At 42.7% G+C, this 72089-nt stretch overlaps 1 protein-coding gene across 2 annotated transcripts; it reads left to right on the top strand.

Moving 5' to 3' along the window:
- The first annotated feature begins 5373 nt into the window (after positions 1-5373).
- LOC126317053 (secreted protein C-like) lies at positions 5374-32070 on the top strand. 2 transcript variants are annotated; one of them, XM_049993406.1, is made up of 2 exons: positions 5374-5454; positions 31416-32070. In XM_049993406.1, the coding sequence occupies exons 1-2, from the start codon at positions 5419-5421 to the stop codon at positions 31749-31751; spliced, it is 372 nt and encodes a 123-aa protein (XP_049849363.1). In that variant the 5' UTR covers positions 5374-5418; the 3' UTR covers positions 31752-32070. The 2 variants fall into 2 exon arrangements, with proteins under 2 accessions (XP_049849363.1, XP_049849142.1); XM_049993185.1 differs by lacking the exon at positions 5374-5454 and adding an exon at positions 11745-11847.
- The last annotated feature ends 40019 nt before the right edge of the window (positions 32071-72089 follow it).

The following is a 72089-nucleotide window of genomic DNA, read 5'->3' on the forward strand; positions in this document are numbered from 1 at the left end:
TCCACAACAAAGTAGTTATGTGGTGCGTTCTGTGTAGAGATAGTAGAGGGGGGAAGACAAACGACACTGCAATGGTCATCTATTTTCTCCCTGTCTGTACCCCTCACCACATGCTATAATTGGTGCACTTCGTCGCAGATGGTAACGTTGGGCATGCACCACGTAGAAACATTAACTCCGCTAATGACTTTGGAAAACTGGTGTATGAGAAACACCGCCTTGTTTCTGTAGTATTCGTTGAGTTTCTTCCTCGTTACTATGATCAACAGTGACTGTTCACCTTTTGGTCTAGTTATTAGCATCGTTACCGATAGATCTAGGAGTCGCGGATTCGATTCCCGACGGGGTCAGATTTTCTTCTCTCGGGAACTGCGTGTTTGTGTTTTCCTGTTCATTTCACCTCATCTTTTTGTGAATACGATGAGATGAAATACTTCGGAGAAAGACGCGAAAGTCGCTGAAGTGACGGCTGTACAACCCCAGATGGGTTCTCCCGACCATTAAAGCTGTACGATCATTTAATTACAGTAACATCATCAACTATTTGTCATCCGCTGGGATACAAAGACCACTTTCATCCCTTTCCATACTTTGCAGTATTTATTTGTATGCATCCATGTAGCTTCTGCTCATTTTCTAATCTCATCTATTCAGTTTTCTTTAGGTCGTCGCCATGGTTTCTTCTTACCGTTTGAAATCTTCGTTGGTCCATCAGCCATCCTCTCACATATGTGTATGCTCTACTCACCTACATGTCATTTCGATTACAGTCATAATTACGTCTTTGACTCTAGCTTGTTAAATAATAAATTTGTCTGCCTGTTCTTCCTACTTTTACCAAGAAATGTAACTACAATGCCCAGTGAGGTATCTGGGTGGTTTTTACATTAAAAGTCTGTGCGTCACTATCTGAAGTAAAAATTTATGAGACACACTGACCCGTGCGGTAGCGTTCCCGGGTTCGATTCCCGGCGGGGTCAGGGATTTTCTCTGCCTCGTGATGACTGGTGTTGTGTGATGTCCCTAGGTTAGTTAGGTTTAAGCAGTTCTAAGTTCTAGGGGACTGATGACCATAGACGTTAAGTCCCATAATTGTCAGAGCCATTTGAACCATTTTATAGAAGCACACGAGAGCGACTCTGCAGGCCTACAGAGATAATGGATAAGGTATTCGATGGAATTAATGAGACAACGGTCGTAGATAGTAAAGATACATTAGGTGGCAGAATAATGAATCAAGGTCTTTGGCAATAACTGCGCGAAAGAGAACGCAAGCTGCAAGAGAGAGAGACGGGCTACAATACGCCAACGGAAGGCTGAGGATTAATTCGGTAGCCATGTAGGAAAAGGTTTCGTAACCCCTTAACACAGACTCTGAAAGATAACTGGAGAATAACAAACCAGTAAGCGATGTGAAGTCTTAGACGCCACGTCATGTCAGGGGAAATTTCGGGACGCGACTTGGTGCCACGGTCGCAAAAGAACTTTTCAAAGAAATTCATGCTCGTCGTTGCACATGTGGAAACGATGAACGTCGGAGCAGCATCATAAATTACATTTTCCCGAAAAAATGTCATGACAGTTAAAACTCTATAGCAATTGAATATTGTGGGGTACAAAGGCCCACAGTGTATTACCACTGTGTTGGGGACATTAGATATTAGAGTTCGTAAGCCTCTGTGTAAGGAAATCGGAGAGTCCATATAACCAGCCAGTAGAAATATTAGATCGTGGAAGTAAGTAAAGATGTGTTTTTTGCCATGGATATCGCAGTAAAGGTAGTTTTGAAGAGAAGTGAAACCGGAGAAGACCTGCTTTACGAGACCACATCCGTATACGGCCACTCAGAGGTGTCAACACCAGCATTTAGAACTACAAAACCAAAGAAGACATCACCAGTAAGAGTGATTCCAACCAACCAACACGACAGAAGGAGAAATGGACACACACACTGTAATGGATACATACAAAGAATTAATTTAATTTTTTCTTCTGTAATTGCAATAATATTATTGTTGGAGCTATATAGCGCTGTAAGTAGATGACACACATGCCCATTGTTGATTTATAAATTATGGATGGCTGTACTGTTATGAAATGAAAAGCCAATAAAAAAGAGATAAAATACTAAGTGGCTTGAAGCTCCAGCATTAGAGGACTCAGCAGTTTAGACTAAGTGACTGAGTGTATTACCACGTAGAAATTCTGTACCGCACCAAGGACTGTTCATCAGTGTCGCATCAAGTATTTCTTAAACATTACCTTTAGAAAACTGTTCTATTAACAGAGGATACTAACGCATCAGAACAAAATGGTATATTCATACTGTTCTTTATCCTTTTTCCGTCGTCAGCCTAAATAACTTTGATTGTCTCGCTTTAAGTTATGATTTGCATTTATGAACAGTTATCAGATTCTACAAGCTCTGTAGGCAGTTACATACACGTCTTCTAAACTTCAGATGTACCATTTAAAGCCGCATCTGCGGGAGGAGCGTAATTTACACACGGAATATTTAAAACGTAATAAATAAAGTAAATGAAAGAGGAAGCCACCTGGTAGAATTTTGCACAGAGCACAACTTAATCATAGCTAACACTTGGTTCAACAATCATAAAAGAAGGTTGTATACATGGAAGAAGCCTGGAGATACTAAATTATTCAAATGGCTCTAAGCACTATGGGACTTAACATATGAGGTAATCAGTCCCCTAGACTTACCTAAGGACATCACAGACATCCATGCCCGAGACAGGATTCAAACCTGCGACCATAGCAGCAGCGCGGTTCCGGACTTAAGCGCCTAGAACCGCACGGCCACAGCGGCCGGCCCTGGAGATACCGACAGGTTTCAGATAGATTATATAATGGTAAGACAAATTTAGGAACCAGGTTTTAAATTATCAAACATTCCCAGGGGCAGATGTGGACTCTGACCACAATCTATTGGTTATGAACTGTAGATTAAAACTGAAGAAACTGCAAAAAGGTGAGAATGACAGGAATGGGGGAAAGAAATACAGTAGAAGAAGAATGGGTAGCTTTGTGAGATAAAGTAGTGAAGGCAGCAGAGGATCAAGTGGGTAAAAAGACGAGGACTAGTAGAAATCCTTGGGTAACAGAAGAAATATTGAACTTAATTGATGAAAGGACAAAATATAAAAATGGAGTAAATGAAGCAGGCAAAAAGGAATACAGACGTCTCAAAAATGAGATCGACAGGAAGTGCAAAATGGCTAAGCAGGGATGGCTAGAGGACAAATTTAAGGATGTAGAGGCTTATCTCACTAGGGGCAAGATAGATACAGCCAACAGGAAAATAAAAGAGTCCTTTGGAGAAAAGAGAACCACTTGTGTGAATATCAAGAGCTCAGATGAAAACCCAGTTCTAAGCAAAGAAGGGAAAGCAGAAAGGTGGAAGGAGTATATAGTGGGTCTATTCAAGGGCGATGTTCTTGAGGACAATATTATGGAAATGGAAGAGGATGTAGATGAAGATGAAATGGGATATACGATAATGCGTGAAGAGTTTGACAGAGCACTGATAGACCTGAGTCGGACCAAGGCCCCCGGAGTAGACAACATTCCATTAGAACTACTGACGGCCTTGGGAGAGCCAGTCCTGACAAAACTCTACCAACTGGTGAGCAAGATGTATGAGACAGGCGAAATACCCTCTGACTTCAAGAAGAATATAATAATTCCAATCCCAAAGAAAGCAGGTGCAGACAGGTGTGAAAATTATCGAACAATCAGTTTCATAAGTCACGGATGGAAAATACTAACGCGAATTCTTTACAGACGAATGGAAAAACTGGTAGAAGCCGACCTCGGGGAGAATCAGTTTGGATTCCGTAGAAATATTGGAACACGTGAGGCAATACTGACCCTACGACTTATCTTAGAAGCTAGATTAAGGAAGGGCAAACCTACGTTTCTAGCATTTGTAGACTTAGAGAAAGCTTTCGTCAATGTTGATTGGAATACTCTCTTTCAAATTCTGAATGTGGCAGGGGTAAAATACAGGGAGCGAAAGGCTAAATACAATTTGTACAGAAACGAGATGGCAGTTATAAGAGTTGAGGGACATGAAAGGAAAGCAGTGGTTGGGAAGGGAGTGAGAGAGTTGTAGCCTCTCCCCGATGTTATTCGATCTGTATATTGAGCAAGCAGTAAAGGAAACAAAAGAAAAATTCGGCGTAGGTATTAAAATCCAAGGAGAAGAAATAAAAACTTTGAGGTTCGCCGATGACATCGTAATTGTCAGAGACAGCAAATGACTTAGATGATAAATTGAACGAAATGGATAGTGTCATGAAAGGAGAGTATAAGATGAACATCAGCAAAAGCAAAATGAGGATAATGGAATGTAGTCGAATTAGTTCGGGTGATGCTCAGGGAATTAGATTAGGAAATGAGACACTTAAAGTAGTAAAGGAGATTTGCTATTTGGGGAGCAAAATAACTGATGATGGTCGAAGTAGAGATGATATAAAATGTACACTGGCAATGGCAAGAAAAGCGTTTCTAAAGAAGAGAAATTTGTTAACCTCGAGTATACATTTAAGTGTCAGGAAGTGGTTTCTGAAAGTATTTGTATGGAGTGTAGCCATGTATGGAAGTGAAACATGGACGATAACTAGTTTCAACAAGAAGAGAATAGAAGCTTTCGAAATGTGGTGCTACAGAAGAATGCTGAAGATTAGATGGGTAGATCATATTACTAATGAGGAGGTATCGAATAGGATTGGGGAGAAGAGAAGTTTGTGGCACAACTTGACTAGAAGAAGGGATCGGTTGGTAGGACATGTTCTGAGGCATCAAGGGATCACCAGTTTAGCATTGGAAGGCAGTGTGGAGGGTAAAAATAGTAGAGGGAGACCAAGAGATGAATACACTAAACAGATTCAGAAGGATGTAGGTTGCAGGAAGTACTGGGAGCTGAAGAAGCTTGCACAGGATAGAGTAGCATGGAGAGCTTCATCAAACCAGTCTCAGGACTGAAGACCACAACAACAACACAAATAAAGTAATAATTAAAGATTATGTACTACGAACGATTGTATCGACTGTAGACACACCTGCAGAAGCAATTGTAGATTTACGTTCCTCAGTTATTTTTGTGAGCGGGACGCATCTTTTTGTTTTAGCAGCGAGCCAAACGGACGCTTTTCTGCTATTACGGCTGATTTATACGGCACACCGCCATCATCATTTATATTTTGAAGAGGCGCAATCACACTAGGCGCACTCGCATATTATTGCATACAGCAACTTATTTAATGCAAGCCTCATTGTAAATTTATCGTTTGTGTGTGATAATTGAATATAGTGATATTACTTAATATTTGTTTTATTTTATGTTAACAGCCGTCCTCCTCTATACTGTGTCTTGACACGGCGGAAGGTCCCGTGTTCATGCACATTAATAGTCCAGGACGAACCATTTGTCCGGTGAGTAAAGGTTTTCGGATTCCGATGAAAGAAATTTGAATTTGGAGAGATATCCACAGTCGAATTAAAGAATTAGAACGGACCACACACAGAAAGCCACTGTCAAGCGCGCCTAACCACAGTAAAGCATTTACAAACATTATTAATTTAAGAAATTACTTAATTATTTTAATAATATATTTAAATAACAGTCATCCGTGCGCGATCTAGTCAGAATTAATAATAAAAGAAAATCTGAAATCACTTACGTAATATCGCTCTGGCTGCATAGTACGCACATCAGACACCAATAAAATAAAATACATGGGTCTACAGTGAGAGTGAAATGTCACTATAAGCGCTGATTAGCCCAGTACACATTAAATGTTCTCTGGACCACAGACCATGCTCGCAAAATTGCACGGTATATGGTGATTCATCATGGTACAAAAAAGTCTTTCCATTGTTCCATGGTCATAGCACCGCTTCACACGTCATACGAGGTCGCCATTAACCTGTGACAGAATGATGCATGGCTTACGGCTTCGTCCCACGCAGGGAAGTCACAGCGTAGCAGCGGCCAGCAATTGCGTAACGCTGCCGTGGAACATCAAGTGGTGTAAAGGTGTGCTCAATTTCGTAAATTTCTCCTGTAGGTGTTCCATCACTTCAAGTTTCAGAAATTTACTAGTAATCTCGTAATCGGATAACAACGGGGTCTTCCTTTTGTTTACGGACATTTAACCGCACTAATAAAAGACTGACTTTCAGTACAACGAGGTAAAAAACTGCATTTCGTTACAGTTACCTAGTGACAGTCAGCTCCTGAGCATTTCCGAACGAAGAGAGGCAAAAAATTGATAATTGCGCCCCCCTGCCCCTCGAGCGTTTGGGATGGGATGTCAAAAATTTAAAAAAAAAATCAATTTTCCAAAAATACGTTCATATTCTAGTGCACATGTTTCTGAAGAGTTTGATACAAATGACATACATGTTCGAGGAAATGTAAGACACGGTCTTTGGTTTTAAATGTGCCAAAGTGCAGTGCCATGCCTCTTCACGCATCATTGTTTTATCGCAAGTCACTGTATTTCGCTCTGTGGAATTCAAATGTGTACATTTTGTAATGGAAGCCATCAAACCTATATTCATGACAGTGGAAATTAAAATGTCCTGTGATGCCTCTCCTGCTCCCAGTCTACCGATTTCACATCCTATCCCCCCTCCCGCCTTAAAAATCAAAATTAATACTGGCTGTGATTATTTGAAACCGGAAGAACAAGAACTCTTCAGAAAATTTGCACTCTTTATTGCCTATTAGTTAATAACTTACTCTTTTGTGTGACATAAAATTAAACATAGGAAACATAAAACCATTAAAGCCAAGAGACAAACAAGACAGTACACATTTCTTCAGTCCTAAGGTCCCAGCATTTTCTCTCTCTAATCTTGCTGCAGCTTCACATGGCCTGCTTTCCTTTCTGCAAAAGAATCTATTACCCCATCAATGTTCGTCAAACGTCCAGCTACTTGAAAAATCAAAATGTTGTTGTCTAATACCGAAAAACCTGGTAATACGAATAGTACTCATGAATGGTGTGGTTTCTCGATTATGTCTATTTTGTCACTACCTGCTATATAAAACGGAATGGGCCTTTCTGATATTGCAGCAGTTGTAACAGACGCTAAATAAGCGAGACTGTTTTGGCAAAAACGGACATTTTTGTCTACCTCATTTTCATAAATAACGTGACAGAATATAATTCACGAACTGTCAATAACAAATGCCTCTTACATCTACTACAAGTAAAAAGTTTTATGTTAGGAACTGGTTTTACGTTTCATCAGCTCTAGATTCTCAAGCTTGAGATCGAAAAGTAGTAGTACGAAATTTTTATGTAAGTTTGGAATCGTCATATTCTTCCACATAATTTGTGCAAAGTCCCCGTTTCTTTTCTTTCTTCGTTCTAACAGACAATCTTGTCATCAGCAATTCTGTAACTATTCCTGCCATTGTCGAAACTTATTGTCCAGTTAACTTTACTAACCCTTCCAGAATCACCTCACATCGATATCTCAAAATCCGTTTATGAGGCATGAGGAATGTTACAGATATTTCAATATGACATTGCTGGTGTGCATTAAAGGGGGACCGGCCGGTGTGGCCGTGAGGTTCTAGGCGCTTCAGTCTGGAACCGCGTGACCGCTACGGTCGCAGGTTCGAATCCTGCCTCGGGCATGGATGTGTGTGATGTCCTTAGGTTAGTTACGTTTAACTAGTTCTAAGTTCTAGGGGACTGATGACCTCAGATGTTAAGTCCCATAGTGCTCAGAGCCATTTGAACCATTTTTTTTTTTTTTTTTTGGCAAAAATTTTGTGTCAAAATATCATTTTCTTGGATGCCCCCAGAATACTTATATGTAATCTTTCTTAGCGTTATTCTTGTTAGTCGTTTATTTCCGCTCTGGTAGTCTTATCATTCGCACACCCAGTTAACCATAAAAATAAATAGCAATTGGCACTCACCCCGTTCAGATTTATTTGGTTCAGCTCATATAGTCCCAACCGCTTTTGTCTGCGGGAAATTTTTTCATCTCTAGATGCAATGGCGATTCCCCTGCTGAGACATCACGTACACTATGCACGCATTCAAAAATCGACTTATGATTCGTTCAGGAATCAACTTAGAATTTGTTCAAAAATGTTTAAAAACCAATAGGGCTGCGTTCCAAAGTCATAGGAATAATCGATAACACAACGTGCACTGGATGCTAGGCGCTTTGTGAGACAAAGTTTCTTTCTTCAAGAATAGCCGCCTGGTGTGGCCGTGCGCTTCTAGGCGCTTCAGTCTGGAACCGCGTGACCGCTACGGTCGCAGGTTCGAATCCTGCCTCGGGCATGGATGTGTGTGATGTCCTTACGTTAGTTAACTTTAAGTACTTATAAGTTCTAGGGTACTGATGACCACAGATGTTAAGTCCCATAGTACTTACAGCCATTTGAACCAATTTTCTTCAAGAATATGAATTTGGCGCTCCCTGAAATTGACGCCCGGGGCAAATTTCCCGGTTTGCCACCCCCTCCCTCCCCCCCTCACTTTAGAGCCGGGCCTGGTGAGTGTTCGTTCCTGTAGCTAACAAAATCATCAGCGACATTGTACGTACATTGAGACCATTAGCGCCCCTTTTACGTTCGTCAGTGCTTACCCAATAATTTTCGTATCACTTTTCTGTCCAGTACGTCTTACTGAGTCAAAATCTGAAAAGATCTAATGATCTACCTTCGTTATCAGTCGATGACCTGACATAGAATGTCTTTTGAACATGAAAAAGAACAGAAACTACCATATTAGGTATGTCTGGTAGTAGCAAGACATCTTTTGCAAACAAAATGAACATTATGACTCACAAGTGATGTTCCCTGAACCCACGCTGATTGTTTGAAATAAAATTCGTTTTCACCAGGAATTTATAACATTCTAATTTAAAATAACCTCTATTCCGGCGTCCTACAAGAGATTATGTTTGTGTACGTTCCTCTGTTATTCTGTACATCTGCTCTTTTATCCTTCTTATTAGCAGGTGTGAAATGCACCCTGTTCCACTCACTTGGGACGGTTTTCTCTCAGAAAATATAAACCAGCAAAGAGATAATTCCGCTTCGAATTCCGTGTACCTAATAACTAAGTGAAATTTCTTCACTGCCTGGCAACCTGTTCGATTTGCACAGTTTTAATTGATTTACAGTACCGTGATAGATAGTGTCAGTATCGCCCATTTCAGAGTTACTGCTCGGGTCAAACTCTCGCTTCCCACGCCCGGGTTCGGGTTCGATTCCCGGCGGGGTCAGGGATTTTCTCTGCCTCGTGATGGCTGGGTGTTGTATGATGTCCTTAGGTTAGTTAGGTTTAAGTAATTCTAAGTTCTAGGGGACTGATGACCATAGATGTTAAGTCCCATAGTGCTCAGAGCCATTTGAACCATTTTTTTTTTTTTTGGTCAAAATGTGGGCGGTAGTAGGATCGTCTTGCGTGAAAGCCTTTACAGAGTGGGATAAGCTTTCAGCTTTCTGTCTCTTGCCTACAGTTTCGACACAAGAGAGATTTTTGACAGACTAGATGGAATGTTGCAGTCCGTTTACTGATGTAACTTGTCTTCAGGAAAGGGAAAAACACCAGAGAAGCAGCTCTAACATTGCGCTTAATAATGGAGGAAATAAAATAAAGGTTCCGGAGTAGGATTACAATTCAAGTGAAATGAGATCAGTGATAATATTCGGTGATAATATTGCTATTATTAGGAAAACGAGGAAGTATTGCAAGACCTGTTTTGTCGAACGAACAGTCTGATGAGCACAGAATATGGACAGAGAATAAACAGAAGAGAAACGGAAGTTATGAGGAGTAGCAGAAATGAGATAGGCGATAAACGTAACCTCAAAGTTGGGGATCACGAAATAGGAGAAGAGAAGGAATTCTGCTGCCTTAGAAGCAAAATGAAACATCTGCGACGAAGCAAGGAGGACATAAAAAAGCAAACTAGCCAAAACAAAGAGGGCATTAGTGACTATAAGATCGGCCTTAAACTGAGGCAGAAATTTCTGAGAACTTACGTTTGGAGCACAGTATTGTATGGAATTGATTAATATATTGTGGGGAAAGCGCAAAACAACACAATCGAAGTGTTTAAAATGTTTTACTGTAGAAAGATGTTGAAAATTATGTAGACTGATGTGATAAGAAATCAAGCGGTTCTCAGCACAATCGCCTAGGAGAGGAACATGTAGAAATGGTTGTTATAAGAAGGGACGGGATGGTAGAATATTTACTAAGACTTGAAGGAATAACTACCGTGGTACTTGAGAGGCTGTACACGGTAAACGTTGTTCAAAAAAATGGTTCAAAGGGCTCTGAGCACTATGGGACTAAACATCTGAGGTCATCAGTCACGTAGACTTAGAACTACTTAAACCTAACTAACCTAAAGACGTCACACACATCCATGTCCGAGGCAGGATTCGAACCTGCGACAGCAGCAGCAGCGCCTAGATCCGCTCGGCCACAAAGGCCGGTTGATAAAAGTTGTATATGGATACGAAGATTATGGCAAACTATTTTATAAAAAGTACCCCTACAACTGTTAGTGGGCATTAATATTGGGAGCGTACAACTTTCGCAGTTATGATGGCCTGAACTATGCTTGGGGCACTTACAGTGAGGTATCTGAATATCTTTGGAGGAATGGCAACCCATTGTTCCACAGCAGACGAAACTACAGAAGATAGTGTTGTTGTTGGCTGGGGTCTGGAGCGAAATGTCGAAGGTCCATTGGGTTCAGGTCGGTACTGTGGGCAGGCCAGCCCATTTCAGGTATTTTATTGTTCACAAACCATTGCCTCACATATCCTGCAGGGTCCATTACTTATACAAACAACCATTGTTTCCGAACTGTTCCCCTGATGTGCACAGTACACACAGCTGTAAAAGGTGTCCTTTCACATTTAAACGTTCGCTTAAACATAATTGGACACAAGCCTGACCACGAAAGTACCAGAACACCATGTCTTCCGTACTTCACTGTTGGCACTGGACATGATGGCAAGCAACTTTCTCCAAGCTTCACCTCCTATGGCACTGCCACAGGAGATAGAGTGATTCATCACAGCAACTCGCTCTTTCCCAGTCTTCCACTCTCCAGTGACGTAGCTTATTACACCGCCTCGGTTAGCGCTGACTGCAGAATTGTGTGTCTTATGCGGAGCTGCTCGATCATTGTACACCATTTTTTTCTGACTAGCTATGCACGATCATTGAGCTGTCTGGGCTATCAGAAGCACTGTGAAACTCACGAATGATTCCTTCCACAGATTTCACGCGAATTTTTCCAGTCACCCTCCGCAATGTTCGACGGTCCCTGTCAGGTGCTTTTCTATTCCTTGGACACTTATTTCGATGTGGATGTGGAATGTGTTTATCTGCATAGTGATGTTTTTATATAGAAAGTGTTTTACAGTCACGATTCTTCTGCGTTTGTGAAATTCGAACTGAATGTTCTCAGTTCGTTACTGGAATGATGAGAACGGACTGGGCTTTGGACCCCTCTACCCCACAAAACAGGTGGAGTGCTTTAACCCCACCGCGGCCTCGCTCGGCAGAGCTGCCTAGAGCTCGGCTATTAAGCACGCAGCCGGGCAAAGAGCGAGCACGGGAAACTGTCCGTCGCGATAGCACTCGAGGGTCCCACGGCCGGAAGCTCATAACGGCTCACATGCGGCATATATGGACGCGCGCAGGTGACACAGCGGGTGTGCAGTGTTGACATGGCGACCGGCAGTGCGACGTTGCTGCTGCCGCTGGTGCTGGCATTCGCGCTGTCCGCCTACGGGACTGCTGAGGCTAATGAGCTAAGTCATCGGTATGTTTTTCCAATCTACAACTACAAGAATACTCCGCAAGCCATCTGACGGTGTGTGGTGACGGCTGCTTCTGTTACCACTAACTGATCCCCCCCTTCCTTGTTCCCCTCTCGAGAGTCGCATGAGAGCTATAGCGCTCGGTAACCCTGTGTATTAGCTCTAATTTCTCGATTTTCCCGTCTTGGTCGGATGTGGGAGGAAGTAATGTGTTGGCCGACTCCTGTCGAAATTTCAAGAACGAATCATTCCGTGCCGGCCTCTGCGGCGAGCGGTTCTACGCGCTTCAGTCCGGAACCGCGCTGCTGCTATGGTCACAGGTTCGAATCCTGCCTCGGGCATGGGTGTGTGTGATGCCCTTAGGTTAATTAGATTTAAGTAGTTCTAAGTCTAGGGGACTGATGACCTCAGATGTTAAGCCCCATAGTGCTTAGAGCCATTTTTGAATCACTATGTGATGCACAATGCCACTTCTGTGCTGTGTGCCACTGGAGTTTGTTGTACATCTTCGTAACGCTCTCGCACTGACTAAGCCATTCCCTCAGTCCTATTTGGGGTCCCCAATTGATAAAGAAGAATTCCAGAATGAGATTTTCACTCTGCAGCGGAGTGTACGCTGATATGAAACTTCCTGGCAGATTAAAACTGTGTGCCCGACCGAGACTCGAACTCGGGACCTTTGCCTTTCGCGGGCAAGTGCTCTACCAACTGAACTACCGAAGCATGACTCACACCCGGTACTCACAGATTTACTTCTGCCAGGAAGTTTCATATCAGCGCACACTCCGCTGCAGAGTGAAAATCTTATACTGGAAACATCCCCCAGGCTGTGGCTAAGCCATGTCTCCGCAATATCCATTCTTTCAGGAGTGCTAGTTCTGAAAGGTTCGCAGGAGAGCTTCTGTAAAGTTTGGAAGGTAGGAGACGAGGTACTGGCAGAAGTAAAGCTGTGAGTACCGGGCGTAAGTCGTACTTCGGTAGCTCAGTTGGTAGAGCACTTGACCTCCAAAGGCAAAGGTCCCGAGTTCGAGTCTCGGTCGGGCACACAGTTTTAATCTGCCAGGAAGTTTCATAAAGAAGAATTGGTTGAACAAGCGCGTTGCAAGACGCGTGTCTTGCACGTGCTTTGCCTTCTATCTGTTTCATATGGTCGTTCCATTTAAAGTCGCTCTGGATAGTTATTTCAGATATTTTATAGTAAGTACTGTTACCAGCAATTTCTCATCAACAGTGTAGTTGTACTGTAGTGAATTTCGTTTCATGTGTACACACATCATATTGTAGTTATTTACGTTCAGGGTGAGTGTGTGGAAATAGTCATTGCAGAATAATGTGGCTGGTAGATGAGCAGAAGACGGCGCAAGCTTCGGGAAACCGGTTGTGGTGGGGGTTGTGGGCATGCGGTCAGCATGCTGCATGGGAAATGCCGAGCAGTGGTGAGAACGTGGCGTTCTAAACTGAAGCCTGTGCTCACATTTTCTGTAAATATTAAGTGGAACCCCTCCAAAGCCACAGTGCCATGACAACCATCCAAAAAGACCTGCAATCATCTCTGCTTTGGTTAGAACCTAAAAAGAATTCCACCGGAAAAGCAGCGGCCGCGCGGGAATAGCCCAGCAGTCTCGGGCGCTGCAGTCATGGACTGTGCGGCTTGTCTGGGCGGAGGTTCGAATCCTCCCTCGGGCATGGATGTCTGTTTGTCCTTAGGATAATTTAGGTTGAGTAGGTTTAAGCTTAAGTACTGATGACCTTAGCAGTTAAGTCCCATAAGATTTCACACACATTTGAATAGCAGCGAATTATTTTCGCCTTACTTGTTAACTAATTTTTATTTTCATAAAAAAATATAGGTAGTAGATTTTAAGTAAAAGCAGCATTTCTCTTGTTGCCACGTTAGAATTTGCACCTTTCGCCAAAACACAGTCAAGTTTCCACATGTCACCTCACTTAGATGATGTGTAGACACAACTAAGAGAGAATTCTGATACAGTGGTTACTTAAGTGAGGAATTGAGGACAAGTAAGGTCAGTAGCTGTTGTTCCAGCACCCACAGCATTTTTTGTTTCACCAGCTATCGATGGCCCTTACAAATTACATTCTTTAATCGAAAAAGTCTGTAATTTGTAGAATAAAACAGTAGATAATGAAGTTTTGCATACTAAACTTATTGTAAAATAGTCTCCTCTTTGTTTGCTGTCATTTACCAAATCCTCACTTCGATATCTCAAAATCCGTTTATGAGACATGAGGAATGTTACAGATATTTCAATACGACATTGCTGGTGTGCATTAAAGGGGGGCCGGCCGGTGTGGCCGTGCGGTTCTAGGCACTTCAGTCTGGAACCGCGTAACTGCTACGGTCGCAGGTTCGAATCCTGCCTCGGGCATGGATGTGTGTGATGTCCTTAGTTTAGTTAGGTTTAAGTAGTTCTAAGTTATAGGAGACTGATGACCACAGATGTTAAGTCCCATAGTGCTCAGAGCCAAGCCATTAAAGAGGGAAGGACGTCAAACGGGCCGACTTGGAGCAGGAGAGGCACCATAGGACATTACAATTTTCACTATCTATACTTTTACAAATAAATTTATAAAACTTTATGAACATGACCAGGAAGGATTCAGAGTTCTCACTCTTAGCAGTGGCAGTTCGAAAACATAAGGAAATAATTTTTTTACATGTGAAGTTTCATGATTTTTTTCACTTAATAATGGCAGCATTTGTTGCTATAGGTATACTTTTCTTCATAAGTAAGAGAGATTCTTTGATGAATTTTGCACAGCATACTAACTAAACTTAAAGGTGTATGAAATTTTCTGTATCTATTACTAACTGTGGTAAAAATTGAGGTAATTAACTATAATATTTGTGTTTTTTCTAAACCTGAAGTTTAAAATACAACAGCTCACTCATTTTGTCATAAATCAAATAAATTCTAGAGTTCCATACACCTGTAAGAAAAGTATGTATGCGGTGCAAAATTCATCGAAGAATCTCTCTAACTTATGAAGAAAAGTATACCTATACCAACAAATGCAGCCATTAGTAAGTGAAAAAATTATGAAATTTCGCACGTAAAAAAAATTTATTTTGCTATGTTTTCGAACTTCCACTGCAATGGGTGTGAATCCTGAATAATTCCTGGTGATGCTGACAAAGTTTTATGAATTTATTTGTAAAAGTATAGACACTGGAAATTAAAATGCTCTGTGATGCCTCTCCTGCTCCAAATCGGCCGGTTTGACGTCCTACCCCCCTTAATTTGCTCAAGATTGGTGACAGATAGAGACCTTTATCCAAGTGTAAAGAAAAATTCAGTATGTTAGCTAGATTTCATACGCAGTAACATATTTCGCAAGTGCATTAACACAGAATCATAGCGACCCCAATTTCTCATTGCAATCTTTTTCGAATTTCATGCAGTGTTTTACCTATGTTCAAATGACACAAATATGACCGTTAACGAAATGATCGGCAAATCATTACGAAGCTGATGTATAAAACTAAGTAATGCAAAACTGAAAATTTTTACCGAATAGGTCCTGTAAAATCGTTGGAGAAAGATTGCAGGGCGAACGCCTCCATTCTGTCATCGCAGCACGTCGCTAAGCGACCGGAAGCGGCAAACAATGTCGACCCTACTCAGCGCATACAAGAAGTTCGCACGTGTTTGCCGGGCGGGATTAGCCGCGCGGTCTTACGCGCTGCAGTCATGGACTGTACGGCTGGTCCCAGCGGAGGTTCGATTCCTCCCTCGGGCATGGGTGTGTGTGTTTGTCCTTAGGATAATTTAGGTTAAGTAGTGTGTAAGCTTAGAGACTGATGACCTTAGCAGTTAACTCCCATAAGATTTCACACACATTTGGACATTTTTTGGCTCGTATTTGCGCAGACAGCACAGTAGGAGAGGGGATACTGGTAGTTGTGGGGGCTCTGACCATGGGGTAGCGGAGGTGCAATTGGACGGCTGAAGCCTGTGCACAAAGGAAAATCGCGTGCAACTTATAAGTTCCAGCAGTTGTGTCTGAAAACGATCGGTTTAACAGTGTATGTCAGTATGATCAATAATTCAATGTTCAAATGGCTCTGAGCACTATGGGACTTAACATCTGAGGTCATCAGTCCGCTAGAACTTAGCACTACTTAAACCTAACTAACCAAAGGGCATCACACACATCCATGCTCGAGGCAGGATTCGAACCTGCGACCCTAGCAACCTCGCGGTTCCGGACTGAGCGTCTAGAACCGCTAGACCACCGCGGCCGGCTTCAATGTTCAAAGTTAACACACTTGCTATAGTGACTTTTGGCTTCAAATCTGAATTTCCGTGGATCCTATTGTCCTCCATATGCATTTGATGACATACTGGTTCAATATACCGACAATTTGAAGGAAACAAAGAAGAACGTTCTTAAAAATTTCATGCTGTTGGAGGGAAAAGCAATTAAAAACAGTGGTCAGGTCTATGGAGCACGCAGAAACGAAATAAAGGTGGAATTTGAGGCAGCGGTTAAGGTTCTCGTGGATGGGGGTATAATGGGGAGATCTGATTCGATTTTATGAGAGACAGAATTTATGAAAATGTTCCTAATATTTGAGATGCGGGAACTTTATGAGCTACTACAGGATACGGGTGACAGAGTGTAAATGGATATGGAAAGTGAGAGGAAGTGCATTCCATTAGTAGACTTGGAGCGGTAGAGATTACTACAACATTTAAGGATAAGAAGCTGGAGTAGATGAGGGTCTTTTAGGTACGTAAGTGGAAAGATCTAGTCCCATGGTTTTCTAGTTAATAATTTTAGCAGGTTTTGTGTATTGTGGCCTTTCTTTCGGATAGGAGTCATAGCTTTTGATAGAGTTTTAGTCCAAGATGTTTTAGTTAGGTGAACTGGACGGTTGTGTAATGTGAGATAGATCTCAAGGGCGAAAAGCTCGCATGGTTTACCCTATTACTGTCTCATGTGTTTTGCAGGATTGTTGGAGAGATATAATTAGTTACATCATGAGATTGAATTATTGGAGTTCGAAGGATTGTTGGGACGAATGGGCGATGGGTTGCATAACAAGGAAAATAATGTCATCATGATATCGAAGTGGGATACAGAAGAGAATGGCTTAGGAATATCGACTGTGTATAGGAGACGAAGGAATGGTGATAGGACGGGGCCTTGGGGAATGCCAAAGTTGAGAGGAAAATAGACTGACGGAAAACATCGCAACACAAATTTTAATTAATGTAGAGTAATGAAATTTTGGGAATACATTTGTCTAGGAAACATATGTAAGTCATTAACACTATACAATCACATGTTAAGTAAGCACGACGTAAGCAACTGCAAATGTGAAGTTCTGGTACATTAATGAGTGGTGTAACCGCCAGAATGGTGAATGCAAGCACGCGAAGGAGCATGCAATGTACAGGTGCCGGATGTTAGTTTGTGGGATGGAGTTAGATGCCTGTTGCAGTTGGTGGGTCACTCCAGGGACGGTGAATGATGTTTGTGGATGATGCTGGAGTTGTCGTCCGATGGTGTCCCGTATGTGCTCGACTGAAGACAAATCTGGTGATCGAGCAGGCCAAGGCAGCATGGCAACACCCTGTAGAGCATGTTGAGTTACAGCAGCGGTATGCGGGTGAACATTGTCATCTTGGAATGCTTTTCACGAATACAAACATATAACACGTGAGCCTCAGTTGCAAATAGAAACCAATCTTTACCTAAGTTTCAGCCAAAATAATTTGGCCTTCTTCAGAAGCTATTGACACTAAACTATTGCATGACTAAGTTTCGCCATGTCAAGTATAAAACTATAGCACCATAGTACCCACTCATAAATCCATATTACTTAGCTGAAGAGCAACATCACGCCCCACTGCGCGGACGAGGTCGGTAGGCCGCGAGAGCTGAGCTGGAACTAATTGCAGCAAGCAGCTATGTTCGAGCGCTGTTGGTGGTCGTGCACATGCGCGCGTGGAAATATAGGTGCATTAAGAGTAGCTACCTTTACGTTAGGAATTGGATTAACATAAGTATTAAAAATGTTAATGGCGTAATCTGTAACCGAACTTACTTCTGAGGAGAACGAGAACCCTGTAAACGGATTCGGAGCCCGTAAGAAAGACTAGCTATTACTCGGCAAAATTATTCGTCAGTCTTTAATACATTACTATTCGACTAAAGAAAGTGGAGTCAGGCGTCGGCGACTACAAAGGCACCGTAACATCAGGGCCGGTGAGGCAAATGTTGAAAACCTTCGAAAAAGTTCTTATTTATCAATTGCAACTGGTCATTAAGTAGGTTTTCTTTACAAAGAAATAGATGTTTATAGATTTGCAACTCCTCAAGGATGTCAAGCCCAGTGCCTTTAACCTCGCAGTTTAACAGCTCCGTTATTCGTTGGATTGGGAACATAGGCCAATGGAACAAGGTGTCGGCAGAAGTCGAGCCACGCGACCCATCACCACTTTTCGTGGGTGTGAGTTCTCTACATCTACCCGAGAGGGCTCTCCCTGTCTGGCCGGAGTGGCCTGTAGTGATTGCTCGAGTTATTCCTTCGGAGCAGCTCTCGGGGCCTGGCGACCTCGTCCGCGCAGTGGGGCCTGCTATTTCTCTTCACCTAAGTAATGTAGATTTATGACTGGGTACTACGGTGCTATAGTTTTATACTTGACATCCCCCCATGAACCATGGACCTTGCCGTTGGTGGGGAGGCTTGCGTGCCTCAGCGATACAAATGGCCGTACCGTAGGTGCAACCACAACTGAGGGGTATCTGTTGAGAGGCCAGACAAACGTGTGGTTCCTGAAGAGGGCAGCAGCCTTTTCAGTAGTTGCAGGGGCAACAGTCTGGATGATTGACTGATCTGGCCTTGCAACATTAACCAAAACGGCCTTGCTGTGCTGGTACTGCGAACGGCTGAAAGCAAGGGGAAACTACAGCCGTAATTTTTCCCGAGGACATGCAGCTTTACTGTATGATTAAATGATGATGGCATCCTCTTGGGTAAAATATTTCGGAGGTAAAATAGTCCCCCATTCGGATCTCCGGGCGGGGACTACTCAGGAGGATGTCGTTATCAGGAGAAAGAAAACTGGCGTTCTACGGATCGGAGCGTGGAATGTCAGATCCCTTAATCGGGCAGGTAGGTTAGAAAATTTAAAAAGGGAAATGGATAGGTTAAAGTTAGATATAGTGGGAATTAGTGAAGTTCGGTGGCAGGAGGAACAAGACTTCTGGTCAGGTGACTACAGGGTTATAAACACAAAATCAAATAGGGGTAATGCAGGAGTAGGTTTAATAATGAATAGGAAAATAGGAATGCGGGTAAGCTACTACAAACAGCATAGTAAACGCATTATTGTGGCCAAGATAGATACGAAGCCCACACCTACTACAGTAGTACAAGTTTATATGCCAACTAGCTCTGCAGATGATGAAGAAATTGAAGAAATGTACGATGAAATAAAAGAAATTATTCAGATAGTGAAGGGAGACGAAAATTTAATAGTAATGGGTGACTGGAATTCGAGTGTAGGAAAACGGAGAGAAGGAAACATAGTGGGTGAATATGGATTGGGGCTAAGAAATGAAAGAGGAAGCCGCCTAGTAGAATTTTGCACAGAGCACAACTTAATCATAGCTAACACTTGGTTTCAGAATCATGAAAGAAGGTTGTATACGTGGAAGAACCCTGGAGATACTAAAAGGTATCAGATAGATTATATAATGGTAAGACAGAGATTTAGGAACCAGGTTTTAAGTTGTAAGACATTTCCAGGGGCAGATGTGGACTCTGACCACAATCTATTGGTTATGACCTGTAGATTAAAACTGAAGAAACTGCAAAAATGTGAGAAATTAAGGAGATGGGACCTGGATAAACTGAAAGAACCAGAGGTTGTACAGAGTTTCAGAGAGAGCATAAGGGAACAATTGACAGGAATAGGGGAAAGAAATACAGTAGAAGAAGAATGGGTAGCTCTGAGGGATGTAGTAGTGAAGGCAGCAGAGGATAAAGTAGGTACAAAGACGAGGGCTGCTATAAATCCTTGGGTAACAGAAGAAATATTGAATTTAATTGATGAAAGGAGAAAATATAAAAATGCAATAAATGAAGCAGGCAAAAAGGAATACAGACGTCTCAAAAATGACATCGACAGGAAGTGCAAAATGGCTAAACAGGGATGGCTAGAGGACAAATGTAAGGATGTAGAAGCTTATCTCACTAGGGGTAAGATAGATACGGCCTACAGGAAAATTAGAGAGACCTTTGGAGAGAAGAGAACCACGTGTATGAATATCAAGAGCTCAGATGGCAGCCCAGTTCTAAGCAAAGAAGGGAAGGCAGAAAGGTGGAAGGAGTATATAGAAGGTTTATACAAGGGCGATGTACTTGAGGACAATATTATGGAAATAGAAGAGGATGTAGATGAAGACGAAATGGGAGATACGATACTGCGTGAAGAGTTTGACAGAGCACTGAAAGACCTGAGTCGAAACAAGGCCCCCGGAGTAGACAACATTCCATTAGAACTACTGACGGCCTTGGGAGAGCCAGTCATGACAAAACTCTACCAGCTGGTGAGCAAGATGTATGAGACAGGCGAAATACCCTCAGACTTCAAGAAGAATATAATAATTCCAATCCCAAAGAAAGCAGGTGCTGACAGATGTGAAAATTACCGAACTATCCGTTTAATAAGCCACGGCTGCAAAATACTAACGCGAATTCTTTACAGACGAATGAAAAAACTGGTAGATGCAGACCTCGGGGAGGATCAGTTTGGATTCCGTCGAAATGTTGGAACACGTGAGGCAATACTGACCGTACGACTTATCTTAGAAGAAAGATTAAGAAAAGGCAAACCTACGTTTCTAGCATTTGTAGACTTAGAGAAAGCTTTTGACAATGTTGACTGGAATACTCTTTTTCAAATTCTAAAGGTGACAGGGGTAAAATACAGGAAGCGAAAGGCTATTTATAATTTGTACAGAAACCAGATGGCAGTAATAAGAGTCGAGGGGCATGAAAGGGAAGCAGTGGTTGGGAAAGGAGTGAGACAGGGTTGTAGCCTCTCCCCGATGTTATTCAATCTGTATATTGAGCAAGCAGTAAAGGAAACAAAAGAAAAATTTGGAGTAGGTATTAAAATTCATGGAGACGAAGTAAAAACTTTGAGGTTCGCCGATGACATTGTAATTCTGTCAGAGACGGCAAAGGACTTGGAAGAGCAGTTGAACAGAATGGACAGTGTCTTGAAATTAGGATATAAGATGAACATTAACAAAAGCAAAACGAGGATAATGGAATGTAGTCAAATTAAATCGGGTGATGCTGAGGGAATTAGATTAGGAAATGAGACACTTAAAGTAGTAAAGGAGTTTTGCTATTTAGGAAGTAAAATAACTGATGATGGTCGAAGTAGAGAGGATATAAAATGTAGACTGGCAATGGCAAGGAAAGCGTTTCTGAAGAAGAGAAATTTGTTAACATCGAATATAGATTTATGTATCAGGAAGTCGTTTCTGAAAGTATTTGTTTGGAGTGTAGCCATGTACGGAAGTGAAACATGGACGATTACTAGTTTGGACAAGAAGAGAATAGAAGCTTTCGAAATGTGGTGCTACAGAAGAATACTGAAGATAAGGTGGATAGATCACGTAACTAATGAGGAGGTATTGAATAGGATTGGGGAGAAGAGAAGTTTGTGGCACAACTTGACTAGAAGAAGGGATCGGTTGGTAGGACATGTTTTGAGGCATCAAGGGATCACAAATTTAGCATTGGAGGGCAGCGTGGAGGGTAAAAATCGTAGAGGGAGACCGAGAGATGAGTACACTAAGCAGATTCAGAAGGATGTAGGTTGCAGTAGGTACTGGGAGATGAAGCAGCTTGCACAGGATAGAGTAGCATGGAGAGCTGCATCAAACCAGTCTCAGGACTGAAAACAACAACAACAACATGGCCAAACTTTGGCATGCAATAGTTAAGTGTCAATAGCTTCTGAAAAAGGCCAAATTATTTTGGCTGAAACCTAGGTAAAGATTGGTTTCTATTTGCAACTGAGGCTCACGTGTTATATGTTTAATTATCACAGTTGCTGGCGGGGCTGAACGATGTTAAAAATCCTTTTCAAGAGTGACAGCACAACAGGTCGAATCACCGGAGTCACGTACAATTTTCAGTCACGGTTCTTGGGATAACCACTAGAGTGCATCGGCCCCCAACTGGCCCACTTCTACTCAACACATATCCATCACTGGCACCGAGGCACAACCGGTTTGTGTTGACACCACTGATGTCGCAAATGGCGATGCTTTGATGACAATGGAATGCACGCTACAGATTGTCTGGCTCGCAGCTGTCCTTGAAGTAACAGATTTGTAACAGTTTGTTGTTTCACTGTGGCGCCAACTGCTGCTCAAATTGCTGCTCCAGATGCAGTACAATGCGCCAGAGGCATATATCGAACGCGATGATGTACCCTCTCGAGAGTGTCACGTGGCCGTAGGAGTCCTATCTTCTCGTGAGAACCGCTGCCTGCTATAATTTACAGCAAACCATGACTACATGAGGCAGCTACTGACATTCCATTAATTCACTCAGTACAATGTGGAGTTGGTCTATATAAGGGTCCTAATAAAGTCACTACGATGACCAGGTGTTGGGTGATTTTATGGTACGATTCCATTGGTTTACTTCGGGAATGCAATTGAGTTTTAAGACAAATTCTTTTACGCTTTTTATCGTTAATATTGCTGCAGCTGTTTGTCGTACCACATATAATACGACCTAGACCACACATAAGTAACTATATATACTGACATGGTCACATTTTCTTGTATTTTAATTTATTTTATTGTTATTTATGTTGGTTAATTTTTATTGAAAAATGATTCTTCAACCGTTCCACTGGACATACGAATGTATGCAGTCCATCTGATGTGTTGCATGGCCTATTACAACTGCGTGGTGCGGTTTTATGAATAACAGCGTGCACATCCAGGCCCCGGGAGTAGACAACATTGCGTTAGAACTACTGACGGCCTTGGGAGAGCCAGTCCTTACAAAACCCTACCATCTGGTGAGGAAGATGTGTGAGACAGGCGAAATACCCTCAGACTTCAAGAAGAATATAATTCCAATCCCAAAAAAAAGCAGGTGTTGAAAGACGTGAAAATTACCGAACTATCAGTTTAATAAGTCACAGCTGTAAAATACTAACGCGAATTCTGTACAGACGAATGGAAAAACTGGTAGATGCCGACGTCGGGGACGATCAGCTTGGATTCCGTGTTGGAACACGTGAGGCAATACTGACCTTGCTACTTATCTTAGAAGATAGATTAAGGAAAGGCAAATCTACGATTCTAGCATTTGCAGACTTAGAGAAAGCTTTTGACAATGTTGACTGGAATACTCTTTCAAATTCTGAAAGTGGCAGGGGTAAAATACAGGGAGCGAAAGGCTATTTACAATTTGTAGAGAAAGCAGATGGCAATTGTAAGAGTCGAGGGGCATGAAAGGGAAGCAGTGGTTGGGAAGGGAGTGAGATAAGGCTGTAGCCTCTCCCTGATGTTATTCAATCTGTATATTGAGCATGTAGTAAAAGAAACAAAAGAAAATTCCGGAGTAGGTATTAAAATCTATGGAGAAGAAATGAAAACTTTGAGGTTTGCCGATGACATTGTAATTCTGTCAGAGACAGCAAAGGACTTGAAAGAGCAGTTGAACGGAATGGACAGTGCCTTGAAAGGAGGATATAAGATGAACATCAATAGAAGCAAAACGAGGATAATGGAATGTGGTCGAATTAAGTCGGGTGATGCTGAGGGAATTAGTTTAGGAAATGAGACACTTAAAGTAGTAAAGGAGTTTTGCTATTTGGGGAGCAAATTAACTGATGATGGTAGAAGTAGAGAGGACATAAAATGTAGACTGGCAATGGCAAGGAAAGCGTTTCTGAAGAAGAGAAATTTGTTAACATCAAGTATAGATTTAAGTGCCAGGAAGTCGTTTCTGAAAGTATTTGAATGGAGTGTAGCCATGCACGGAAGTGAAATATGGACGATAAATAGCTTGGACAAGAAGAGAATAGAAGCTTTCGAAATGTGGTGCTACAGAAGAATGCTGAAGATTAGATGGGTAGATCATATTACTAATGAGGAGGTATTGAATAGAATTGGGGAAAATAGGAGTTTGTGGCACAACTTACAAGAAGGGACCGGTTCTGAGGCATCAGGGGATCACAAATTTAGCATTGGAGGGCAATGTGGAGGGTAAAAATCTAAGAGGGAGACCAAGAGATGAATGGACAAAGCAGATTCCGAATAATGTAGGTTGCAGTAAGTACTGGGAGATGATGAAGCTTGCACAGGATAGAATAACATGGAGAGCTGCATCAAACCAGTCTCAGGGCTAAAGACCACAACAACAACAACAGCGTACACATGTGTTCGTATTTCATGCGTTATTTGAATAAAACAGGGAATACTATTAAGAACGGCATGACATAGGCAGAAGCATATGTGCCCTAATGTTACATATAGTTTTAATGATACACACTCTATCTCTTTGAGCCACTTACATAGTTAACATGATATTTGTAAATTGTTAACGTATGTTTATATTTTTTATAATTTTTTATAATAGTAAATTTCTTCTACTCATTGTGCAGGGGCCTGAAGATGGCATCAATGTAATGTCGAAACTGGTAGCACATAGAAGTTTATAAAATAAAATAAATTTCTACAATACATACGGCTGTTGGTAAATTATTGCATCAAGAAAAAAAAATTTTCAGTGGCTGCATTCCTGCCAAGTCTTTCTACAGTATCTGCAGTATCCAGCTTCTCGTAGACCTATTACACGACCTCGTTAAAACACAGTGAGGTGTCGATAAGGACGTCTTTGTCACCTGAAAGCATTTCTGATTTGACATCAAGCCCCCACGTCCAATCGCAAAGATAACTAGCGCGCGCGACCGTGAAAGGAAACCTGAGTTGCATCCTCACAGTGGTGCTAGTAGCGCCACTCTGCGGCGAATGGCGCGTAATTTGAATAGAGATCGTCTTTCGAATGTAGAAACACGAGTACCAACTTTCGTTTATGCCGCACAACGCCTTGTTGGGGTTGAAATTTATTTTCATCAGTGTATTAATGATGGTGTTCATTGTTATACAGAATGAAATGTGTATTCTTATAGAAGAACTGTCGAAGAAGTTCCACCCAATAATATCCAAACAGCAGACTCTGTACACAATTTATTAAAATGCCAGTACTAAACTCTTAAAAAACAACAAATTCTATAACTTAAAAAACTTAACAAATGATTAAAGAGCGACCTTTAAAAACAATAACGGCGGCTTGCCACCATAAAATCAAGAACCATTTACAATAGTGCTTTTAGAGTTTACCCAAAAGACAAAATCCAATAATAAGTTAACTTAGCATTACAATTTAAAATGATTTATATAAAAAACTTTGAGAAAGATAATGGCGCTTGGCACCATAAAATGAAAGAAACACAACACACAACCAGTAAATATAATAACAAAATAATAATTTGATACAACCAAAGGGCGAGGGCTACTACCAACAGAATCACAGATGAGCGAGCTCTCAACCCCTCGGAGCCTTCCCACGAGAAACGGTCCCCGAAATAAACCGTGTAACGTTGTTGCATTAATTTTTTCTGAAAGCGGTGCTGATAGACAATAAAAGCGGGTTAAAAGATGTGAGCTATCTGAGGCAGTTAACCTTGGATTACTGCGCAACTGTTCCACCAGGCATCCAGTCTAGCTTACCAAATTCCCAACCAGACCAACATTAATTATAATCTTTTAATAGTCATACGAAAAGAAATAAATCAGTTTATATTCGGAAATTTATTTTAACATTGGTCATTGAAATTTCAGCATAATAAGCTTGAGTCATAACTAAGCTGATGCCTTATTTAGGATTGTGAAAATGTGAATTTGTAATTTTACGGAACACATCAAATATGGAGCCAAGATTGGGAGATTGCATACAACACTGCATTCATAAAATAACACACGAAGAACGTTGAAACATATGCAAAAGGAAATTAACCACAAACAACCGATTCAATTTTCACCCAAAGAAGTTACGTTCGTAGCGCAATCCTGTCCGTCATGTAATTACCACACACTGGTATACTAAATTCATTCATAGTCTCTGTGAAATCTTCCCGAAAAGAATAGCTGAGGGCTACTTTGATGATTACACCGCATGCTTCACGTGGTCAACTTGGTTTTTACAAAGAGTGTAACTCCACAATAATTTTGATAATTAAAATAAATTAGATCGAAAAGCAATTTACAAACGAAAAACCTCGAGCTGGTTACTATCGTCTTACTATTAACCTGATGGGTCAAACAATTGTATAAGCACGTGGTACTGGTCTCACAAAGTACACCCCACGTGGGTTGAACATAACGAAAAGTCGCTATATTGAAAAATATTGTCAAGACGAGACGTTATAATCTCACGCACATTCGCATTTAAGATTGATGATCTTAGTTAGAGTTACTGATCAACACATGGTTCCACTTTACTCACAAAGTAGTGACAAAGCAACTACCGGAATATATTCTGAACTTCACACTCGAATTACACTGCGTTGCAATTTAAGATAACATTAGATATTTTAGAGCTAAACCTGAAATAAAGGTCATTAAATTTTCAGTTAGGCTGATCTTAAGAAATACATTGTCCTACGGACTTAGCAGACACGCGCTTACCACTTCAGACGCTCGCCACGGACAGACTGACCTGCGGGGCTCCTACTGAGCGTGCTTCACAAATACAAACGGAAGTGACCAGAGAGGCAGCTCCCTATACCAACATGACAAGGGACGGACAGGACCATACTAAGAATAGAAACCTCTTTGCTTCTAGAAAGCGTAGCTACCTGTTCCGACGTTGGTCCTACTGTTCTCTAGCAGACAGGCTTGTCTGCTACCATTAAGCATGCAATAATAAATACATTTGTTCATTCATTCTTTCACACAGAAGGGAAGGGGGACAACAGTATCTTATCAAATATAGTATATAAAAGAAAGCGGATGTAGGTTCCGTATGAGACTGTGTGACATGAATTACATATAAACTGTGTTTTAAAGTGTAGTAGTGTGAAAGATCGTTCTTGTTTATGTGTAACACGTTCCACTGCTCAGTCTCCTCCCAGATAGTCAGAAACACCATAGTAAATTTAAAAGAGGAATTTATGGCGTAAATGACAACATATTTAAGAAATTAACATGAAAGGAATCCAACAGAGACCTTTCATAACCTCAACGCTCCGGGAAAAGACTGTGCACGGTATTTTCTGGCCATGCTAGAACATTCCCAAGCAGGCTTCTCACACCCAACTTAAACCAAAAATGTAAAGAAAAGGCCAATGGTCACCAGCTACTTACTAAAACACAATAATTTCAACACATCTTTAGAATCTACCAATTTCAAAGAGAAAAAACAATCTATGACACCTATTTAAGAGATAGTGTGGACCTAATTCGCTCAGCAAATAAAAACAATGGTTCCTGTGTCATTAATATGAAAACAATTTCTGGTTGTTACCCTTATGGAGTTCACCAGTATTTGCTCATTGCAAGATCCAACTGATCACAGGAAAATTTATGACTATTTATTAACAAGTAAAATTTATGAAATTAGCAAAGGTGCCACAGCAATTAAAAAAAGAACATGAAAATAATATCAGTATTATAAAGCAGAACATTGCAATGCACAATCCGCAAAGGCAAAAAAAGGTAAGAGAAAAAACATGTTTTACAAAGTGGTTATTGCAAAAATTTCTATATCTTATAAAACTAATAATTTGTAGAATTAAAATAACTCGGTGGCACTAATTTAATCACTCTACTATATTTCAGTTAGTTAGCAAACAATGAGCACTGTGTCATTATACTGAAACTACAATTAATTATGTGATTGTTACCCTTATGGTGTTCCTGACTATAAATATGCCCCATGCAAAGACTAATCGATCACAGTCCAATGAGAATGAATAGCTATCTGACTGATAAACGAAGCAATGCCACAGGAATGAATTTACGAAACAAAATAGCACAAATCTAATACATCAGACAAGAACAAACATTGATCAATAAAACAGCTCTGAAAGTACAATAGTCAACGTCTAAAAGAAAAAAAACACCTGCAAAATACAAGAGACAAAGTCTAAAAAAAAAAGCCTGCAAAATACAAGAGTCAGTCTAATTAACACCAATAAATCAAACCCCTCCAAAACACATGACTCAAAGTTTCTCTGAAAGAACACACGTATATGCGAGGATGATACTTAGTGGCTCTGGACTAAGAACCGTGTAATCACTGTTCACTGGCACACTCAATAGTTCCACTGTTCCTAGGCACAATATACGAGGGGGGGAAGGGGGGGGGTTCGTCCCCGCAGCTGTCAGTAGGGATTTTTTTGTCCATCTGTTGCGTGCAGTCCCGCCGTCTCTGCCCTCTCATGAAGTTTCTCTTGGTGGCCCGTGTCACGTACATCTCGATTTGGTTCCATGTTTGTGTTGTCAAATTCGTGCGGTATCCTCGTTTGACACGCCAGGTTGATATTCCTGGGCAAGAATGACAATGGCTCTTCTTTGTGCCACTCTTAGCTACCAGAGAACATCGAACTCTGATTTGTTCATTCATTCATTCACACAGAAGGGAAGGGGAATGACAGTATCTTATCATATTCAGTATATAAAAGAAAGCGGATGTAGGTTCCGTATGAGACTGTGTGACATGAATTACATATAAACTGTGTTTTAAAGTGTAGTAGTGTGACAGATCGTTCTTGTTTATGTGTAAAGGTAACACGTTCCACTGCTCAGTCTCCTGCCAGATAGTCAGAAACACCCCAGTAAATTTAGAAGAGGAATTTATATTTATGCCGTAAATGACAACATACTTAAGAAATTAACATGAAAGGAATCCAACAGAGACCTTTCAACCGCTGAGAGCTCCCCGACATGCCTCCCACAACTGCCCATCACTTACGCACCTTGGTTATGTGCTCTAACACACGACAGATAATAACAGAAGAAAAAATTCAAAAATACATTATTACATCCAGACACCACATGATAACCACGGCGACGTAAACTTGGGCGCTCTTAAGAAGTGCCGGAAGCCAACACACAAATCTCAAACAATTCTTGCTTCTTAAAACGAAACAATAAAAGCCAAGCCCACATGAATAGGCAAACCACAGTCTTAGAAGTGCCTTAACGACACCAAATGCGACTATTCCACCAAGTTAATAATAACACAGTAAAAAAATACAGAACATATTACTAAATGCTGTTGCTCAACCAAATTGACGAGATCGTGTTGTTCAGGTCCCAGAAGACCACAATATCAAGCGGCAATAATTCACTATGTATATATAGTACAAAACCGCCCTTCTTAGGCAGCCGGCCGCAGTGGCCGAGCGGTTCTAGGTGCTACAGTCTAGAATCGCGTGACCGCTACGGTCGCAGGTTCGAATCCTGCCTCAGGCATGGATGTGTGTGATGTCCTTAGGTTAGTTAGGTTTAAGTAGTTCTAAGTTCTAGGGGACTGATGACCTCAGAAGTTAACTCCCATAGTGCTCGGAGCCATTTGAACCTTCTTAGGAGAGACTTTACCTAACACATCGACTGCCAAATGTACCATACATGAACGAAAACTCCAGGCAGGAGTCCAGTTGAGCAAATAAAGTAGTACCAACAAATATCGTAACGAGCCACAAACAAAGCAAAAAGTTCTAACAACACCGTCTCACATGAGAAAAGTTCAGAAACCGCTGCTGGAGCTTCCAGGGGAAAATCTGAAGAGTCAACAAACCCCACAACCTGGCAGACGACTCTAAAATTCAGCAACTAGCTGTCTCCGGGCCAGAGTATCACAGGACCCCACCGGACCTCCACATCAGACAGGCAGGAAGAACAAGTACGCCGACTCCAATTAATCACCAACGGATGGCCAGCACAGCGGCGAGTCGCCTCCGCCCCAGACCACTCTGCTCATATTGCGAGGCACAACAACCTTAGCGCTTGTCACTAGCAGCGACGTCATAGCAAATCGCCACCGGAGCGCCACCCGCACCAGGGCAGCAAACTATAATGGATTTCAGTGCGCGCTCTGAACAAGATCACAGGATAGCGGCGCGCGCCATATCACAGAACACTGCCCCCTTGTTTTACAGGGTGTTACGAAAAGCTACGGCCAAACTTTCAGGAAACATTCCTCACACACAAAGAAAGAAAATATGTTACGTGGACATGTGTCCGGAAACGCTTACTTTCCATGTTAGAGCTCGTTTTATTACTTCTCTTCAAATCACATTAATCATGGAATGGAAACACACAGCAACAGAACGTACCAGCGTGACTTCAAACACTTTGTTACAAGAAATGTTCAAAATGTCCTCCGTTAGCGAAGATACATGCATCCACCCTCCGTCGCATGGAATCCCTGATGCGCTGATGCAGCCCTGGAGAATGGCGTATTGTATCACAGCCGTCCACAATACGAGCACGAAGAGTCTCTACATTTGGTATCGGGGTTGCGTAGACAAGAGCTTTCAAATGCCCCCATAAATGAAAGTCAAGAGGGTTGAGGTCAGGAGAGCGTGGAGGCCATGGAATTGGTCCGCCTCTACCAATCCACCGGTCACCGAATCTGTTGTTGTGAAGCGTACGAACACTTCGACTGAAACGTGCACGAGCTGCATCGTGCATGAACCACATGTTGTGTCGTACTTGTAAAGGCACATGTTCTAGCAACACACGTAGAGTATCCCGTATGAAATCATGATAACGTGCTCCATTGAGTGTAGGTGGAAGAACATTTGCGCCCAATCGAGACATCACCAACAATGCCTGCCCAAACGTTCACAGAAAATCTGTGTTGATGACGTGATTGCACAATTGCGTGCGGATTCTCGTCAGCCCACACATGTTGATCGTGAAAATTTACAATTTGATCAGGTTGGAATGAAGCCTCATCCGTAAAGAGAACATTTGCACTGAAATGAGGATTGACACATTGTTGGATGAACCATTCGCAGAAATGTACCCGTGGAGGCCAATCAGCTGCTGATAGTGCCTGCACACGCTGTACATGGTACGGAAACAACTGGTTCTTCCGTAGCACTCTCCATACAGTGACGTGGTCAACGTTACCTTGTACAGCAGCAACTTCTCTGACGCTGACATTAGGGTTATCGTCAACTGCACGAAGAATTGCGTCGTCCATTGCAGGTGGAAGAACAAAACTAAAATGAGCTCTAACATGGAAATTAAGCGTTTACGGACACATGTCTCCATAACATATTTTCTTTATTTGTGTGTGAGGAATGTTTCCTGAAAGTTTGGCCGTACGTTTTTGTAACACCCTGAATTAATAACATATTGCTGTTAAGACTGTTCTACACAATCGGAGAATTAACATTTATTCAGGTCATTTTATATGGTTGTTGCAATGTCACACATTTTAGGGGTAAAAAAGCATGTCGATTGTAATGTGTTGCAGGGAAGTATCGGCATGGCTGGCTTCGGGGCCACGGCCGGGACGATTCGCGAGAGGCACAAGGTCGGGAAGCAGCTCTGGCGGCAGCAGCTCTGGGGGCAGTCGGACGTCCAAGACGGGGACGAGCTCTGGGGGCGGTGGAACGTCCAAGACCGGCTCGACGAGCACCGGCGGCCGGCGGGCGTCAGACGCGGGGCAGAGTTCCGGGCACAAGGTGAAGGCTACCACCAGCAAACCGTCGTCCACTGGCCTCTCCGCGAGCGGCCGGCGGGCGACAACGACGAGCAAGACGACGACCACCACCACTGCCAGGGCGCCGTCTCCCACTGCAGCAACTAGCGCCAGCTCACCGGCGCCCGCCTCATCGACGACACTGCAGCTACCCGTCTACAACTCGACGAGCACCCCCACGTCTGCTGCACACAGCAGCGAGTCTGCCTAACTAATACGGCGAGCTTGAGACGTAAATATTATTGTGGCAGTGTTCGTTTCTGTGACCTATAATGGAGAAAGAACCAGTAACAATGATGAAGATGTGCACGTGTGTTTGCCTGTCCTTGAAGCTTATACTTCCGCTTTGCTACTAAATGTTGAATAACTATTTCAAGTTTTTTTCTACAATATGTATTCTACTTTCAATAAATCCTCATACTATAACGTTGGTTTTGTCGTTACAATATACATTATGTGTAAACTCCCTTCACACCCGCAATATAGACTGAGGTGACAGAAGTCATGGGATATCACAAGCTGCGACATCGTCGCGAAAAAATAGTGACCCGTATATGTAATAAGTTTCCTTTAATTTACGTCTATGGTCACAAACGTTTTGTTAATAGATTACCGGTTTTGGTCTTTAATGACCATCATCAGATCTGTTTCATAAAAACAAAGTCCAGCTTGTTTTAAACAATAGTACTACTGACAACATGGCCCGTGCATGTAATGGTATTTATAGTATTTGACGATGCTGGTGCTGATTCCGCATTTAACATTTGATGATGTCACTATGGCTGCAGTACATTAGGACTTTGTTTTTATGAAACAGATCTGATCATGGTCATTAAAGACTGAAACCGGTAATCTGTTAACAAAACGTTTGTGACCATAGACGTAAAGTAAAGGAAACTTATCATGGGATATCTCCTAAAATCGTGTCAGACTTCCTTTTGATCGGCGTAATGCAGCAATTCGTCAGGACCTAGGCTATTTCATGCTACCACAGCCCACACTATAATGGAGCCAACACCAAGTTGCACCCTGCCTTGTTAACAACTTCGTTCCAGGACTTCGTGGAATCAGCATCAAGTTAGTAACCTACCATCAGCTCTTACCAAAGCATATGTTAACGAGCTCAGGGGAGGCGCTGCAGGCGATGTCGTGCTGTTAGTAAAGACACTCAAGTCGCTCCTCTGCTGCCATCGCCCACTAACACCAAATTTCGTCGCACTGACCTAAAGGATACCTCTATTGTACGCCCCACATTCATTTCTGTAGTCATTTCACGCAGTGTTCCTTGTCTGTTAGTAGTGACAACTTCACACAGACGCCCCTGCTCTCGGTCGCTAACCGAAGGCCACCCACCAGTGTGTTCTCCATGGTGAGAGGTAATGCCAGAAACCTGGCATTCTCGGCACGCTCTCGACACTGTGTTTCTCGGAATATTGAATTCTCTAACGATTCCTCAAATGGAATGTCCCATGCGTCTAGCTCCAGCTACCATTCCGCGTTCAAAGTGTTAATTCCATGTCACGCGACTATAATCACTTCGGAAACCTTTTCAGGTGACTCACCGGAATACAAATGACAGCTCCTCTGACACACTGTTTTTTTTATACCTTGCGTACACGATTATACCCTTATCTGTATACGAGGTACGACAATAAAGTAATGAGACTGATTTTCTTTGCAAGATGTGGCAACCCTGCAGGCTTGCGTAGGCACAATATCTTTGACCTTGCTCTATAAGCTGCTTCTAGTCCAAGCGGCACACCGATGCAACTGCTCAGTCGTGAGTTGTGCTGTTGTGAGTTAACACGTGTTAGTGTCTCTCGTCACGGAAATGGAACCACATAATATTGCGCAACGGTATGCCATTTCTTTTTGCGTTAAATTGAATGAAAACGAGACGACAACTTACGGTAAGCTTCAGAGGCTTTTCAGTACGATCCAGAGACAAGACGTCAAAGTTCGCAGTGGTGCTTAAAGGGGTCACCCAGACTAAAAAAAAAAAAAGCTCGCATGTCGAAGTCAGAAGTGAAATGCATGCTTGTGTGCTTCTTTGATTCCAAGGGAACTGTTCATAAAGACTGGGTGCCTCCTGGACAAACAGTCAATCAATATTACTACAAAGAAATGTTAGAAAGACTTCGTAAAAGAGTTCTTCGTGTCTGTGCCAAATTCCTCATAATCGAATTCTGCATCACGATAATGCGCCATTCCATACTGCTCTGTCAGTAGACCAATTTTTAACCTCAAAACAAATTTCAGTACGACCATAGCCACCTTACTCACCAGATATTGCTCCGTGTAATCTTTTTTTCTATTTCCAAGAGTCAAAACGGCGGTCATGGGACACCATTTCCAAACAACACAACATGACGGAAAAGCTGTTACGAGGATCTTGGAGGATATTACTGACGATGAGTTCCTGAATTGTTGGCCGGCCGCGGTGGTCTCGCGGTTCTAGGCGCGCAGTCCGGAACCGTGCGACTGCTACGGTCGCAGGTTCGAATCCTGCCTCGGGCATGGATGTGTGTGATGTCCTTAGGTTAGTTAGGTTTAAGTAGTTCTAAGTTCTAGGGGACTAATGACCACAGCAGTTGAGTCCCATAGTGCTCAGAGCCATTTTTTGAACCTGAATTGTTGTCATCAATGGCAGAAGCGCTGGAAAAAGTGTGTGCAATCAGAAGGGAAGTACTTTAAAGGAGACAACACTGAACTCGACTAAAACGGTAACCAACCTTTTTTTCTCACATCAGTCTCATTACTCTATTGTCGCACCTAGTACGTGCATATCGCTATCCAATGACAATTGTCATCTCAGGGTACTGTAATACTCGACGAACATACACATTGCTCGAATCCTGATATTGTAAGAAACTTTCGTTAGTAGAATCTGGTCGCACAGTGGAAGAGATGCGATTGAGCGCAGTTTATCATAATCATCAGATTAAGCACATTTCTCCTGGGCTAAGTTTCAAACGACTCTTCACCCTGTTACATGATGAGCCTACTGTTGTTGTTGCTACTGTTGTTGTTATTGTTGCGGCCTTCAGTTCGAAGACTGGTTTTCTGCAGCTCCATGCTTGTCTATCCTGCGTCATTTATATACCCATCACTCGACCTCCCTCTATAATTTTTAATCCCCACACTTCACTCCATTTCCAAACTAACGATTATTTGATGTCTTAATATCTGTTTAGTTAATCGATCCCATCTTGCAGTTACGTTGTCCCAAAATATCTTTTTTCCTAAATTCGATTCAGTACCGCTTCATTAATTACTTGATTTCCCTATATAACTTTTAGAATTCTATGGTAGCACCAAAGTTTCAGAGCTTCTGTTTTCTTCTTTCGGGAAATGTATTCACAGCTGCGAATATGAACCTCCATAGGCTGTACAATGATCACAAGGAAAATTTTAGGTTTCCAGTCCGAATTTCACACTTTGCACGAGAGGTTGCCTTAACCGCTTCGGCTATCCGTGCACTAATAACGGCTGTACCCTACTTCCATATGTCGTCGTGCATGTGTCACAATCTGCACTCGTACACTATGTACACTCCTGGAAATTGAAATAAGAACACCGTGAATTCATTGTCCCAGGAAGGGGAAACTTTATGGACACATTCCTGGGGTCAGATACATCACATGATCACACTGACAGAACCACAGGCACAGAGACACAGGCAACAGAGCATGCACAATGTCGGCACTAGTACAGTGTATATCCACCTTTCGCAGCAATGCAGGCTGCTGTTCTCCCATGGAGACAATCGTAGAGATGCTGGATGTAGTCCTGTGGAAGGGCTTGCCATGCCATTTCCACCTGGCGCCTCAGTTGGACCAGCGTTCGTGCTGGACGTGCAGACCGCGTGAGACGACGCTTCATCCAGTCCCAAACATGCTCAATGGGGGCCAGATCCGAAGATCTTGCTGGCCAGGGTAGTTGACTTACACCTTCTAGAGCACGTTGGGTGGCACGGGATACATGCGGAAGTGCATTGTCCTGTTGGAACAGCAAGTTCCCTTGCCGGTCTAGGAATGGTAGAACGATGAATGTACCGTGCACTATTCAGTGTCCCCTCGACGATCACCAGAGGTGTACGGCCAGTGTAGGAGATCGCTCCCCACACCATGATGCCGGGTGTTGGCCCTGTGTGCCTCGGTCGTATGCAGTCCTGATTGTGGCGCTGACCTGCACGGCGCAAAACACGCATACGACCATCATTGGCACCAAGGCAGAAGCGACTCTCATCGTTGAAGTCGGCACGTCTCCATTCGTCCCTCCATTCACGCCTGTCGCGACACCACTGGAGGCGGGCTGCACGATGTTGGGGCGTGAGCGGAAGACGGCCTAACGGTGTGCGGGACCGTAGCCCAGCTTCATGGAGACGGTTGCGAATGGTCCTCGCCGATACCCCAGGAGCAACAGTGTCCCTCATTTGCTGGGAAGTGGCGGTGCGGTCCCCTACGGCACTGCGTAGGATCCTACGGTCTTGGCGTGCATCCGTGCGTCGCTGCAGTGCGGTCCCAGGTCGACGGGCACGTGCACCTTCCGCCGACCACTGGCGACAACATCGATGTACTGTGGAGACCTCACGCCCCACGTGTTGAGCAATATAGCGTTACGTCCACCCGGCCTCCCGCATGCCCACTATACGCCCTCGCTCAAAGTCCGTCAACTGCACATACGGTTCACGTCCACGCTGTCGCGGCATGCTACCAGTGTTAAAGACTGCGATGGAGCTCCGTATGCCACGGCAAACTGGCTGACACTGACGGCGGCGGTGCACAAATGCTGCGCAGCTAGCGCCATTCGACGGCCAACACCGCGGTTCCTGGTGTGTCCGCTGTGCCGTGCGTGTGATCATTGCTTGTACAGCCCTCTCGCAGTGTCCGGAGCAAGTATGGTGGGTCTGACACACCGGTGTCAATGTGTTCTTTTTTCCATTTCCAGGAGTGTATATTCCCGTCCAGGAATGCCATATTTGTTGAAAATCGAGAGATTGGTATGGGCGAATAAATATGAAATAGTGTTGCCTGTATTATTAAGACATGCATACATGTTCGAAGGAACATTGCACCGTACTTCTTAATAACACAGACATGACTACTTCCTATTTTCTTCTTATCTGAACTGCTTGTCATCTATGTTCTACTTCTGGTCCAGACTACACGCCAGAGAAATACCTTCAGAAAAAGCTTCCCACCGCTTGCTTTTTCTTGCCATACCCAGTCTGCCTCTTATGTCTTCGCTACTTCGGCCATCATCAGTTTTCCTGCTCAGACAGTAAAACCCATCTACTATTTCTACTATCTCTTTTCCTAATCTATTTCCCTCAGCATAACCTATGTAATTCATCTGCATTACCTTTGTTTTACTTTTGTTGGTGTTCTTCTTATAACCTCTTTTCAAGCCAATAACCATTCCTTTCAAATGCTGTTCCAGTTGCTTTGCCACGATGATAGAATTACAATGTCATCGACAAACTTCAAAGCTTTTATTTCGCCTCCCTGAACTTTAATCCCCTTCCAAAACTGCAACTTGTTTCCCTCATACTTGGTTAATGCACATACTGAATAACATCATAGACAAGCTACAGCACTGTTTCACTCCCTCCCCAATAATTGCTTACCTTTCAAGTCCTTCGATTCTTATAACTGCATTCTGATTTCAGTACAAACTGTAAATAACCTTTCGTTCCCTGCATTCTATCCCTGCTACCTAATTAATTTCAAAAATTGTTATTCCAGTCTACGTTGTCAAACACTATCAAAAGATTTCTCTAAATCTAAAAATGATATTAACGTAGGTTCAAATGGCTCTGAGCACTATGGGACTTAACATCTGTGGTCATCAGTCCCCTATAACTTAGAACTACTTAAACCTAACTAACCTAAGAAGATCACACACATCCATGCCCGAGGCAGGATTCGAACCTGCGACCGTAGCAGTCACGCGGTTCCGGACCGAACCGCCTAGAACCGCACGGCCACCGCGGCCGGCAATTAACGTAGGTCTGCCTCTCTGTAATCTATCTTCTTAGATAATCAGTGATACTAAATATCTCCGGAACGCAAAATGATCTTCCCGGAATGCGGCCTGTAACAGTTTTTCTTGTTCTTCCGCAAATAATTCGTGCCAATATTGTGCAACCGTGACTTATTAACATGACTGGTTTCGAAGGCTCTGTCTTACCATTATATACACAACCTGAAACCTTCCACTATCTCTATGTCTCGTCCATGTAAACTTCGCAGGCGATTCTTAAACCGAGTGCTACCAATGCTTAAACTATGCTTTCTGCAAAATTCTAATAGGCACCTTTCTCTTTCATTTCGTTCTTCGAGTCAGTGATCATCTGCTATTTATCCTTCTCTTCTTTTTCCTACAACCAAATTGCAGGGTCCCATCACAATTTTTTTTTTTTGTCCTTTAAGTACTTCATCATACATTCTTTCAGTTTCATCATCTCTGAGGATAGTTGTAAATAAAGTTTTACTTGTGTGGCAAGTGTTGTCTTCGTGTCTGTCTTGGCTGTGACGATAAGTTCACTCTATTGTACATAATAGCTTGGCGCATTCCGTTTTGTTATTTATTATTAAACCTACTCCTGCGCTACCACTGTTTGATTTCGTATTTATAATACTATACTTACATGACCAGAAACCCTGTTTTCCTGCCATTCTACTTTATTAATTTCCCCTGTATCTAACTTCAAGTTACGTATTTTCCTTTTTAAATTCTCTAACCTACTCACCTGACTAAGGAATCTAACATTCCATGCTCTGACCCGTAAAATGCCAGCTTTTTGTTCCCAATGACATCATCCTGACTAGTCCTCTCTAGGAGATCCGAGTAGTTAAAATTTTTACCTCAGAAATGTTTTAACCGAGACGATATTATCATCATTTAACCATAGAGTAGAGCTGCATGCCTTCGGTAAACATAACGAATGTAATTTCTCCTTGCTTTCAGCCGTTAGAAGGCCAGATCTGTCAATCATCCAAACATGGACTACTGCAAAGGCTGCTGTCCCTGATTAGTGACCACAGATCTGTCTGGCCTCTTCACATACACCCCTCCTTTGGGTTGCACTTACCGTATGGTAATCTGCATCGCTGAGGCACGTATCCATCCCACATCGGCAAGATCCATGATTCTTGCGAAGGGGGCGGGTGCGATGAACCTATTGCTTTCAGAGAACCATCACTGGTTGCAATACAGTTTTGCATCATTTATAAAGTCTCTGAAAACAACCACTTCTTTAACAGTCGTTGTATCATAAATTGAGAACACATCCTCCACTTGCCAAAATTTTTGTGAAATAAAACGAAGGGAATTCGCGATTTATTACTGAACGACGTTGCTACATTTGATCACTAGCAAACTTTATTGACCTGACCTCATGTAATCACGTATAGTGGAAATATTTCATTGTGTGACTACACCATTAAGTAAACTTTTACTGCAACCTACTCAAGTGGGGAAAGACCTCTGTACATCTCGATGAACTGTTCTTAGTGACCATACAGTTAGGGAGTAATTTTTTTTTTCATCAGAGCTAATGCACCGTTTTCTATCACATCCTGGACGTCCCATACGCTTAGTTGTCTTGGTTTTTAAAGAAGTTATAATTATCCCAATAGTGGTGCCGTCGTTCGAAGTCGAACAATCACATGTAATGTACTTTCTATACGAGACGATGAGAAGGTGCACTCCAAAGGCAGTCCTGTAGCCTGAGAATTAGCACTTCACTTTTTGTAGCTTCTCATGGTAGGTTCTATTCATAGCAAAAATCCGTTGCGCTACCATGTGAATCATTATATTATTAGTGTAATCACATGAAAAATTCTATATCACCAATCTACCTTTCAAATTTCATATCGAAAACCTTACTCACGCCAGATCAAAAGATGATATATCGTTGCTAATCACTGGGATATCCCATAGGGTGGGTTCAATCGTCTTTCGGGAAAGTGTGTTCTAACCCAGCACATATTGGCCCTTCCCTTGCTGATATGTGGGAGTTTTGTAAGCTACTCCTCTCGAAAAACAGCAAAGGGACCGCCGAGCTTACGTCCACATTCGATGGATTGATCACCATTGTCAGTGCCAGACGTTCTCAGTCCATCAAACGCTACTCAGAGGTGTGAAATTTAGTCCAGGACAATGCCACAAAGACTGATGATCAAGAACTTTACATCACCATCTTTTCGCCTCCTTCCTGCGAAATACCAGCAGCGACAATTTGATTCTCTACCATTGTTCAAACAGTCTTGCCTCCGAGTCGAATGCCACCGCAAAAGGGTGCGTCAGTTAGTCTTAATTTCAGATGTTACAGCGTTACAATCAAAAGTATCTATTGAACCGTACTGATCAGTTGCTACACGTGTAGATTCGTCGCATAAAAAAGCTAAGAATATCACACTCCTGGAAATGGAAAAAAGAACACATTGACACCGGTGTGTCAGACCCACCATACTTGCTCCGGACACTGCGAGAGGGCTGTACAAGCAATGATCACACGCACGGCACAGCGGACACACCAGGAACGGCGGTGTTGGCCGTCGAATGGCGCTAGCTGCGCAGCATTTGTGCACCGCCGCTGTCAGTGTCAGCCAGTTTGCCGTGGCATATGGAGCTCCATCGCAGTCTTTAACACTGGTAGCATGCCGCGACAGCGTGGACGTGAACCGTATGTGCAGTTGACGGACTTTGAGCGAGGGCGTATAGTGGGCATGCGGGAGGCCGGGTGGACGTAACGCTATATTGCTCAACACGTGGGGCGTGAGGTCTCCACAGTACATCGATGTTGTCGCCAGTGATCGGCGGAAGGTGCAAGTGCCCGTCGACCTGGGACCGGACCGCAGCGACGCACGGATGCACGCCAAGACCGTAGGATTCTACGCAGTGCCGTAGGGGACCGCACCGCCACTTCCCAGCAAATTAGGGACACTGTTGCTCCTGGGGTATCGGCGAGGACCATTCGCAACCGTCTCCATGAAGCTGGGCTACGGTCCCGCACACCGTTAGGCCGTCTTCCGCTCACGCCCCAACATCGTGCAGCCCGCCTCCAGTGGTGTCGCGACAGGCGTGAATGGAGGGACGAATGGAGACGTGTCGTCTTCAGCGATGAGAGTCGCTTCTGCCTTGGTGCCACTGATGGTCGTATGCGTGTTTGGCGCCGTGCAGGTCAGCGCCACAATCAGGACTGCATACGACCGAGGCACACAGGGCCAACACCCGGCATCATGGTGTGGGGAGCGATCTCCTACACTGGCCGTACACCTCTGGTGATCGTCGAGGGGACACTGAATAGTGCACGGTACATCCATCGTTCTACCATTCCTAGACCGGCAAGGGAACTTGCTGTTCCAACAGGACAATGCACTTCCGCATGTATCCCGTGCCACCCAACGTGCTCTAGAAGGTGTAAGTCAACTACCCTGGCCAGCAAGATCTCCGGATCTGTCCCCCATTGAGCATGTTTGGGACTGGATGAAGCGTCGTCTCACGCGGTCTGCACGTCCAGCACGAACGCTGGTCCAACTGAGGCGCCAGGTGGAAATGGCATGGCAAGCCGTTCCACAGGACTACATCCAGCATCTCTACGACAGTCTCCATAGGAGAATAGCAGCCTGCATTGCTGCGAAAGGTGGATATACACTATACTAGTGCCGACATTGTGCATGCTCTATTTCCTGTGTCTATGTGCCTGTCGTTCTGTCAGTGTGATCATGTGATGTATCTGACCCCAGGAATGTGTCAATAAAGTTTCCCCTTCCTGGGACAGTGAATTCACGGTGTTCGTATTTCAATTTCCAGGAGTATGTGTATATATATATATATATATATATATATATATATATATATATATATATACGAATGAAACGCTGCCTATTATTTGTACAGAAACCAGACTGCAGGTCTCGCCCTCGAAGGAGAAGAAAGGGATTCAATCATCAAATCTGCACATTGAACAACCAGTAAATGTAATCAAGGAAAAATTTCGGAACTGAATTACTATTCTGGCAGGAAAATACAAACTTATTGTTTGATGATGAGTAGTTAATTTCATAAAAAGACGGCAAGGTTTTTGGGGGTCACTTAAAAGAAGTGAGTACTGTTTTGAAAGCCGATTATCAGATGAACATAAATAACAATAAAGCAAGATACTGAGGGAGTTCGATTAGAAGGTGAAGTGCTGAACTTAGTAGAAAAGTTTCGGTATTTGAGCAACAAAATAATCGACTGTTGCTCAGATACAGAAGATATGAAGAAACAAATGCAACAGCGAGAGAACCTTTTATGGGAAAGAGAATTGTGTTACTATTTAACATAAATGTTAGTGTTAGGATGTACTTTCTGAACTTTCTGTCTGGAGCAATGATTCCTACCTGGTGGAGGGGGGAAGGCAATCCCCCCCCCCCCCCGGGGGGTGGCAGAGGTGGGGTCGTGAAATATTTACTGGATTGGTGGGCGGGGGAGGGGGGCGGAGGTGGGTTCGCAGACAGATCAGAAGAAAGCAGAAACATGCGGACAGACAAGTCAAAAATTATTATACTTAGCGAGTGAATGTTTCATAGAATTGGCAGCATCAGCTTTGCCTTTTTTTTCGTCAGAAAGTTATTGGTGACAACACATTCGTCGGTCTACGCTCTGCATTCTTAATTCACTATTACGCCAATTGTACTCTGTAGAAGTAAATACCATTCTTGTTGGTTTTGTGAGTCGAAATGTGCGGTAAAAGAAGGTTGTGTAGTGAAGAATACAGTAAGTATGGATTCAGGTTTATTGAAAATGCAATGTGAAAAGGCCACAGTGTGTTGTGTGTCATAATGCCATTAGTAACGACTCTCTGCGGCTTTTGCATCTGGAACGTCATCTAAACACAACTCATCCGTCCTTGAAAACTAAACCAGAAGAAGATTTTGTTCGGAAAAGAAATATATTTAAATCGGACGAATCTAGACTATTTATTATGGAAGCAGAACATCACAGTCACCTGAAAGTGCGGAGTGACCTTAGATGTGCTTTAAGTACTTCAAACCGAACATTCACGAACTACTTAAAGAAAACATTTTCAACGGCCTCACTGATCTTCTGAATTTTTCTTGTCAAGTGAAATCAATAACATTAGGTATTAAAGTAAGACAAAAACATTTATGTTTTGGTAATCAAGACCTTTGAAACGGTATAATTCTGTATACCCTACATTTGATAAGCCTCTTTTACTTAATTGTGGATTGCAAATTACGGTCAAATAAAGTTTTTCAAAGGAAGCAAAATCATCATCATTATTTATTGCCTTAACGACCTACGGCAGAAAGCAAAAGAAATAATCACATAACAAAAGGAAAAAAAGAATACTCTATCAAATATTATAAACGAACACGTTACAAAAGGCATAATAAAAAGGTCAGTCAGTCACAACAAAGGAGACGTCTACGGCAGATGATGGTCCACCGTTGCCGGTCTCCAGCTTCACATTCCACCGCTGTAGGCACCACTTCTTTAACGATTGTTAATGCTCGATCCATCCATAGAGTCTTCACCTGTTGTCACATTTATCTATCTAATTTTCAACATTCTTCTGTAGCGCACCGAGCGAGGTGGTGTAGTGGTTAGCACACTGGACTCGCATCCAGGAGGACGACGGTTCAATCCCGCGTCCGGCCATCCTGGTTCAGGTTTTCCGTGATTTCCCTAAATCGCTTCAGGCAAATTCCGGAATGGTTCCTTTCACAGGGCACGGCTGACCCCCTTCCCTAAACATGACAAGTTTATTGAGAGTAGCAAGCTGCAATTAGTCGCATGTAGTTCGATGGCATGTTTTCTATAACATATAGCGACCAGTGCTGTCGTTAAGTTTGTCTATAATCAATTAAGGTAAGCTGTAATTCGCGAACGAACTCGTGTGGTTTCTCTACGAGCTGCTTCAAGGTAAATGTTTGGTCAACAAACGACCATCCATGGACGAAGGCACATTGATAGTGGCTCACAGTTCCTTCAGCCAACGATATCGAGCGGTTTAGCAGCAGCGTTGTAAGATGTAATACCCAATTTCAAATAATGATACCCCTAGATAGTAGAATATTAGTGTAATTTCAGTCTTATTGAAGATGGGAAATATAATTGGTCCCTTGTAATCTTCAGGAATTATTTGTCCTATCTAAATGGTAGATATTAACAGCTTCAAAGCATCAAAACAGGAAGCAAAATAAGTAAATAAAAAAAATAAACATACGAGGGAGGGGGGAGGGGGGGGGGGGAGATACACAGGGGTTGCAAAGGTGGGAACCAGACAGAATAGGTTGGGGACGACACTGGAATAAGTGAAGTCTCACATGGAAGTCAAACAAGGACAATAAACAAAACAGACATCATGATAATAGCTTGTAAAATGTGTTGCTACAGAAGATTGGATTGGATTAATTTGGAGGGAGGAGACCGAACAGCGACGCTATCGGTCTCATCGGATTAGGGAAGGATGGGGAAGGAAGTCGGCCGTGTCTTGTTAAAGAAATCGTCCCTGCATTTGCCTGGAGCGATTTAGGGAAATCATGGAAAACCTAAATCAGGATGGCCGGACGCGGGATTGAACCGTCGTCCTCCCGAATGGGAGTCCAGTGTACGAACCACTGCGCCACCTCGCTCGGTGCGCTACAGAAGAATGTTGAAAATTAGATAGATAAATGTGATAACTGATGAAGACGTGCTAAATGGAATCGCGGAGAGAAGAATTTTTGTTGGACATCTTCACTAAACGAATGGATAGGTCGGTACGGAGTTACCTCAAAATTACCACATGATAGAACATTCCATTCGGAAGCGGAAAAAGCCAGACGCCAGCTTAAAAAATTGAAAACAAGAATTAAGGCTACCAGGGGAAACGCATATTTTCCTTTAAGATATGTGCAATGCAAACTCTACATTAGATACAATTCCTTTGTGGGATCTGGCTGTTCATAACAGCTTCAAAATAGCCACCTGATCCGACTTCCAATGATGCAGTGGGCTGTTTTAAACATGTTAATTATCATACACAGGGAATCACACTCTTGAGTAATCTATAACACACGTAAGAAACAATTACAATACTTGTTTTAAAATGAAACAAGGCACTACGCGCTTTACACTCGAAAGAAGGAAGAACCCTTTCGTTTTTAATGTGATCCGAGAACCAAGTAAAGGAACTAAAACAAATCTTAAATCAGGAGCCGTAACGAGTAAAACGTTACTCTTAACTATGGTTTTAACGACAAGATTTTATCAATTCTTGGAAAAATACAGGTATCAAAAGATTAAAAAAACTTTGCCACAAGATGATTTCATGAGAAAATTACTTGACTTGAATCACTATTTAGCCAAAATTTATCTAAGGGTAACAGATCACTAATCGTAATCAAGTGCAGAGTTATAAAATACATTTACTTTTAAAACTATTTAAAAGAGAAGTACTGCTCATACGGGTATATTTTTTTTACAAAAGATCAGATCAATAAACATGAACATTATTACACAAAACTTAACGGCACTCAACTGAAACCAAAATGCGAAAAATCTGGGAAGCGTCTGCGCATAGAGTGTACCACTCACAATACAGACCTGAACATAATGCTCTCAAACACCATGAGACTCTTAAACAAGACTAATCGGTGGCGTCCATTAATACCACAGCTGACAAATGTTTGCGTTTCGAACTGTGAAGCTCAATGCTTATTCGTTTGTGCAGTCTTCCTTTGCGATGAGGAAAATGCACAAGCAATACGATGTCAAATTATCACCTGACACGGGCTGAGCTCGTCATGCCTGTTGTGCTTTAACTAAAACAGGCTGCCCTTTCAAACGCGCATTCACCCTCGTAATCTCGACATTGAATTAATCTTTCCGACAGGCACAACACCTCCGTATCAGTGCTCAGACGAAACTCCAAGTATAACTCGAATTCCATATCACATGAAGATAACCTTAGGAACATCTGCTACAAATGCTGACGCCGAACTTGTGTCCAACGCAACAACGCCTTTAATCCAGATGCGAACAAGACCCTCGTCGCCCCACAAGACTCACTAGCGCTTGCATTCGCTAGAGGTGTCAAGACCATGAGTCGATGCGTGTGCAGAGCTTTGACCCTTGAAATACCAAAAGGGGAGGGGGTACTTTACGCCCCTCTTTTGAAAATATTCGTAATCTAGTCAGTTCCTTTATATTTCAGAATTTTGAAGAAAAAATATTTATTGTTTTTAATGAATTCTACCAGTTTACATGCCTGATTTAAATTTTTCAGCTAAGCTTAACCGAAAGAGTAATACATGTCTCTTTCCCCAATGAAGATCACATTCACATTCTCTTTAAACAGCGTGTTGAGAGTGAAAGTCAACAACAATGAATGGAATTTGCATTTTCTTTTATTTTTCAAGGCGGTAGTTTAGTAGATAATACACACTGCTGAAAGTTCGCTGTTATTGCTAAGAGTGCATTAAAAAGTATTTTCAAATTATGGACCCTGTACACATCAGTACCTCTTCGAAAAGTATGTTGTTAATATAATTCAACAACAATTAATGAATTTTGTTTCTTCCTAATTTTTTTCAGGATTGGCACAAAGTCCCCCCCCCCCACACACACACACACACACACACTCACACACACACACACACACACACACACACTCACACACACACACACACACACACACACACACACACACACACACACACACACTGGTAATGCGCGTTATGTAAAATGACTTGGTATAACTAGCGTTAAAGCCTCATTGCACGATGACGCCGGGTAAGGCGTTATCAACAGACGCGACCCCGATGTGTCTGAATATCGATAGCGGACCAGCTCAGATACGATACACCCTGAAGTCTCAATGAACAGGTAATATAGTTATGGAAGAAGGGAGATAAGTTTTGAGTTAGTTAGTTAGTTAGCGGGAGCTCCTATGTCAGTTTCCTTATGGAGCCCATGTGCTCTAGGTATGTCTACCGGGGGTCCTCATCCGAGATGTGGAGACGACCTTCCCTGCGGCTATCCACCGTGCATGGTGCATTCGTCTGCAAATCGTGGGTCACGTCGGCACGAACGACGCCTGTCTTGTGGGCTCCGAGGTCATCCTCAGATAACACAGGCGGCTGTCGCAGGTGGTGAGGGCTGTTGGCCGGGGTGCAAGCGGAGATACAATTTGCAGCATTGTTCGTCATGAACACTCGTCAGTCATTACACTGAAGGGGAAGTCAGACCGCGTTCGAAGTAAAGACACTTCGACTGTCAAAATTTTACAGCAAATCGTCGAAGTTCCCGAACTGAATGCAATCTATAATGGTTCTCGCACTCAAATTATTCCTCGGACCGACAGCTGGCTAAAACACAAAGTATAAAACTCTTATATATTTAGCGACTTATGGGATGCATAAGGGAAAGACAGATTAGAACCATAGGAGAGGAAGTGTTCATTGCAGTTGACAAAAATATTGTCTCTATTGAGGTTGAAAATGAGTGTGACAGTGAAGTTATCTGGTCGCGTATTACAGGTCTACGTGGAATGAAATTAATTGTTGAATGTTTTTACCAGCCACTTCGTTCGGCTGTGACAGTTCCAGAATCATTCAAAGAAAGTCTACAGTCAGCAACGCGTAAAAACCCAGATCATGCAATACTAGCTGCAGATGACTTTAACCTGCCGAGGTAGATTGGGCCGTCTATGAATTCACTGCGGAGGTACAGACAGACAGTCTTGCGAAGTCCTCTTGAACACGTTTTCTGAAAATTGTCTTGAGCAGCTAGTTCGGCAGCCCACATGCAATGGAAATCTCTTAGACCTTGTAGTTGCAGAGATGCTGAACCTTACATGACAGAGACAGGGGATTAGTGATCGTGATATCATAGCAGTAACTATGGTTGCGAAAGTTCGGCAGCCCACATGCAATGGAAATCTCTTAGACCTTGTAGTTGCAGAGATGCTGAACCTTACATGACAGAGACAGGGGATTAGTGATCGTGATATCATAGCAGTAACTATGGTTGCGAAAGTTAATAAATCAGTCAAGAAAACTAGTAGAATGTTTCTGCTAGAAAGAGCAGATAAGCAGCTGTTCAGGATCTCACTTAGACAGTTGATTGACATCACTTAGTTCCAGAATATGGACGTAGAGTAAAGTTTGAATAGACTGTGAACTGCAGACTCGAGAAGTGAGTGTCTGGTAAGTGGATGCAGGCTGGAAATGATCCACCATGGTTTAATAACGAATTGCTGAGGAAGACACTCAGGAAGCAAAGGCTGTTCAAAAAAGAACGAGCAAAAGACGACAGGCAAAGAATACTAGAGACTCGGGCGTCTGTGAAAAGATTTGTGCGCTATGAATACAATAAGTGCCACCATCATATCTTAGAAAATGACCTGGGAGAGAACTCGAGAACAGTCGTTTTCTCTCACTGATTTGCGAGTGGAACAGGAAAGGAAATTACTAGTAGTGGTACAGAGTACGCTCTGCCACGCACCGTACGGTGGCTTGCGGAGTATGTGTGTAGATGTGTTTGTAGATGTAGACTTTAACGCCCCGTCGACTGCCTGGTTGCTAGAGACGAAGCAGAATATCGGATTACGGGAGGCTGTGGGAACGAAATCGAAAAGAACCATCCTGGAATTTATCTGAAGCGATGTAGGGAAGTCACGTAAAACCTAAATCCTGATGTCTGGACGAGGATTTGAACCGCCATCCTCCCGAATGTGAGTCCAGTGTGCTAACACTGCGCCACCTCTCTCGGTATACGGTTACGGAGGGAAGTGTGAGGAGTACAAATTGTTGATGGAGATGAAAGCTTAGCAACAGTGACCAAGTACAAGAGGATGATGAGCACAGTAGCTACACAGGGATGAAAGGACTATCATAGGCTGGAGTAGCATGGAGAGCCGCATCAAACCAGTCGTCGGAGTGTAAACGACAAAACTACAACAAATACATCTGGCTGTACACAGCGAGTACCTTTTTGTTTTTAAGAGGTACGAAAAAATAATATACAGTAACAGCTAGTGTTAGTCTGTGTACTGCGCTATTTCTTGTTGCTGTCTGTATGTCGATAAATCTGCCGTGGTTTTCCTTGTCTTCATTATAAAGTCATAAGTACCCTTTAGTGCTCTTACCTTCCCCAAAGCCAAACAGGTCGTCATCTAATTGTTCCTGAATTATTTTGTACATTTTTGAGTATATTATGCTTGTGAGAAACTTGGATAAATGAGCTGTCAGGGCCGGCCGGTGTAGCCGAGCGGTTATAGGCGCTTCAGTCTGGAACCGCGCGACCTCTACGGCCGCAGGTTCGAATCCTGCCTGGGGCATGGATGTGTATGATGTCCTTAGGTTAGTAAGGTTGTTCTAAGTTCTAGGGGACTGATGACCTCAGATATTAAGCCCACAGTGATCAGAGCCAGTGGAACCAGTGAACTGTCAGGCATAGTGCATGACAACTCTCGCAATTACCTGTGAGGGTTCTGTGGATTATACTCTTCTGAAAGTTCCATGCATTGTCTCTAGTCTCATGGTATCTAAACAAGAACTAGAATAATAGTTTAGTTGTCACTTCATCCAATTATTTTAGGCGTTCAGAAGTAATGTAGTCTAATCGTTTTGCTTTGTTTGATTACAAGCACACTCAATAATATTTTATCTCCTGTGACTTCTATATGTTTACTTATTTCTTTGTACTAAAACTGGCCTTCCAAGTAGGATTTATTTTTCAATTTCACACTTATCCTACAGCCATTTCACATTAAATTTTTAGAACTGCAATATTTGTGTTCATTTCTTTCCCTGAACTTTTTTATTTAACCTCCTTTGTTCGATGTTTTGATTTTTTTAACAGTTATATCACCTCAGCTGAATTACCTACTGTAGTATTCCTGATCACAGTATTTGCGCTGTCAATTAGCTCACGGCGTTCATTATTTCTCAATACTAAAGTATCCCACTTTCTTACACGTCAATCCTTTCATAGCTAAATATACGAGTACATGTGTACTCTGAAGTTCACCCGTAAGTGCATGGCAGAGAGTTCATCGAACCATTTTCACACTATTTCTGTGCCGTTCCACTATCGAAAAACGAACACTTACTCCTTTTCGCACGACCGCTCATTTATTTTACTAAGCTGATCACTCCTCCCTATGTAGATGGGCGCGAACAAAATATTCTCGCATCGGAGGAGAAATTTGGTGATTGAAATTTCATGAAAATGTCCTGTCGCAGTGAAGAACTCCTTTTCGTAATGACTGCCACCACGTTTTGCGCACAATATCTGTGACATTCTCTTCCCCATTTGGCTATAATTCAAAACTATCTGCCCTTATTTGGACCTTTTCAACACCCTGCGTCAGTTTTATCCGGTAAGGATTCCACACTGCTCATCAATACTCCAGCAGAGAACGAACGAGTGTAGTGTAGGCAGTCTCTTTAGTGGCTTCGTTGCATCTTGTAAGTGTTCTGCCAGTGGAACGCAGTCTTTGGTTCGCTTTCTCCAAAACATCATCTGTGTGATCGTTCCAGTTTAAATTGTTCGTTGTTGGTATCCCTAGGTATTTACTGGAACTGACATCCTTTACATTCGTGAGATTTGTCGTGTTCTTCCAATTGATTCTCTTAAGCTTGATCCTGGATACGCCTTATAACTCAATATCTTACTTCCGTACGTCTATCTTACCATGATGTAATTCACCTGATGTCACCCTGACTCTGCTGCCTCGTCTTCTTGCGATTTTTGAACAATGCAATTGCTTTTACTACCTGAAAGCTATTGCAAAACTTAAGGTCTTTCAAGTCTCTCGCTCCTAGTACTTGCCCCGCATACTCCCCAATCTCTGTCTATATTCTATCCCCCTTGGTTACTGGATTTTCAGCTCTCTTTATATACTGCACTAGCTGAGTACCCGACGTAGCCAGGGTACGTATTTGTTCCGGTCCTCTACTAATTCATCTCCTCCCTCCACCTGTTTCTGTCCATCTACTCCTCCATCTACCCCTTACTCCTCTCGCTGTCCATCTCTTTTTCCCACTCTCTCCGTCCACCTCTTCCTCTTTCATTTCTCTCTCCATCCCCACCCAACATCATCCCCATTCCAATAAGAGGATGCTGGTTCTTATCCTTACAGTATTTCTTTTTCTTTTTCGAGGGAAAACTGCAGCAAGTAAGAGCTATGCAAATGAATTTTAAACCTCGGTTTTCAGAGAAACTCTGTTAAGATAACTCACACACACACACACACACACACACACACACACACACACACACACACACTGTAAACACAAATCAAAGATGACAGTCGTCAGAATTTATCGATAGTATCGATAGTGAAATTAATAATCAAAGGGAGTGGTAGCATAAACTCTATTCCTCTGTTTTTTAACAAGTGAGGGAGCAGGTCTCGATGCAGAATATAAACAAAAACGTACGTCCTTGTTCATAAGGTTACTTGCTAAATTAATTTCGACAGCTTTCTTAAGAACACCGTCCCAGTAGCTGGGAGTGATGCCAGAGTCGTTATATTCCATAGGATGACAGTGCCTTGATAATTTTCTGCAATTGTGGGTTTGCTCAGCTGTTGTAAGCGTGTGTCCCGCTTACGCTCAGTACAACGGTCCTGATAGTCTCACGAAAAGGCCTACATGACATACCAGAACTGCAAGGAATATGGTGAACAACTGCCTTACGCAAACCAATATCATCCTTTACGCAACCTTCAAGTACGCTAATATTAGATGGTGGTTGAAAAACACACTTCACATTATATTCCCAAGTCAATGTGAACTGGCTTCCTACAAACGACACGTGCCAACGCACCATCCACCTTCCTCCTGACCAACACATCAAGGAAAGGAAGACAGCCATCCTTTTCCACATCCATCGTGAAACGAATTTCAGGTACATTGAATTCAGGTGTTCTAAATAGTCGTTCAAGATCTCATTGTCATGAGGCCAAACAACAAACGTATCGTCTATATATCTGAAAAAACACGCAAGATCCGAAGCCGCCCTCTCCACGTCGCATTCCTTGAAATGTTCCATAAACAAATTGGCAATAATAATTGACGACGGGCTTCCCATCGCAACTCCATCTGTCACCTCGTAGTACTGGTCATTGAATAAAAAGTAAGTGGAAGTCAACACATGTCGAAATAGGTTCGTTAATTCAGCACCAAAGGTAATGTCGGTCAATCGTAACGAGTCAGACAGAGGAACAAGAGGAAAGACCAAGAAGAAAATATTCTTATCGCAGGAGAATATCAAGAGTCTCAATTTTTATTTTGCTGTTCCCCTAGGCAATTTGGCGGCCGTAAGGTCTATAAGGAGGGGGGTCCTCTCCCTTCGATTGTGTGTAACACTGGTTCTCCAACATTCTTTTAGCAAAACACCTTGCTACTCTATAAAGCTCTGTAGTAGATCGCTGTGAGCACCAAATTACTAAGGGGAATGTTTTTGAATGATTCTGATATTCTAGTGAGTTTAGATGTGGTCTCTCTCTTCACCCACATCAATGTTATCAATGTTTATAACGCCATACCTTATGAACAATATGTTGTATAATGATGTAATTCTGCAGGTAGATCCAATAATACTCTTCGATACCGTTTGTGAAATATGTTTTGAATAGAGTTGGTAGTAAAAGACGTAATAAATTAAAACATCATGGATGTTACGGCAGTTTTTCACGCAGTTTAGTGTATTTTTATCTCATATCTCCTGAATTATGTATCGTACACAGATATATTTTTCAGGTGAGTTATATTGAGTGGTTTATGAGAATAATATCTGAAAAATGTGTTGCAAATAGAGTTAGTAGTGAAGAAGTAATCAATTAAAAAGTTCATGCGCGATGAGGCAGTGTTATACCATGAAAAGCGAAGATGAAGTGAGCGACAATTTTTTCCTTTCATCGGTTCGGGGGAGGGGTGGGGGGGGGGGGGTGGAAGGGAGCTGTCAGCGAAACAAAAGTCTCTTAGAGGTTTCAAACTGTATGTAAATTTGGTTGCAAGTCACTAAATGCTCCCATTCTCAAGAACTGGATGAACATAGTCTGGCTATCTGAGCAACGCTCCTTTTTCACTCCCACCTCCACTCCACTCCTTTGAGAGGTAGGTGGTTTTCACCATCACAGTGCTTCTGTCCAAAAAGTAACTGATATACGTGCGAAGTTTGGTTGAAATTGCTCCAATGGCTTAGGAGGAGCTGTGGAACATACATACATACACATTCATATACTTTTATAATATGAATGGATTATCCGTTCTTTCCCATGTCTACTCCCTTTATCCCATCATTTTCTGCTTGCGACGCCGGCCTATGTACTTGAAATGTTGTTGCCGTTGTTTTAGTTCTTATTCTGATGTCAACAGTCGCAGCGCTGAATCATTTACAGGTAACCACTCTTTGTGCTGTTTTCCTATTCACAATCAATCTTAGTCCTGTTTCACAATTTCCTTATTACGTTGATATACCCTTTATTCATCTTTTTCCCGATTCACGTCAGTGACCCCACTTACATCTAGATATAGCCTCCACATTTCCCTTTTCAAATTTTCTAGCTCCCCTAACATATTCACGCTTCGTACTCTTAGAGTGCGATCTTTTCGATGGTTTAACAATTTTTCCCTCATGGTCACTCACGCCCCGCTCTCGGCCAGTTCCCGTCCAAAAATTAGGATAGGGGACTGTAACGCAAATAAAATTAAATTAAATTTAAATAAGTTGCTGATTAAGAGATTGTAGTGCCGAGTGTCATGTTTCCGACGTGCAAGCACCCATGTTCGACAAGACTTGGCATGTACATACAACGATAGCAGTGCATCTGCGCGTGGCGTTCGAGATCGAATTATGATTAACTGGCGGCTGCCTCCCTCCCACTGGACTTGCTGAAACGTCAGTCACGAACTTACTGTAATCTAATTATAATCCCGTATATTTCTAGTGGAGAGATCAACACGATGCCAACTGTAACAATTAAAGGTCACATTTCCTGTTGCTATACCTTCCGTGTCTTTAACGCATTAACCTCCTCAGTTATATTCTGCATTACCACTTCGCTGATTCCTCTTAACGAAAGGTTCTGATCCCAAGGGCAACAGGGTGTAGTGCTTCATTTCAGCTGCCCTTCCGCCCTCTTTTTAGGCGACCAGTAGCTGTCTTGATTGAAATGTGCTATTTAGAAGAAACGCTTTGGAATCGATTCCAGGCCCGCAAAGATTTGCATTTTATCACATGTTTAGCTCTAACGTACCATATTTCTTCTGTAACTAGATTAGGAATATCGTAATTTTCCTGATGTTGAAAATAGAAAAGTCGTAGAATAACTGAGTTATGTTGCGCAAATACGTCTGTATATTTTGTATGCTACTGTGCAGTGAATCTCTATGGCCATTTTTATTGGTAAGATGACGTGCACAGTTTGGTGATCACACAAAAGTGATTCAAAAGTTCAAATGCGTGTGAGTTCTGAAGTCGGTCCCCACTACTTTAACTAACCTATGCTAAGAACAACACACACACACCCATGCCCCAGGGAGGACTCGAACCTCCTGCGGGAGGAGCCACAGACGTGATTCTTGCTTGAGTCAGTGGACTGAAATCCACTGGATGAACTAAATGTTAAGTCTGAGCATTTGGTCTAGATAAAATCGTTCTGCAGTTTCCACATATGGAAGCTTGAATTTTACAGAAGTTTAGCATACTTCTACGGGACTCAGAATACTGAAATTAGGGCTGTGTGTTCGTTCCAAGCATGAGAAAAGACCAAATTTAGATGCCAATTTATTTCCATTTGTCAACCTTTTGCTTTGTGACGTCAGCCACTCACGGCAGCAGACACCTCACCCAGCTGGAAGTCGCAAATATTACTGTCTATCTGGCGTAAATCAGTATGGAACATATTTCGAGTAAGGGTGCAGTTGCAGCCTTGTTCTTAAGGCTCCAATATTTTTGCAAAGTTTTCACCAGATGGTCAAGGTATACTACAATAATAAGTTATAGTATTGACTGCCGTGTAGAAACAAATGCTAACAGATTTTTCACATGCCACCTTTAGGAGTCTAGATGAAATGAATACCCAACACAGAATCTTTCCCAGACAGATCAAAACTTTAGAACTTCCACACAACTATTTTATCCTCGCAATTTGTTGCCAGTATCCATCCACAATAAAAATAGAGACTTCAGTTTTGGTAGGACAGACGATAAATTTATAGCGCTATCTAAATATAAGCTACAAAATAACCATCTATTATTACTTAGAAATCTTCATACACAATTCGAAATAGGAGAGAAACCTCCTCAATGAGACATTGTACACACTGGCAGGAATTTTTCAAAAGTTTTACAAGTGTAGTCGACGATATGTAGTAAATTGTCACCATTGCCTCATCACAACTATAGAAAACTAGTTAAACATTCGCATACCACTCCTTCCAAAGTGTAAAATTAAATGTAGCACGTTGCAGGCATAAGATTGTGTTATACAAAAATTGAAATGTTAAAGTATGATGGACGTTCGGCAAGTTATGCAACGTATTTCTTTTATCGTCCAGTTTCGGTTGAAAAAAAATGCGGAATTTGTTGTAAGATCTCATGAAATATTTCCGCTTCAGACCCTATACTTCCACGAAGTTCCGGTTGGCGGCGGCGCTAAACGTAGCCTTCAAAATGGGATCTGTAACAGCGGTGCTTTTCAAGCAAGGAGCCGTCATTGAGTTGCTTTCCGCGGAAAACCACAACGTCGCATATATTCATAGGCGTTTGCAGAATGTCTACGAAGACCTGGCAGTGAGAAAAAGCATGTTGAGTCGTTGGAAGACGAGTGTGTCATCGCAACAAGGTGGCGGCAAAGTGTCCCGTCTCTCTCGTGCCGGCCCGCCGTACACAGCTGTGGCTCCTGCAATGTTGGAACGTGCAAACTCTCTCATTCGAGGTGATCGAAAGATCACGATCGAAGATCTCGTTACTCGACAAAACGTCTCTGGTGGCACTGCTGACCACTCGTCCACCAGTTGTGGTACTCAAGGATGTGTGCCCAACGGGTTCATCGCCGCCTAACATGAGACCATAAAGAACAATGAAGGACCATCTTTTGGGAGTTGCTTGCGCGTTACGAGGCTGATTGTGAAAATGTTTTGTGGAACATCGTCACAAGCAATGTAACATAGGTTGATCACTTCTAACAGGAAACAAAATGGCTGTCCATGGTGTGGCGCCACACCACGTCTCCTCCGAAGAAAAAGTTCAAAGCTGCTCCCTCAGCCGGTAAAGTCGTGGTGGTGGTTTTCTGGGACTCTGAATGCGTTACTCTGTTCTTCCTCATGGTGCATCGATCAATTCTGAAGTGTATTATGCTACCCTCAGAAACCTAAAGATACAACTTCAGAGTATTCATTGCAACAAAAATTCAAACGAACATCTCCTTCTCCATTATAACGCAAGGCCTCGCGTAAGTCTGTGCTCTCGCGAGGAGCTCACAAAGCGTCATTCAACTGTAGTTTTCGTCCAACTTACAGGTGTGCGTTAGCGTACAGGCTTTACTGTTTCTTATAATATATGAATTGCTGAATAAAATGTTTTCTTTGAAGAAAGGGGAAAGAAAATACAATGTGAAGACTAGTACATTTTCACAATAATTTAGAAATGAGGTCCACATATGTGGACCTCCATTCATGCCTTAGTGAATCATGAAAAAATATTTCATTTGCATTTGTCTCATGCGTCTTTATTTGTTGGCTGGGGAATATGAAAATAAAAATTTCCTGCTATTTTTTTCTATTTCAGGACCGAACAAATTAAAAACAAATTATTAAACATTAAGGAATAACAAGAGAAGAATAAAACTGTAGTAATAAAAAGCATAATGTTTCGTAGTAATCAGCTCGTTTGTTTTCTACGTTAACTTCACAATACTGACAAGTAAAATATAACACATTAGCGCTATAAATTGCGGCGAATCTCTTTCATTTTTATAAATTTTTATAGTATATACACCTTAATGCCATTAAGAAGAGAGTGAAAGTAGCAATCCTTCTACGGATATGAACCTGTAGAGCTTGTTGCACTATGTATCCGCCCATCTCTGCTGCACAGCCAGTGGGACAGCGGCATGTTCGCCCGTCCATGATCCGTTTGGGAACTTTCTCTTTTGCTCGCCCATAGTCACTTTTCGTAATGAGAAAATTGAAATTACTCAAAACATCAGAGACAAACAAGAACGTTCGGAAGCCAGCGCAGGTATTCAGCAGCTCGGATGCTACTGCGGATGAGAGCGAAGACGTTGGGCAAAATACGTAGCTGCCTTATATTCTCAACACGAGACGTAACCTGTAATCTGCTGGGCTACGAAGATTTCCAAATATCAATAGCAAAGAAGTCATTTAATCTCACTTCTCTTCCTCCCGCTGAAGAAACTGTTCGACAGCATTTCCTGGGGACCTATTTGCAAGTGCAAACGTGGCAAAACAATCAATTGCGCCCATCGCTTTGGGATATAACTCCAGAAATTCATCCTCTTGCCAGTTTTTCCACTTATAAAAAAGAAGTACCAGATCAAATCCTGACAATCATATGATGCACATGTTTTAAAAGTTGCCTTTGAGGACAACAGCGAAAATAATACCACTTGCAAAAGGTCACTCGTGTACCGGTACCCAAACTGTGAATGCATTCTTAGTAGAGATGACTGAGATTATGATGCTCACATAGAAGAAGAAAAAAATACATACGTTCACGGTGGATTAAACAAGGAAAACATCGAAGAAACAAGAGTTAAATTTACTGTGCACTTCATCCTCCAAACACGTAAAAATATGAAACTGTAAATAAAAGAGCGGCTGTTAATTTCAGATTAATTTTGTTAGTCTATAAAAAGTACAATAAACTGAACATGCAGTTATGGCTTAATGGTTGTAAGGGCACGTCAGCCAACTGAGAAGGAACCACCAGCGTTGATGAGTCTGGGATAGCTCTCCCGTGAACTACTGAGAGTAGTATTATGCTCATAAAATGTGCATTCCATTCGTATTATACCTGCAGGATTTTTTTAATAAAAATACATCTTTTTAGGAGAAGACATACGTTTTTTATATCTGACATAATGATATACAAAATGTGTTCAAAAGGTATCGGGAATTTTGTAGTTTCGCTGGTTGTATTAGTCCAATTCACGTGCGTTATCTTTGTTGTACTGGTAAACAAATCTCTACACTAGTAGCCATATTGGATTTTTAGTCTGTCTCTTCAGTTGTCAAGTAGGTTATACACTCCTGGAAATTGAAATAAGAACACCGTGAATTCATTGTCCCAGGAAGGGGAAACTTTATTGACACATTCCTGGGGTCAGATACATCACATGATCACACTGACAGAACCACAGGCACATAGACACAGGCAACAGAGCATGCACAATGTCGGCACTAGCACAGTATATATCCACCTTTCGCAGCAATGCAGGCTGCTATTCTCCCATGGAGACCATCGTAGAGATGCTGGATGTAGTCCTGTGGAACGGCTTGCCATGCCATTTCCACCTGGCGCCTCAGGTGGACCAGCGTTCGTGCTGGACGTGCAGACCGCGTGAGACGACGCTTCATCCAGGGCGTGAGCGGAAGACGGCCTAACGGTGTGCGGGACCGTAGCCCAGCTTCATGGAGACGGTTACGAATGGTCCTCGCCGATACCCCAGGAGCAACAGTGTCCCTAATTTGCTGGGAAGTGGCGGTGCGGTCCCCTACGGCACTGCGTACGATCCTACGGTCTTGGCGTGCATCCGTGCGTCGCTACGGTCCGATCCCAGGTCGACGGGCACTTGCACCTTCCGCCGACCACTGGCGACAACATCGATGTACTGTGGAGACCTCACGCCCCACGTGTTGAGCAATTCGGCGGTACGTCCACCCGGCCTCCCGCATGCCTACTATACGCCCTCGCTCAAAGTCCGTCAACTGCACATACGGTTCACGTCCACGCTGTCGCGGCATGCTACCAGTGTTAAAGTCTGCGATGGAGCTCCGTATGCCACGGCAAACTGGCTGACACTGACGGCGGCGGTGCAGAAATGCTGCGCAGCTAGCGCCATTCGACGGCCAACACCGCGGTTCCTGGTGTGTCCGCTGTGCCGTGCGTGTGATCATTGCTTGTACTGCCCTCTCGCAATGTCCGGAGCAAGTATGGTGGGTCTGACACACCGGTGTCAATGTGTTCTTTTTACCATTTCCAGGAGTGTATCTGTTTCCTTGCTAATGGCGATCATTTGTTTTAAAAACGGCTCAGATAATTTGCATTAAATTTTTGCATAAAAATGGAAAAATGTAGCAAAGGTGAAGGTTTTGCTCATTGTTTTAAACATGTTGAATATTGCGTTTCCTGAGTCTGCTATGAATAAAGCATTGGTTTATGAATGATATAAGAGTTTCCAAGGCGTCCATGAACAAGTTGAAAATGACAAAGTTTTGGACGCCTCAGCAATCAACAACCAATGACTATGTAGGAAAAGCGAAAGAAGTGGTCATGAACGATCTCCGAATCACAATTAGAGAAGCTGTGGATGATATTGGCATGTCATTTGGCTCATGTCATGAAATCTTTTCGAATGTTTTGGGTATGAAACGTGTGACAGCAAGATTGCGTGAAAGATATTGAATTTCGAGTACAAACAGAAGAGAATGACAGTTGCTCAGGAGTTGCTAAATTTGGTCAACAACGATGTAGAACTACTGAAACGTGTCCTAACAAGTGACGAAACATGAGTGTACAGGTATGACGTCGAAGTAAGGCTCTATCGTCCTAGTGGAGACATTCGCGATCGGCAAGACGGAAAAAACTCGGCAAGTGCTGTCGAATATGAAGGTTCCGCTCATTGTTTTCTTCGATTTTGGCGACATAATGTATCATGAGTTTTCGGCAGAAGGTAAAACGATCAATGAGAAATTCTGCCTATATATGTTCAACGTCCTTTGCGGCAAGCCCGCTTGCGTGGCGAAACAATTCATCGCTTTTGCATCACGATAACGCAGCTGCTCACACTTCGCCGTATGATTGAAAATCAAAATAACTTCCAATTTTAGTACAGGTCATGTGTTATTTCTTTTAGGTGATTGGAGGGTGGAAGGTCCGGATCATCACCGCACATCCCCTCCCCTCCCCGTTTGGCTACGTTCTTGTGCGGCATATTCCTTAATCTTCTTACCTTCGGATTTGGTGATTAAAAATGGTTCTGTGAAATTCTTCTGTTTAACTCTTTGGAAGTAGGAAGTGGTATCCATATAGAATTAAATAAGAAAACACAGCAACTATTGAAATTGAATTAATGGTAACTTAAGATAGAATACAACACGTAGAAATAGTCACATAGGTTCAAACTGATGAAACTCCTCCATCACTGGAGCAAGGCAACGAAACGTAAGTCTGCGAGAGATGATCCCTGACAGGTACAGTGGGCCTGGCGGCTGCTTCGCGTCTCTATCTCACGTAACCGTGAGTGATTTAGTGACATTATTGAAAACAATTTTCCACAAACATAAGTTGCCCCAATCACGGATATCATTTTTGCAGCCTCATAGATATGGAAACTCTTCTTAAAACTCTTGGACAGTTTTAACATAATATAATCTGTGTTTTAATCGGAAATGACACTGTAGACCAATCAGGTCCATTTACAAATGAACGGGGTGCATTCAACTGGTTCTGAAAACGACTCAAAAATAGATGCGGAGATTTGTAGTGTCCCTTGTTCCCGTATTTCTTTCAACACCGAAATGTATCGTTCAAAATGTGCGTCTATTTTAACACCAGAGGGTGTATGGAAATGGGCGACGTTATTTTTCAGAAGTTCTTCCTTCCAGAATGTACTATTCATTTTAAATACATCCATCTTTCCCATTAGATCAGGTGTTAATTACTTCTCACTATGCAACGTCTTTTGAGACTCGAGGACTGCAATCCATTCCTGATCTTATAATATTGATCCCTGTTTTCCTTTTTCTTTCACGAAATGAACAAGGTCTTCACTTGAAAAATTGTTCCAAGCATGCCCATCAACTTGACCACCGTACTTCGCTGTAGAGAATCACGTCTCCATGCTGTTCTTGCACTTCCATCAAAATCAGCCTACTTAGCTGGGTGGTAACGTACTTGCCTTCCATGCCCTGGGCCCAGGTCCAATTTCCAGCCGTGTTGGAGATTTTCTCCGCTCGTGGACTGGGTGTTGTGTTGTCCTCATCATCATTTAATCCACATTATCGGCCTCAAGTTGCCCAATGTGGCGCCGACTGAAATAAGAGTTGCACTTGGCGGTTGAACCCGATTGGGACCTCCCGGCCAACAATGCCGTACGATCATTTCATTTCATTTTTACTTCGATTAAAAACTGTTCAAACTGATGATGTAGTAACCCATGTAACTTTAGATAGTTTTTTTTTATTCGGACCACCAGTTTCATGAAGTGCTCCATCCACGCAAGTTTTGCACAAAGTACTTCATGTTGCACGAAACAATGAATTCTGCACAAACTGCCTGCTGATCGATGTAGTTTTTTGTGCGACAATGCTACGAGTTCATTTTGTGCCACACACATCACTGGCTCTCCGTCGGCAGAAACTGTGGACCAACATGTTCCAGTTCAAGCCAACAGTTTCTGAAAGCCTCTTCAACCGTTTTCAGCAAGCCATTCCTCTCGTTTTGTCTTCGATTCGCACCCAATCTCACAGCTCTTCTGTTACGTGCAAACTGCTGTCAACTCCACGAACATAAATCGCAACTTGTGTCGTGTCCTAAATGTCGATCGACCCGTCCAAAGCAACTGAGAATGCGAGGGACTCGCTGGCATTGTCAGTTAACTGCCTGTAGACATCCGCTGCCATTCACAGCTATGCGGAGAGTTACTGTTCGTAGCGACAAACTAATTTCAGAAAAGTTTTGTACCTCCAATGGCCTCACGAGTTCCGCTGCCTCAACAATAGACTGTTTAATGAACTTGCCTTCGCCGAAAGGTTTATTACAGCTGGCTATTTTGAGCGCTAGTTTATAGCTCGCTGTTAATGACGGGCCGCTGGAGTTGGCTGTCGGCTGAAAATAACCAACAATAGAACACACTGCAAACACACTGGATACACGCACCAACACAAACGGCACAAACACAATGATTTGCATGGGTTACTCACGCTGAGATCAGTTGACTGTGCAACAGTACAACTTTTTAGGTCTTCCAACGTGTTTGCTCTTTCATCGCCAACTAAATCTTGAAATTCCTTGTGTATTGTGGTGTACTGCCGTTCTTAGCAAATTTGCGATGGCTGACGATTATGCGAATGCGTAATAGACTCTTAACGATTTGTATCCTTCTATATGAAAAAGTAGTGCAGTTCCCAATCATTTTTAAATGGTCGTGAGAATGCGGCGTAACAGTGCCTCGTTTTGAGTGTATGCACCATTACAACAACCAGTGTTCCTTTACATTTCCTTTCATCCTTAAGCAAATATCGAGAAATACAAGCGCTGGCACTTCGAAAAATACCGCACCTCTGCCGGAATAGACAGTGCAGCGTCACACTACTGCATGAAATGTCACGACATACCGAGTACTTCCGAGAAGGACCGAGCAAACCCGAGTGACACGCCGGGGCTTGGTTCGGCCGCGGCCCACACGCGTTGCACCGGAGAAGTTTGGCACGCCGTGGCCACCCCTGCTCTGTAAGCTATTCGGTGATAACTGCAGTCTCAGACAGACTTTTGTCCGGGCCTCTTGTGGGACATTCGGCAGTAACTTACACGCATCGGATGAAAGGTGTTTTAAATGCTCATCAAAACAGAAGCAAACAAATTTTTGATCATAAACCATTTTGCTGTGCTGATGATGTAACTGCTGTTTCCACTAAAGACGAAATGCAGAGGTAAGTTCAGACATCAAGTGATCACCGAGCTTAATTTACAATTCAACTGAAATTCACAAAATCTGAATAGGTGCAAAAGATTCTAATACCAGAAACCTATGAAATGAAACATGAAAATTTACGGATTTATATGTACATGGTCTTATGAAATTCGCACCCAAAGTCTTCACCATGTGACACAGCATAAACTTGGTAGAAGAACATTTTCTAAAAAGTTTCTTGCGTAACAAGATCAGACACATTACGGACTTTGGCAAAACTGTGGGATGTCAAATAACATCTACATCTACATCTACGTGGATACTCTTCAAATCACATTTAAGTGCCTGGTAGGGGGTTCATCGAACCACCTTCACAATTCTCTATTATTCCAGCGCGCGGAGAGAACGAACACCCATATCTTTTCGTACGAGCTATGATTTCACTTATTTTATCGTGGTGATCGTTCCGCCCTATGTAGGTCGGTGTCAACAAAATATTTTCGCATTCGGAGGAGAAAGTTCGTGATTGGAATTTCGTGAGAAGATTCCGTCGCGACGAAAAACGCCTTTCTTTTAATGATTTCCAGCCGAAATCCTGTATCATTTCTGTGACACTCTCTCCCATATTTCGCGGTAATACAACACGTGCTGCCTTTCTTTGAATGTTTTCGATGTACTCCGTCAGTCCAACCTTTTAAGCATCCCACACCGCGCAGCAGTATTCTAAAAGAGGATGGACAAGCGTTATGTAGGCAGTCTCCTTAGTAGGTCCGTTACATTTTCTAAGTGTCCTGCCAATAAAACGCAGCCTTTGGTTAGCCTTCCCCACAATATTTCCTGTGTTCTTTCAAATTTCAGTTGTTCGTAATTGTAATACCTAAGTATTCAGTTGAATTTACAGCTTTCAGATTAGACTGATTTATCGTGTAACTGAAGTTTAACAAGTTCCTTTTAGCACTCATGTGGATGACCTCACACTTTTCGTTATTTACGGTCAACTGTCACTTTTCGCACCATTAAGATTTTTTTTCTAAATCGTTTTGCAGTCATCTGCAAACAACCGAAGGAGGAGTGCCGTGACCAAGTACGTCCTGTTATGTAACTGGTAATTTTAGTAAGCTTTCCATAAGCGGCAGAGGAGACGTGCTCTGTTTGTCGGTAAAGGGACAGATGATGAATGAGTGCACGACACGAGCGGCAGGAAGCCGTCCGTCAGGAAGCGCCAAGTGGCTGAGGGCCGGAAACTCCGCGACTGGGGAGGCTGCCGTGTGTGCGGGCAGCGGCCAGTGTGAGCTCCGAGACAGAGGCTGGCAGACATGGCCACGATGGCGCCTCTGGGCAAGCTGCTGCTGCTGCTGCTGCTGCCACTGGTGCAGGCGTTCGCTAACAGCCACAGGTGGGTGCGTCTGCTTAACGACACTCTGAGATCGCTCATGGTGGCTCAGAATTGGGCTGAGAGTTGTGGGATCCTATAAATGGATGAGATGTGTACCACACATCAGGGGCTGCTACCAAGGCAGCTGACTGTGTTTGAAGTGCACGTAAATGTCTTTCAGATCACGCGACTCTCCATCCCTTCGATTAACGTTATCTGTAGAAGAGTACCATCCAGTATCCATGACATCCGTCTGTTCTACAAAGTTGTAACACAATCTGAACTCATACGTGATAAGGTGCACTACTGACCATTAATATTGCTACACCACGAAGATGACGTGCTGCAGGCGTGAAATTTAACCGACAGGAAGAAGATGCTGTGATATGCAAATTATTGGCTTTTCAGAGCATCCACACAAGGTTGGCACCTGTGGCGACACCTACAACGTGCTGACATGAGGAAAGATTCCAACCGATTTCTCATAGACAAACAGCAGTTAACTCGCTTTGCCTGGTGAAACGTTGTTGTGATGCCTCCTGTAAGGTGGAGAAATGCGTACCATCACGTTTCCGACTTTGATAAAGGTCGGATTGTACCCTATCGCGATTGCTGTTTATCGTATCGCGACATTGCTGCTCGTGTTGACTGTTAGCAGATTATGGAATCGATGGGTTCAGGAGGGTAATACGGAACGCCGTGCTGGGTGCTAACGGCCTCGTATCACTAGCAGTCGAGATGACAGGCAACTTATCCGCATGGCTTAACGGATCGTGCAGCCACGTCTCGATCCCTGAGTCAACAGATGGGGACGTTTGCAAGACAACAACCATCTGCACGAACAGTTCGACGCCGTTTGCAGCAGCATGGACTATCTGCTCGGAGACCATGGCTGCGGTTACCCTTGACGCTGCATCACAGACAGGAGGGCCTGCGATGGTGTATTCAACGACGAACCTGGGTGCACGAATGGCAAAACGTCATTTTATCGGATAAATCCAGGTTCCGTTTACAGTATCATATGGTTGCATCCGTGTTTGGCGAAATCGCGGTGAACGCACATTGGAAGCGTGTATTCGTCATCGCCATACTGGTGTATCATCCGGCGTGATGGTATGGGGTGCCATTGGTTACACGTCTCGGTCACCTCTTGTTCGCATTGACGGCACTTTGAACAGTGGACATTACATTTCATATGTGTTACGACGCGTGCCTCTACCCTTCATTCGATCCCTGCGAAACCCTACATTTCAGCAGGATACTGCAGTACCGCATGCTGCAGGTCCTGTACGGGCCTTTCTGGATACAGAAAATGTTCGAACGCTGCCCTGGCGAGCACATTCTCCAGATCTCTCACCAACTGAAAACGTCTGATCAAAGGTGGCCGAGCAACTGGCTCGTCACAACACGTAACTCACTACTCTTGATGAACTGTGGTATCGTGTTGAAGCTGCATGGGCAGCTGTACCTGTATAAGCCATCCTAGCTCTGTTTGACTCAATGCCCAGGCGTATCAAGGCCGTTATTACGGCCAGAGGTGGTTGTTCTGGATACTGATTTCTCAAGATCTATGTACCCAAAGTGCGTGAAAATGTAATCACATGTCAGTTCTAGTATAATATATTTCTCAGATGAATACCCGTTTATCATCTGCATTTCTTCTTGGTGCAGCAATTTCAATGGCCAGTAGTGTATCTCTAACGGAATGACTTCCTCCATGCCGACTAGCACGGGTTCGGAAAACATCGATCATGAGACAAAACCCATTTCGCACTTTTTCACAATACATCGTGAAATCCATGCACCAAGACACTCATATAAATGCTGCATTTCTTGAGTACAGAATAGCTTTTTACTCTGTACCATACCTAGGTCTTCTGTTGAAAGTTTTATCGTGAGAGGTATCAACTGAAATTCGTTACTAGTACACATTTTGTGTTGGAGGGGCGTGCTGTAATTATTGCAATACTTTTTTTTCCCTCGGCCACTTTAGGAAGGAAAAGTGTTGAATTTGCTGTGGGACATCGTGGAATACTATCGCTTCAGCGCTTACCGTTTCATGACGTTCCGATTGGTGGCGGTGTTATACGTGACCTTTAAAATGGCGTCTCTAGCGAAAGTGCGTTCCAAGCAGAGAGCAGTCATTAACATTTTCTGGCCGTAAACCGGAGCATCGTAGATATTTATAGGTGCTTGCAGAATGCCTACAGAGATCTGCCAGTTAACAAACCATGGTCATCGCAACAACGTCGCGCAAACCTGTCCGACCTCCCGCGTTTCTGCTGGCAGCACACAGCTGTAACTCTTGCCATGTTGGAACGTGCGGACACTCTCTATCGAGGGGAACGACGGATCTCAGTAAACACCTCGCTGCACTGCTGGACGTCTCTATTTGGTAATGCTGCCACACACGTCCACCACGTGCGGTACCCAAAGGTGTGTGCCCGCTGCGTTCTTCGATGACTGACAAAAGACCGTAAAAGAGCAACGTAAGACCATACGCGAAGAAATGATTGAGCGTTACGAATTACACCCTGACAATTAATTGTCAAACATTGTCATATGTGAAGAAACATTGACATATTGCTTTATAACGGAAACGAAACAGCCCGTCGCGGTGGACTATTAATACAACGATAAATGCAAAATACCTGCGCGAGAGATAAATATTCTGTGGAATTTAAGTATCTCCGTGCGAACTCGATAACAAAGATATACAGACTGTATTAAGCTACGGCAAAGAGATAATTATTCCATGTTGGACATTGAAAGAGAGATGTTCTATGTCGGATTGAGAGGAGATTGTTGGAAGCTGCCATTAAGGCAATAATCTATGTTTTATGCTATTGAAGAACATAGATACATGTAAAAGGAGTATCAGGTGTGTAGAGTTCATAACCATTAATCATTTCAAAAGAAATATTCAGTGATTATAAAGACGCAAGTCATTCGGAAGTGCTGTGTGGTGTGATAGTGCGAACCTGCAGTTTTACACGGTTTTACGATTCATTGAGAATATTTCTCCGAAGACCTAAATAATTTCACTAAATAAAGCTGGACGCCACATTCTATACACATGACACAGCATAGCACATGGCTGTACCGATCGATTTCCGTAGAGCGATAAATTTCAGGTGGAGAAGTTCCAACAAGAAGACTCAACGAGATCTACTGCTGCGAAATGCATATGGTATTACCGTATTCTATAGCTTACGGAGAACAGTTAGCAATATACACTTTATAACCACCGCAAACATAATTGAAAGGGCTCCACTTAAATGAAAGGAGCAAACAGTGAAAAGGAATCGCTAAACCAAACTATACATAAAAAGTCAGTTAATAATAATACGCAGTCACATTAATAAAACGCTCATTAAGTAATAGAGAGAATAAAAATAAGTACTTAAAACTCTATTCCGAAGAAAAAGTTCAAAGCTGCACCCTCATCCGGAAAGATCGTAGCGACGATCTTCTGGGATCTTAAGGGTTATTCGTTTGATGTCCTCCTTAATGGTGTAACGATCAACTCGGTAAGTATATTGCGCTGCCCTCAGGAAACTGAAGAAACTACTTCAGGGTATTCGTCGCCACAAAAATACAAAAGAAACTCACCTTCTCCATGACGCAAGACATCACCGAAGTCTGCGCACCCGAGAGAAGCTCATAAAACTTTGCTAAATTCTTCTTCCTCATCCACCCTACATCCCATATCTCGCACCTTCCATCTTCCACCTGTTTGACCCAAAGAAGGATGCACTTCACGAGAAGCGGTACATGGATGACACGGAGGTTATTTGTGCATCAACACGTTTGCTCCTACGTCTACCAGTAGAGAGGCACTATGCGAACGTTCAGGCCTATCCAGTAAAGTGGCAAAAGGTCGTCGCATTGAACGGAGATTATGTTGAAAATTTAGGTTTTGTAGCCATTGTAGTGGGGAATAATACGATGTATTGGAATCCTGAATAAAAACAACCTGGTCTCTGAAAAATGTTACCTTACTTGCTAAACACCTTTCATAATCTTAGACGGAGAGTCGTTGATACAGAACCGTGTATACACCGTGTGAGCGCGTTGGGACCCTAACTGTTCACGTTGTACATTAATGATCTTCCGGAAGATACTAGCAACAATCACAGACTTTTCATAGATAATGGAATCATCTATAATGAAGTAATGTCTGGAAAAAGTTACACAAATCTTGGTAAAATTTCAAAGCGATGTTCAGAGAAATAAAACTATGCAGTTCACAAAATGAAACTACGTATTGTCCTATAACTATAATTTCATGAGCGAGACGTGGTGTAAGTAGGCTGTTTAGGTTTTTATGTTGGTAACGCCATGTAGCGCTCTGTATGAAAATCACTGACTGTGCTGTGTGCAGTCTGTGGCTGGTGTGCATTGTTGGAATTTGCTTTTGTAGTGTTGGGCAGCGAGTTGCGTTGCGTAGTTGGAGGCCAGCCGCCAGCAGTGGTGGATGTGGGGAGAGAGATGGTGGAGTTTTGAGAGCGGATGATCTGAACGTGTCTCCATCAGAGACAGTAAATTTGTAAGACTTGCTGTCATGAACTGATATATATATTATGACTTTTGAACACTATTAAGGTAAATATATTGTTTGTTCTCTATCAAAATCTTTCATTTGCTAACTATACCTATCAGTAGTTAGTGCCTTCAGTAGTTTGAATCTTTTATTTAGCTGGCAGTAGTAGCGTGCGCTGTATTGCAGTAGTTCGAGTAACGAAAAGTTTTCTGAGGAAAGTGATTCATGAAAGTTATAGCTTATTGTTAGTAAGGGCCATTCTTTTGTAGGATCTTTGAAAGTCAGATTGCGTTGTGCTAGAAATATTGTGTGTCAGTTTAGGCACAGTCATTTATAAATTTTTCTAAGGGGCGTTTCAGTGAGTACGTCAACTCATACAAATACCTGGAATAATGTGTGGGGATATGAAATGCGATGGTCCCACAGGCTCAGTCGTAGATAAGGCAGATTGCTAGAACTGGTAGAATACTGAGAAAATGTCATCTGTCTACAAAAGAGACTGCTTACCAAACAGTTGCGCGACGCATTCTAGAATAGTGCTCAAGCGTGTGGGACCTGTACTAAACAGGACTAACAGGGGATATTGAACGTACACAAGGTATGGCAGCAAGTATGATCGCAGATTTGTTTGATCCTTGGAAGTGTGTTACCGAAATGCTGCAGAAGCTGTGCACCTGAGGATAGACACAAACTATTCCGATAAAACATGTTTACAAACTTTCAAGAACCATCTTTAAATTATGATCCTGAGAATATACTACAACCCCTTATGCATCGCAAGGACTAGATTAGAGTAATTACAGCGCCCACTGAACCGTTTAACCAACCTTTTTTCCTACACCCGAAACGCGAATTGAACGGTAAGAAGACGCAATAACTGTTACAATACGAAATGCGCTCTGACAGGCATTTCTGAGTCGTTTGCAGAGAATAGATGTAGATGTAGCGGGCGACATTTTGATTGTCCTCACTTCCAAAGCGTAACTAAACAGAATTTATGTTAAGATGATGTTGATACGAGATTGTTTCCGAAGTTATCTAAAATGTATCAAGACGCAATAATACGTATCATTATAAAAAGAAATATCTTCTGTTTATATACTCCACTCTTGACAATATTGATGGTAAGGATTTTTGCATCTCTGGTTTCGGATAACGCCAGTTCCGTGAGAAGTGAAAATTGTTGGAAATCGTTCGTTAGCTAATTAGTTACAAGTTCTATAGATCATTTGAACGATTCTTTGAAATGCCAAATTGAATATGGTGACTTTTTTTAAAAGTGACGTTATTTTGTGGTACTATGAGTCCACACATAAGAAATAGCTGCAGATATGCTTATGTAAATGGATGACTGCACGTCTATCATTGGTGAGCTACACAATTGAGACTAATGTGTTAATAAAACCTTGTTGAGATGTCTGAATCACTGAGAAAGTATACAAAAATTTTAAAAGAATTTCACTGGACCAGCGGGTAACCTAACGGACTTCATCTTTGTGACTAACAAGCGTTAAGTCGCGTTGTTACGTGGTTAGTTTGTTGAGCTACAAGAACTCGTTGTAAGTCACAACTACTGGACAAAACTATATTACATTGATACATAAGAATTTTATCATAAGCTTAATAAACAAAGCCTTTTGTCATTAATATTCTCCTTCACTATTTACAACATCGGCCAACACTGAAATAACTTTTCAAAATGGTTCAAATGGCTCTGAGCACTACGAGAGTTAAGATCTGAGGTCATCAGTCCCCTAGAACTTAGAACTGCTTAAACCTAACTAACCTAAGGACATCACACACATCCATGCCCGAGGCAGAATTCGAACCTGCGACCGTAGCGGTCGCGCGGTTCCAGAGTGTAGCGCCTAGAACCGCTCGACTACAGCAGCCGGCTTAACTTTTCGATTTTATGACTGTAAAGATCACGTGGTTTTGAGGTAATGAACTCGTCGAGCCAGGTTCGGGGCGCATTTTCATCCGGAAAGGAAGTTTCTTGAAGCTTGTTCGATACAGAGTGGAAAAGGTGAGAATGCGAGAGCGCAAGATTGAGTGCGGAATAACTTCTCAACCAACTCCGGTGTAGTGTCTAGCAAAATGCGGACGTGAGTCACCAGGGAGTATCATCACTTAACGCAATCTTCTGATCGTTGTTCTTGGATTGCATCTGTAACACGTTGACAATAAATGTTATGAGTGATAGTGACACCTCCGGGAAGCAATTCTTACTACACCATACTGCCGCTGTTCCATTACATGCATAACATCATCTTTTGTGGCTGCGCACAGGTCTGTGTATGGGGAGTTTCTGCTTTGTTTGGTCTCAACCATTCCTTTCTTTTGCTTATGTTAGCATAGACACACCATTTATCGTCACATGTAACGGTGCAGGATATGAATGGTCAATGTCGTTCACGAGCCAACTGACGACGAGCAAGCAGAGATGCAGATATGGCCACCCGCTGATTTCTGTGATTTTAGCTTAGAGCATGCGGTACGCATACACCCGATTTTTGAAACTTCCCATCACATGCAGATGTCACACGATGATGAAATAATTACAGCTCATTACATTTACAAGTTCTCGAGTACACTGACGTGGGTCATTGTGGATTAACGCTTTTAAACGCTCTTCATCAAACGCCAAAGGTCTTCCTGAATGTGGGGAGTCCCTAAAACGAGAGAAACATTTTCTTGCCGTGCTCTGTCCAATGGCACTATCCCCATACACGGGAGAAAATATTTCTGGTTGTTTCCGTTGCCGTTACCCCTCCATTGAACTCAAATAGAATAATGTGTCGGACGCTCCGATTTCTTCACATGGCATTCCATTTTCTAGCGCCTAGTGCTCCACGTAATAACTGCATATGACAAAATGACAATATGCAAAACGCAAATAGCAACAGTGAACTACAAATAAAGAGTGACAATCGATGAAGAAAACCGTAGCAACGGGAATACCAACGAGCAAAACAAGGACGCTACAAACTTATGCATCAACTGAATTTTCTCATTTTGAAAGTACTGAAGGTGTGATCTGTTATACCTACTAAAACATGTTCAACTGCCTAGATCACATTAAGTATTTCTTTATTTAAGACAACCGGTTTCGACAGACTTTGACGGCAAGCTCTGTCGAAACGGGTTGTCTTAAATAAAGAAATACTTAATGTGATCTACGCTGTTGAGCGTTTTTAGCAAGTTTTTTTGCACCAAACTAATAGTTACATAAAACTACATCGCTAGCCATTAAAATTGTAACTAGGAGAAGGATAGGGAATAAAAATATTGTACTTGTTGTGTATATGCTCTATAGTCCTTTCCAGTCGGCCGGAGTGGCCAAGCGGTTCTAGGCGCTTTAGCCTGGAACCGCGCGATCGCTACGGTCGCAGGTTCGAATAATGCCTCCGGCATGGATGTGTGTGATGTCCTTAGGTTAGTTAGGTTTAAGTAGTTCTAAGTTCTAGGGAACTGATAACCTAAGGACATCACACACATCCATGCCCGAGGCAGGATTCGAACCTGCGACCTTAGCGGTCGCGCGGTTCCAGACTGAAACGCCTAGAACCGCTCGCCCACAGCAGACGGCGGTTGTCAATATTTAAGAGAGTTTGAACGTGGTGTTATAGTCAGGGC

Source organism: Schistocerca gregaria, chromosome 1 (assembly GCF_023897955.1).
Source record: "Schistocerca gregaria isolate iqSchGreg1 chromosome 1, iqSchGreg1.2, whole genome shotgun sequence".
Taxonomy (NCBI): domain Eukaryota; kingdom Metazoa; phylum Arthropoda; class Insecta; order Orthoptera; family Acrididae; genus Schistocerca; species Schistocerca gregaria.

Bases quoted from the DNA above. Each gene is read 5' to 3' on its own strand.
- LOC126317053 (XM_049993185.1), top strand. From the start codon at position 11,753: ATGGCGACCGGCAGTGCGACGTTGCTGCTGCCGCTGGTGCTGGCATTC. The intron at 11,848-31,415 runs GTATGTTTTTCC...AATGTGTTGCAG, and splicing joins GCTAATGAGCTAAGTCATCG to GGAAGTATCGGCATGGCTGG.